The 55,609-nt window shown below is 32.1% G+C and overlaps 4 protein-coding genes and 1 pseudogene across 12 annotated transcripts; 2 read left to right on the plus strand and 3 right to left on the minus strand.

The window, feature by feature from the left end:
* Positions 1-529: 529 nt before the first annotated feature.
* On the minus strand, positions 530-3,217 carry LOC114178719 (galactan beta-1,4-galactosyltransferase GALS2-like). Its single transcript, XM_028064776.2, has 2 exons — positions 1,799-3,217; positions 530-1,189 (listed from the first exon to the last, which is right to left on the minus strand). Exons 1-2 carry the CDS (start codon positions 2,950-2,952, stop codon positions 841-843), a joined length of 1,503 nt encoding a protein of 500 aa, XP_027920577.1. The 5' UTR covers positions 2,953-3,217; the 3' UTR covers positions 530-840.
* Positions 3,218-5,479: 2,262 nt separating this feature from the next.
* RRC1 (RNA recognition motif (RRM)-containing protein) lies at positions 5,480-24,654 on the minus strand. Of its 8 annotated transcripts, none has more exons than XM_028061554.2 (19): positions 24,503-24,654; positions 24,214-24,319; positions 23,673-23,759; positions 23,446-23,581; positions 23,217-23,262; positions 13,226-13,286; positions 12,983-13,135; positions 12,781-12,900; positions 12,527-12,692; positions 12,296-12,408; positions 11,345-11,416; positions 10,280-10,501; positions 10,039-10,097; positions 9,787-9,871; positions 9,550-9,687; positions 8,413-8,637; positions 7,524-8,326; positions 7,107-7,267; positions 5,480-6,174 (listed from the first exon to the last, which is right to left on the minus strand). In XM_028061554.2, exons 3-19 carry the CDS (start codon positions 23,745-23,747, stop codon positions 5,894-5,896), a joined length of 2,916 nt encoding a protein of 971 aa, XP_027917355.2. In that variant the 5' UTR covers positions 23,748-23,759; positions 24,214-24,319; positions 24,503-24,654; the 3' UTR covers positions 5,480-5,893. The 8 variants fall into 8 exon arrangements, with proteins under 8 accessions (XP_027917355.2, XP_027917351.2, XP_027917349.2 ...); XM_028061550.2 differs by having other exon boundaries at positions 7,101-7,267; positions 24,257-24,319; positions 24,503-24,653; XM_028061548.2 differs by having other exon boundaries at positions 7,101-7,267; positions 24,503-24,653.
* A 4,210-nt stretch (positions 24,655-28,864) lies between these two features.
* LOC146887900 (uncharacterized) lies at positions 28,865-29,960 on the plus strand (annotated as a pseudogene).
* Positions 29,961-37,203: 7,243 nt separating this feature from the next.
* LOC114179570 (Calcium-binding EF-hand family protein) lies at positions 37,204-40,539 on the minus strand. 2 transcript variants are annotated; one of them, XM_028065959.2, is made up of 5 exons: positions 40,238-40,539; positions 39,274-39,507; positions 38,657-38,859; positions 38,088-38,262; positions 37,204-37,527 (listed from the first exon to the last, which is right to left on the minus strand). In XM_028065959.2, exons 2-5 carry the CDS (start codon positions 39,470-39,472, stop codon positions 37,424-37,426), a joined length of 681 nt encoding a protein of 226 aa, XP_027921760.1. In that variant the 5' UTR covers positions 39,473-39,507; positions 40,238-40,539; the 3' UTR covers positions 37,204-37,423. The 2 variants fall into 2 exon arrangements, with proteins under 2 accessions (XP_027921760.1, XP_027921761.1); XM_028065960.2 differs by having other exon boundaries at positions 40,214-40,483.
* A 5,756-nt stretch (positions 40,540-46,295) lies between these two features.
* On the plus strand, positions 46,296-53,238 carry LOC114174932 (actin-related protein 8-like). Its single transcript, XM_028059665.2, has 12 exons — positions 46,296-46,743; positions 46,833-46,921; positions 47,029-47,099; positions 47,205-47,272; positions 47,741-47,802; positions 48,518-48,615; positions 50,034-50,115; positions 50,341-50,483; positions 51,482-51,627; positions 52,281-52,414; positions 52,536-52,654; positions 52,867-53,238. The coding sequence occupies exons 1-12, from the start codon at positions 46,430-46,432 to the stop codon at positions 52,942-52,944; spliced, it is 1,404 nt and encodes a 467-aa protein (XP_027915466.1). The 5' UTR covers positions 46,296-46,429; the 3' UTR covers positions 52,945-53,238.
* The last annotated feature ends 2,371 nt before the right edge of the window (positions 53,239-55,609 follow it).

The raw sequence follows: 55,609 nt of genomic DNA on the forward strand, positions 1-55,609 counted from the left end.
CATATGAGTTGTTTACATTGGTTGATACATTTTCGTTTCAAGGTTAGTTGATAAATATGTTTGAAACGTCAAATAAACTTAACCAAATTTAATTAAAAATATTATATCCACACATATCTAAATATAAAAGACTAAATTGGTACACTATTTTGAAAAGAGACTGATTCCAATTGTTAACGAAAGAGACTAATTCTAATTGTTAATAAAAGTTAAAAGACAAAAAATATAATTAATTCTATAAAAAATTACACTATTTTTAATTTAAAATTTTAGAATGAGATTAAACGGTGTTTAACTTTTTCACATTTCCCATTAAGATACTTGAACTAAAACCTATATTCCCAACTATACATCTTCAAAAGAAGATCATAAAATTTCCCATTTTCCCAGAAATAAAAGGAATTGTTTGAACGAAATTTACTGAGAGGAATAAGGATTGAAGAAGAAGCAAAGTCGAAAATAATGATGAAGAATAAAAGGGAAAGATGCAGTATGAGAAAGCAACACAACACATTGGTCACACTTCATATGATGGCGCCTAAGTTGGGGGATGCTCTGGTCCCCTCACCGACACCATTATTAAATCATTCATCTTTTTTATTCATTATTTTTTACAAAATACAGCATATAACAAAAACTCAAATGACCAAACCAAGGACCCAATAATTTTAATATGCAACAAGATCGTATACCCGTGTACCAAATAATTAAAAAAATTATATTTATAATACAGATATTAGAAAAAGAAATGGGTGAATCTTCTATCCTGCCACAAGTTAAATCACATATTTCTTTATGAAAGCCCCACGAAGAGAAAAGAAAAAAAAGATTTGAAGTGTGTCATTGCGTTGTCTTGTTCTGCAACCTTGATCCAATCATCTTGAGCTCAAATTTCTTGATTACCCCAGCAATGTCCCTCAATGTGGTGTCCAACACATAAGGGATTTTTTCGTTGGTGACTTGTGTCGTGTTTACCAGTATTTTACATGATTCTCTTCTTTCTGATATGGTTCCATGATAGTGGAAGTACATGATTTTACCTTCAGTTTTGTGAGTGGTTTTTCCTGATAGATCCTGTGACATGTGCACCCCTGTTGCATACAAGCTCCGTGGTTGCACTGCATATTTTCGATCTCTACGAATGCCTGTGATTGAATCTCTATACACAAGCTTCTCAAAACCCCATTTCCTGTTAAGTTCAATAATCAATGATTGTTCATTATCTTCTTGAAGCAGTATCAGGAATAAGTCTTTTGTGTAGTTGGTTATTTATTTCTAAACATGGTTGTGTTGTGTGAGTAAATTAGAATGAAATCATACTCTAGAACAAGGTTCCTACAAGCCCCACTAATTCCACCTGTCCTGTTACACTAGAACAACAGAATCAATGCTAAAGGGATGGGCAAATGTTTCCAAACGCATCTACGCCACAATAATGCAAATCCTATCTTCCCTCCACATAAGAAATTAACACTATCCAACCACTCAATATCCTCTATCATTTCGAGAATCAAAACAAAAGAAGAAAGGACAATGACATCAAATCGATGCCTCAGGTGAACAGCAAAAGTCAAATTCATACTTAGCAAAACCTGTTAATCCACCCAATTGTTCGACCCATATCAGTAAAGGAACCAGCTACTTTAGATGAAAAATACGCAAAGATTCACTAAATGATTGAACTTTTATAAAAGTTAAGTTGATTTTGACTTACTGGAGACAAAGTTGAGCAGAAGTTTATGAAGCAAAAGTGAAGTGTTCAAGTTAACTGAAGCAAAAGGAAGAAAGAAAAGTGTACCTGTGAGTTTTGCCATAATCCTGAGAGAGGCAAATCTTGCTGCTCATGGGCATCTGTTCAATGGTGAATTGGTCGTATTCTGAGAGCGAGTTGAGGACTGTCTTGATAGTACTCTTAGGAGGAACATAAATGTACTCATCCACATCGAAAAAGAACATCCATTTGGCCATGAATTTGTACCTATGCAAGCAATCATTCACCACCATGAACTGGTTATGATAGTACCCATCAAACCTCTCTTGGTCCCTAATATCCTGCACCGTCACATACCCCAGTTCCATCCATGGCTTCAGCACCTCCAGCACATCCTCGTGCACCCCACCAGCATCATGAATAACAAAATGCGACCTTGGCCCAAAAAACTTCACGTGGTAAGCAATCCACTCCCTCACCCTCTGAGGGTTCAGGTTCCCGTAGAGAGAAGAGCCACAGTAGAAGTAGTCATACTTAGGCTTCGACAAAAAGAGTGAGGCATTAAAACTCCCTGCTGCTTCTTCCAGAACCTCTATTCTGTCAGTGACGTTGAAGTTGGTGTCTCCGGCTCCCGAGGTGGAAGCATGGAGCACCAACCTGCCACCGGTGTTGGCGGCATTGATGGTGGTGCCGTTGAAGGTGCAGTTGACAACCACAACGGTGTAGACATGGCCGTAGCCCCAGTCGGGGAGGTACTTTAAGCCCTTTGTGGTGATGGGTTTTGGAGAAGAGGTGGTGTTTTGTAGAGGGATCCACTGGCACTCGTAGGTGGGTTTTCCGTAAACATGAAGTGGCTTGGAAGAGAGGCCAACGATGGCAAAGGTGTTGAGTCCTCCTCGGTATCCTCCCATGGTGATGAAGTTGTAGGCTGCGGAGCCGTAAGTGTTGAAGACACGCTTAATGGTGGCGTTGGGAAGGAGAGCGGCGGAAGAGGGTGGTGGAGGGGGTGTGGCTAGTGGTGGTGGTGTAGAGAGTGGTGGAGATTGTAGGGAGACCCTTGAGATGCAGAGGCGGAGATCGGAGGAAGAGATGGTGAAACGTGAAGGGAGGAACTGAAGGAGAGTGGCGACGCCGCAAAGGAGAAGGACGGTTGTGAGAAGAAGCTTCAGTTCTGCAGCGTAGTTCACCAGTGACCCAACAAAGAAGAGTTTTTTCTCTCTCTCTTTGCTTGCCATTGCCATTGCTGTGTTATGTTATGCACGTGCTCTCTCTCTCTCTCTCTCTCTCTCTCTCTCTCTCTTGAATCTTGAACAAGAAGAGAGAGAAGAGAAGATGGGAAGAAAGTTTTGTGTTGGATGCAGAGGAGAGCGTGTGTTGTCTTATACAATGAGAGTATTGTTTGGTTGCAAGATTTAGGTGCAGAGAGTTGGGAAGTTAGAATTGAAGTTGAATCTGATTTGTTTTAGAAAATAAAATGATGTGATTGGTGATGATTGAAGGTTGTATGGGAACTGAAACTACGCCCTTCATCTAACTTGATTTATGCTCAAGAACAGAAAGATGGGGTGGAGATTTCCTTAACTAGGAATGAATTTGACGTTATAAAATGCAGAGGAAAAGGAAATTAAGCTTTAATAATATCATCATAATAAAACTAGAGTTATAAAAATGGGATAAAATTCACGAGCTAACTTGTCCCCACACAAATAATTTATATTTTTGTGATTTTGCTTTATTTTTGGATGGTATTAAATTTTATTTAGATTTTAATTAAAATTATAATTTAGTTTTAACTGAAAAAAAAAATAAAAAAATTGTATCTTTTTTAATTGAGTCCGTGAACTAATCCGTTTAATTCATCAACCTGTGGTAGGTCGGGTCGAATTCGAATTTTTTTAGATCGTTAATAAGTGAACTGGGTTAGATTAGTTTACTAAATGATCTATCCATAATGAATTAAATCGGACCGGACCGGTTTATCCATTTTGACAATTCTAGATAAAACTTAGTTTAGAAATTACACAAATTTTAACTTTTAACTTTTTTTTTACAAAATAATCTTTTTACAACTGATCTCTTTCAAAGAATTGTATTCATTGGTTGTTGGTTGATCATACTATACAATCATTATTGCACTAGGACAGAATGAAACAAGTTAAGAAAAATAACACTAACAAAAAAAATATATTAAGTTGTGAGTAACCTGGTTACATCAAACCTCACGCATGTTACATTAGTAGGCGTTCAACCTATTTTACCCTAAAAACGGTACTTTTGTAGTAATACAAGGTGAGGAAGAAAAAAACAATTCATTTATTGAAACAGGGTCAAACTTATTCATGAAGTTATAAAATGGGTTTAAATATAATATTTGAAAGGGTCTACGGTGAAGAACAAAATTCTGATATAATTTCAAGTTTCAAAAAGAATATAATATATTGTATATGATTTTGGCTTGATATTACGTCAACAAACTTGAAATTAAAATATTAATGATTGATCAATGTTATTTCATTGGATTTGAAATGAGGACATTAATATTCTTTGTGGAGATGAAAATGAGATTTCTAAGAAAAACCCACCTTCTACAAAGAAAATGTTTGTGGCAATAAGAATAATTCCAATTAAATGTTATTGCCAATATCATATGATTAGAAGTTTTTTTTTTATGCTCATCGTATCCCAATAAAAAAGTATCAAACTAATACAAGCATTAATCATAGGAAAAAAACAATATAATTGAGCAAATTATAAATTCAAAATTATGTACATGAATTTGAATTTAATTACATCAAATTATAACAAAAACGAAAATCAAATACCAGTGTTCTCACTAGAGAATAATTTCTTATAATTGAAAGTTTATTTGTGATAAATGCTTAAAAAGATGTTTTACACTTTCAACAATTACTACATTTATTAAGATAAAAAAAAAAGTAAACAATAGAAGTAAAAAAAGCTTAGTACATACGTTCAATAATCATTTTCACAAATATGATTATCATGCTGTGGTTCTCCCAAGCTATATATATCAAGTAAGTTTGAGAAGAACTAACAACAAAACCAATCTTTAAACAAACTTAAAAAACAAAAATTCATGCTCTTTCTAGTATTCAAATATCTATACTGGAGAATATTTAATGTTTGTTTGTTCACAAGTGTGAAGATAGTCTAGGGATAATATTTATAAAAGAATATTTAAACTATAACTTCAAGATTCCATTGTAAGAATACAAATAGGTTGAACCAATGGTAGCCCTTAAAACATAGTTGTCTTCAAGTAAATTAGTTAAAGTTAGTTCTTTGTTAAAAATTGCTCGCGAGTTTATATTCTTTTTTTCAGTTTTATATTTCTATTCTATTCAAGTAATTAATTTTAATAGATTAAGAAAATTGATATAGTTTAAAATATAAAAAAAAATGTATAAATAAATATTCTGAGAGCTCAACAAAATAACAGTACCAAAAGAAAGAATCCAAATTTACACAAATCTACATAAAACTTTTCTATCTCACATTTTACTATTTCGTTTTAAAAGTGTTTTTCCAGTACAATATTCTCCTACATGATATTTGTCAAAAGTTTTAAAAGCACAGTCCCACTCCCTTTTTATAGGTTTTTACACTAAGAAAAAGTAGCTGAATAAAAGCTACAAACTTGGGTACCTGGACGAAAACAAAAATAAATTAGCAATAGAAAAGTTATACAATCGTCAAAAACATTCATTGTGTAAACTAAATTATTGATTTTATCAAATAACAAGTGTGGGAATTCAAATTTCGTCCACGTTACTAACATGTGGCATTACGCAATAATGTTTAAAACTACAACTTACCCAACACGCAGTACAAACACATAACCAGCCGAATCTCCCAGTTAACTCTCAATTAGACAGAACCCTCTTGATCTAATTCATGGGCAAAATTAAAGATTTGAAATCTTAAATTACATGTTAAAAATATGGGGGTATCAAGAGCCAGTTACCATTTGGCACTTCAAAAGATTGTCTACAGTAACAATTTCCTGGCAGACGTTTCATCCCTATCTTCTTGCAGGTACTAATCACATTGCCAGTATATCCCCCTAACATCACAAAAAGCCAACTGTCCTCCAGACTTTTACAAAACAATATGCAAATCAGTAAGGTAACAGATATTTGTGTTGAAACACCTGAAATGTTCTTATTTGGTCCGTCTTCTTCTGTCTCTGTCCCTATCCCTGCTTCTATCCTTATCATGATCATCCCTCTCTCTGCTTCCACTCTTTTCCCGGTGTCGGTCTTTTCCTCTTTCAATATCAAAATCATAACTTTTGTCCCTTTGTCTGTCTCGATCCCTTTCTAAATCATGTTCTCTGTCCTTGTCTTTTCCAGATAATTTTGGTTGTGGACTATCACTTGGACTTCGGCTTCGGTGCCGTTTCCTTGAGACGTCATGCCTATCCCTCCTCTCTGTAGTTCTTCCTGCGATTTAAATTTTTACATCATTTGAAAGCTTGATGCAGAATAACAAGGAGAATAACACAAAGATATGGTTTTACCATTTTAATGACATTTTTTTTAAAGAAATTAGTAGAATGCATGGAAAAGGTGAAAGGGTTAGAGGAAGGAATTAAAAAAAGAAGCGAATGAAAGCATGCATATGACAACGGTTATGACTAGATACATTATGCACTTCACTCCAAGCATCTGATTCCTTCATTTTTTTTTTTATACAACAAAAAATTCTAGATATCTGCTTAACAATTTTGTTTTCTCTTTCTTTCATAGAGTGGAGATCAGGAATAGGGAGCTGAGCCTATGATGCCAGGTAGCACCGAAGACATTAAATGTAATAAAAACAGATCAGGTTGATCGTCCTCATTCAAAATGCAAATAAACTTCATTGTATAATTTACTATCCTGCTTTCTTATTAATTAACACCTTCTGGAAACGTAACATGGAAATTTTATTCAATGGCCCAGAAAAAAATGAATATGATGGACACCATAAATTGAATAATTGTTATCACATCATACTCTAAGTACAAATCCCTCATAAAGCCACTCAAAAAGTACCATCTCAAATAGGCAATAGGATCACATCACATGCAACTACAGTTAAGTTAACATCACTGAGGTTCAGTAGGCAATAAATAAAAATCCAAACTTAAAATGATCACGTTTCTTCAGTCTTTAGCGTGATTGCAGAATGTGATTCATACTTGAGCATATGAATGTCAAATTATTGAATTTTCTAGACAATTGTTGAATAATTACAATGCAATAACACATCTAAACCAATGTGCAAGTCATTCAAATTTTCATAATGTCATTAGAATGTCAGTAAATGAAAAATCAATTCCTTCTGTACAACTTTCAAAAGAAAAAGACAAATAGAAAGAACTTACTATTACTTTTACCATCTTCACCAGAATCTGATAATCCATATTCTGCTTGCAGCCGTTTTCGATGTGACTCCACTTTCTTGTCAATTTCCTCCAAATTTTTAATTCCCCTTTCTTCAAGAGATTCACGGTATTCAATTAAAGCAACCTCCAAGCGTCTAAGCTTTTGCCTGTCCATAGTAAGCCCCATAAGAAGACATATAATATAAACCTTTTACTGGTTGTACCATCCCCATCCCCAAAAACGATAATGATTTTGAATAGTTTTTGGGGATAGAAAATTATAACCACGATTAAATATAAAAGAAAACACAGATAGAACAGTCAAATGTCAGTAAATGCAAGCTGAACAAGAAAGGCTTCAGTTCCATAGGCAATCTAACTGAAAGAATGAAAGTGAGAAATTAAGGCAAAATATATTACAACCTCTGCTCTTCATTCATTCCACTGTCAGTGTGAGCTGGAAAACTTGTACCAGCTGCAGACTCTGATTCATCAGCTTTAATAAGACCATCATCCACATTATCACTACCAGAAGATGAGTAACTTAAGCCGAGATTTTTTCCACCTCTCCTTTGTTCATCGTCACTTTCATCATCCTCCCGAGCCCATTTAGAGGCTGGCAGAACTGGATCGCTCTTTTCCTTTTTTGTGAAGGCCTTAAGTTCAGGCTGTGGAATAGGAAGTGTAGAGGCTATAGATACGGAACTTCTGCTCTGTGACGGCAAATCTTCATCCCCATAGTGGTTCCATGCAGAAAGTCCTACTGGTTCAGGCTCTGCACTTGTTTCTTGCCGATTACCTGAATACTTGCCAGAACTCACTTGGTTGTGGGCATATTTCAGTTCATCATCTAGTTCATAACCTCTCTGCTTTTCTGCCTCTTCAAGACTTAACAACCGTGCAACCATCATTTCTCTACCACCAACAAGTGACAATCCATTGTGTCGGCATCGTCTTTCCAGCTCAGCAATAGGAAGACTCATTAGCTCCTTCATTGCAGCCCCTCGACCCATTGCCAATGCAGCATCTTGGTTGGTCTTGCCACCAACAACTATATCTTCAGAAGTGGTCTTCTGTTCAATCTCAGGTGCATCCCCGCATATAGAATGGAATGGACTTACACCAGAGTTCCCAGGTCGAAGAAAAGTAGCTCTTAAGCCATTCACATAAGAATCTGAAAATAGAAACCAGTCCGCCCAAACTTGCAAAACTTTCAGCACACGTTCCTGGAACATTTCAGACAGAGATCACCTACCAGAATAAGAAAGAAAACTAATATTATATCGTGGCTATCTACTATTGTTCAGTCTACCTTTAGGGCTTCAGCAGTAATACGCCCCATTATGCTACGGTACAAGTCGTTAAAACTCTCCATTATGTCCGGTAATGTTGCTTCAAACTTGGTGCGATATGCTGACGCATTTCTTACAGGAGCGCTACTATTATGAAGAATATCAGAGACAAGCATAAGCCTTGCAATTTTAGTAGGAATGGGGGTTTCTTTAAGTGTCAAGGATTCAGTCAAGACTTCAACTATCTGCAGTTAAGATTTAAAAATCATCAAGGAAGCATTATCCAAATTATATAAAATGAAGGATAATTGAATAGTAAGTGATAGTAAGAGAGTGATTACAAAAGACAATTCTGCATCTTTTTTCTGTCTATGAAATCGGATAATTTGTTTTACTCATCAGATTAACTTAATTTTTATGGTAGACAGTACATACATTATATGTTTTACTAACTGAAAGGGCCACGTGTGTTTATTGTAGCATAGGCTGAGCACATTTTAGCAAAATACTGTATTCGTATAGCTTTTCAGGAATTCTAGGGCCAGACCCATGTCAACTATGGGTGTTTAGCTTAGCCTGAGCTCAAATCGTATACAGGAGAAAAACTAGAAGGATAAGGGGGGGCTAACACATGCTAGCATCATACTTTTGAATTTGAACTAATGGTCAACCTCAACTTGCAAAGTTGCAGTATTTTCCAATTCATTCGTGGCAAGTCATCAGTAATTTTCTGTTTGAAACTTTGGGTCTTTCTGTTTTAGAACAGCTTAGTAATAAGATTATACTAGTGGGTTTTTATTTTGGTAACAGTGCTTGATTACTTACTAACGAATACTTTCCTGATAAAAAATGAGCAGAGATCAATACAAGATAAATTAGTATCTTTTGTTATGGTACAAAGTTGTGTGAATGGATTGATTATTTAAGGATGAGATAGCCCAGGTCAAAGACCCCTCTCCATCAGGTTGTCTAAGCCCAGTGCTAAGATTTGAGCAAGAGTTAAATTTACTAAAATGGAATAATAAATGCCATAACTGGATTGAGTAAGCAAGTGGGCTAAAATGGATTATCTGAAGATAATTTTACTGACTTTAAACCAGCAATTTCAATTATACTGAAGGTATTTCAATAGCCAATGAGCAGAAAAACAGTTCTACCTCCCCAGCTGCATCAGCATTATCTAAAGAAAACCCCATAGCCTCTTTTATCTGGCTCCTCTCTAGAGTTAAAGCACGAAGCATATCCTCAAATTCATCCCTCTGTGCATCAGTCAGTGTTCTTTCTGGCTCAACACGCTACAAAATTCAATCAAAACACAGAATGTTACATAATCAGAAGAGAGTGTTGTTGAGAAATTACATTCAACCTAATATAAAATACAAAAATGAAAGTACCCTGCTTCTTCCTCCAGCATGTGTGGAACCAGATTCCTTTTCATGTTCTGGACTTTTTGATGTTGGTAATGAGGGAGGAATCCATCTGAAAAAATAAAATTATCTTTGTCGAGGTTACACTTTATTACTAATGACCCATGCAATCCATTCACAACATCGGCAAACAAAACAACCACCAGTATTCTTCTTTCTTTTCTAATTTTTAACAATAATCAAAAACATAACACAAGGGAAAAATAATAATTAGAGTACCTTCCACTACCCGTTATCATGATAAAAGGTTCAGTCCTCCATCTTTGAAGGGTATCACCCTGCATTACACGCAAAGAACACATGTCACCCTCCAAAACCTCTTATATAACTATTATGTCAAAGAAACTTTTTTGCCTTTATGGATTCTTCAATGCTAATATACCGATAGTACTTAAGCATTTTGTTTAGTCAAAACATTCTCAAAAATAAAATTGCATCCTCAGAAAGGAAATTGTTGTACCTGGGCAAATGAGTAGAGTCTCCAAACGTAGTAGGTATGTTCCTTTGAGCCAAGGACAAACAAGAAGTTGAAAAGAGGATTGCCACGACCCCTCTCCATGATAGCTTGTTCGAAAGCACATCCTCCATCCAGGACATACAAAGCCATTGTATCAATTACATGCCTTAAATGTTCATCCTCAGGAGGTGTAACCATTATATCAGGAACATTAGGAGTCAGAACCTACAATAAATTATAGCAGGAATATTAGGATCAAGAACCATTACATCAAAAACATTAGGAATGTGAACCAATAAGTAACTCTACACCTAGTGTGTTTGTATCTCTTTTATATATATTACTACCATCTGTCTTTAGAGACAAGAAATAGGATTATTTCAAAAGATGCAAAAGTTGAGGAAAAAAAAATACTAGCGGAGAAAAACACAATAAAGAAAAAAAGGATAAAAGACAGCAAAATAAAGATCAAAAACCATGCAACACAGTAAGTCAGTCACATTAAAGATGTAACAAAAAACGCTCCCATAAATTGGTCAGGACACTATAAAAAAAACTAAAAGGACTAAAATGCTACTCTATCCCAAATGAACTCAAAGACTACCGGTCAGAGAAATTTTTAGTATTTCTATCCAACCATATAAACTAAAGTACCCAAGACTGAGCAACATCAAAGCTTTTTGGTGGTCCAGGTCTTGGAAACTTGGTTCCTGCTACATGGTACTAAGAATATTTATCCATAGAGACACACAAAAAACAAATGATACTTTATATGATAAATAGAAAGATATACATCCATGTTTCTGTTAAGTTTGTAGACAGAACTAAAGAAAATGAACTTTATTGTAAGTGATCAATTGAATAACAGCAAATAAGTGTTTCACCCGGTAGTCAGAGAACTGCTATCTTACAATACTCAGTTTCCAAAAACGTAGATGCATTGGAGATGCATCAAATTAGTGTTTCACATTCAATTACAATTTCGATAATATTTCTCCTTGTATCAATGACAGTACAATATGTGACAAATATAAAAGAATTTAAGACAATCTAAAACTGAGAACCTACCAGCTCAGAATTCTGATTAGGCACGGATGTTAACGGTGGACCAGAAGGACCAGACAAAATCACAGTACTACCCTGCAAACAAAAACAAGTAAAACATGTTGTATATCTATGAGAAGGGCGGCCTGGACAGCAATAGACAACTTGATTTCACAAGATAATCTTCACATTTTAATAAATTATAAGTCGAAATAAATCATCAAGATATTTATCTTTCATCATCTCACATAGGGGCTAGAAAACACAGCAAATAGCATGGCAAGTTCCTTTGGCTTGAGATTTTTAATTTTATTTGAGTGAGAAGGACACGACACACAGGTGAAGGGGGAATGATCTAGATTAGGAATTATTTGACAATTGGAGTGGTAATGATGACAAAAAAAAAATAAAAACTTGGAAGTGGTTACTTATTTTAAATTAAATAATATTGAATGTACAGAGAAGAGATAGACACAAGAAGAGGAACCTATATTATTGCATTACTAAGTATTGAAGATTAGAATGATGCTAAGCTTTCATTGTTCAAGAAGTATAAATAAACATCCTCATAGAATGATACCATGAGGTGACAGCCGTGTCAATTTATAACAGCCTAACAGACAGCTATCAAAACAGAAAAAACTAATGAAGTTGACATTTGTTTATATTCTCGTTACAAATAACCACTTGAAAATCGTAATTGTTCTAAGAAATTCTTTATAGTAGGGTTTTTGTGGAGTCTTTAGTTTTTAAAAACTGCACTATAAAATAATTTTCATAAACTACTTCATATGAAGGAGTAGGGGGAGATGTCACAACGCTGAGAAGATAGCAAATAATAGAAAATAGAAAACTTCCAAAACTGTTTCAGAAACTATTCTCATAAAACTATTTTTTATTAGATTTTGAAAACAGTTTTCAAATATAGAAAACAGACCCTAACTCTTTTGTTTTTCAACAAGTTAACAGTAATACCTCCTTACTCCTAATGGCCATATGCCCTGGTGGAGGTGCAGGTAGTGCTTGCGATGGTAGGGCAACAGACCTTCCCCATCCAATTTTCAATTCATATTCATAAACCACAACTCCTGCACAAACATTCATACTACGTCATTGCATTAACATATTTTCTGAAGCATAAACTCAATAAAAATACACGCTATGCTACAAGAGTTTGAGTTCTGATTTCCGACAAATGAACCAGACCTTGCATTTCATCTTTTGCTGCCTGTCCATCAGCTCTGTTCATGAAAGCTACAAAGCCACAGTTTCTTTGCCTCCTTCGCTCCTCCTCTGTCCTTGGCCACATAATCTTCACACTAGCAATAGGTCCAAATCTTCCAAAAGTACGGAGAAGAAAATTTTCATCGACCTACAATCATTAAACTGCCAATATAAGACTAACAGGTACTTAATTCTCGAAGAAAAACAAAGGCCAGTTATTGAGGGGACCCTCAAACCTTGGGTGAGAGATTTCCAACATAAAGATTTGTAGTCTGAGGATCACCATCATCAAATGATCCCGGAAGTTTACCACTAGGGTCAAAGTCATCAGGCAGCTCATCAAAGCGGCTGGACTGCTTTAAGGGGAAAAACTATAAGTACAACGGCTAAAAATTTGTCAGAAAACTATGAGTACAACGGCTTAACAGCATCACTTACAGCAGAATGTTCTGCATGACGACCGTCACGCCAATGCTCACGTTCTTGATTCCGCCTCTCCCTCATCTCTTGCTCATGCTTTAGCTCCTCCATAAAATGATCAATATTTCTTGACTTCCCTTTCTCTTTCTCCTTTGGCTTTTCTTCCTCTTTCTACAAAAATCAGCAAACAAGCATTATATCTGGATACATCAGAACTGGAAAGCAAAAGGATGAGATCAAAGCTTCAATTGAGATACAGACTTTCCTTTCAGATTCTTTCCCCTTGGTTGCAATTGGAGGTGGAATAAAAGATGGTACATACCTGCAAATAAAAATAAATGATAAACTTCCATCTTAATTGACTAAGCACACATTTGAACTAAATAAAATATTTAGAATTATCTGATTCATCATTTTCAAAACAGTCAATAGGGGTAATATCACCTAATCAAACTTCAGGGATAACCACTGGATAATCCAGCAAAAATCTTTCATAACACTCTAAGTGTCAACAAAATCTAAACTGTAAACTTGAATTACTGACATTGAATAAACATTTAAATCGCAACAAAAAAACTTTTGGGGAAGTATAACACCGTACACAGAACCTACAAGAAAGGAACCATGGGAAATGCCCTTAAATCCACAAAGGATAAATTTCCCTCAACACCCATCAAACAACTAGGGGAAATGATTGCCAATTATGAGGTAGCAAGGCAAGAAATTCCAAGTTTTTCTTAACTAACTGATTGCTTTCACGAAACCTGATATCACTAAAATTACAATGGAATACATATTTTCTAATGTCTTTAGGTTTAATAAATTGAGTTCTCAGAACAACTCTTTAGTTATTCTGGAATGGAGTGTGTTGAAAAGGTTAGTAGCAAAACAAGTCATGTAAGTTGGTACCGCTTAGATACCATGTTGATAAAAGAGAAACCTAGAAGGAATAAAATGAATTTCGTGTGTCATATACGCGCATGAGTATTCTTATTTATAATGAAGAAATACAAAAACTATCAAAATCAATATTTAATTATGGGAAATATTTAGCAAGATATTTCCCTATCATACTAATATTCCCCTCAAGTTAGAGCAAATGTATCATATGAGACAAGCTTTTTACAAGTCATCAAATCAAGACCCCTTGAGAGACTTGGTAACCATGTCAATCAGTTGGCTGTTAAAGCTAACAAAGTAAATAATGATAAAACTAGTAGACATTTCCTGGACATGACATTCTCTTTCTCAAAGTGACAACCATTGAAAAGAGTAAAGACGAAATAAGTCTCGGAGGATGGCATTGCTCTAGTACCTTATTGAAGCAATATAATGAATTTTGTGTTGGGTGCACATGAGTTCTTATTTATAATGAAGACATACAATAATAACGAACAAAATCAGTATCTAATAACAGAAAATATCAAATATTTCCCTATGAAAAAATATTATATCTATCTATTTAATTTAATCAAATCATATCTCTAACATAATCAACTCATACCTCTAATACTCCTCCTCAAACTGAAGCATATGTATCATACGAGACCAGCTTGATACATATGACCTCAACTCAAGACCTCTTGAGAGACTTAGTAAACATGCCAACCAATTGGTTGTCGAAGCTGACAAAGTAAATAATGACAAAGCTAGCGGATCTTTTCCAAACATGACTTTCTCTCTATCAAAGTGACAATCAATCTTAATTATGTTTAGTCCTTCAAATCATATCTTCAACACTCCCCCTAAGGTTGGAACACATGAATCACATATAGTCAAGCTTGTTGAAAAAGGTCAAAAGATAATGACAATTGCCAAAGAGTTTAAGAATCCAGGTGAATCTCAACCTCACATTAAGTATAAATAAGAAAGTTGAACAACATATAAGGATTTTGGATTGGAGGTAGTGTCAGTTTGGCTCAAGTCTCATCATTATTGATTCTTCCTTGCGAATCCCCCCTCAAAAGACCTAACACATTTGGAAAGCAAAAAACGTTGAAAGGACACAGCAGCTGCGAAAGAGCAATAAGTGCTTAGAGAGAATCATCGTTGTAGGGAAGCATAAGTGCTTAAAGGGCACAACGGCTGTTGGAGAACACACATAATTATCCCACAACAAGGTGCAAATGATGGTTTTTGGCCAGAAAAATCTCTTTGAAAGAAAATAAAATAAAATCACCCAAAAACATCAGCAATGAAAAATCTCAGCTGAAAAAGGCTCGACAAAAAAAAAAGAAATCCATAAGAAAAACATTGGTGGAAAACTATATCCGTAGGAAAACATCAATCATAAGGAGTACTTGTTGAAAAAACGCTGGCAATAAACAGTAACATTCTGGAAAAGGCTCGTCAAAAAGTCACCACAAGGTGAACAAAGACATGAGGTGAATCGTGACTACAAACAGAAAAAATAAAAATCAGAAAAATATTTACTTCTGTGAGCAGTGGGCCCACATGGAAAACACAAATTTAAGTTCCATTCTCATTAGGCTCTAATACCATGTTACAAGGATTAGAGACAAAATAGGTCGAGGTTGGTATCAATCTGGTTCCATGCTTAGAAGAGAGAAACCGAGATTGAAAATAATGAATTTCATGTGTTGAGTACACAAATGAGTATTCTTATTTATAAACAAAAAGAGATAAAATAATAGAGAAGAAAATCAATATCTAATAATGGGAAATAGATATTTCACTAATATCATAGCATATCTCCTTATATGATGTAATCAAATCATATCTCTAACATAATCAACTCATATCTCTAACAATAGTCGATCTTCAATATGCTACGGCCTTTCAACTCATATCTTTAACAAGCACGATAAGGTGGATAATATGTATCACGTGAGACAAGCTCGTTAAAAAAGTTGCAGGACACAAAAATGTCAGTGGTAAACAGCATTCGCATGAAAAACATGGACAGTAAATAGTACTCAGCCGAAAAAATGTCAGTGGTAAACTGTACTTGCCAGTAAAATGTTCGTAGACAGTATTTACCAGATAAACATTGGCAGTAAACCGTACACACTGGGAAAATGTTGGTCGTAAGTAGTACTTCCCGAAGAATAATTGGAGGTAAATAGTATGTACCAAAAATATATTCACAGAAAAGAGTATTCTCCAAAGAAAGCCAGCGGTAAAAAGGACTTGCCAGAAAATTTCAGTGATGGTGCACAGTGATGCAGGTGATAAACTATGATAATAACGGTAAACAATGACAGATGCGATAAACTATGACAGCAACAGGGAACAGTGTATTGGCATGCACATGACATCAGGGGAAAAGGTTGAAATTGGAAAAGCATACATGATGTCCAAAAAATTTACTCTATTGAGTAGTGGGCACAATAGGAAAGCATGAATTTGACCTCCCTTCTCATTAGGGTTTTGACACCATGTTGAAAGGATAAATGACAAAAAGGGTCATGGAGGATGATACCACGTTGAGAAGAGAGAATTAAAAAAGGATTATAATGAATTTTGTATGTAGTGTACAAACGAGTACTCCTATTTATAATCAAGAAGAAGTATATTAAAAAATAACAAATTCAATATCTGATAATGGGAAAAATTGTTAAGATATTTCCCTATCAAATCATATCATATTCCTAAATGTAATGAAATCAGATCTCTAACATAATCAAATTCTATCTCTAACAGTGTGTACTGAGTTGCCACTTAAACACCCCACCACTCAAATACTAATTATAAAAGTCTCATCAAGCATCGTATACATCTAAAAGGGTTTTCAACTAAAACAAAAATTCTTGATACAAATGTACTTGTATTCAGTTTTTGGTAAAAGAATAAACCCATTAAGACGAAGAGGAAATGGACATAGGAATCATGAGGAAGAGAATTCTCATTAACATAACTGAAGAAACAAAACAACAAAGATAAACAGAAAAATAAATGGAGCAAAACTGCCGAAATGGTATGTCAGGAACCATAAAAAAGCAGTAGCTTGTACTGAAACAAAGAAAAGTGCATAATCCTATCCCAAATAAAATGTGTCGTGTAGATCTAACACATGAAAAATCTGCACTTCATCCAATCACGGTAGTCAAAATCAATAATATTACTCATAAAATCATAGAATTTTACAATTTCTGCCACCATCACGAACAATATTGATCTTGATGTGTATCTCATTTTAGTGGAATCACAAGATCACAGGGTCTGACCTGTAGGATTGGCTGGATTTACCAATCACCTCGTGCACTAATAACCCACTTTAAAAAGTATTGAAGAGAAACAACAACTATTTTCTGCAGATCCATTCCACATCAACAATAGAGCCCCACTTATTCATGTTCACTTGTGCCCTGTTTCTTTCCCTGCTCTTGTAATCTGTGTCTTCTGCATTCAAGTTTCCTAGTTCAAATTATTTGCTTATTTTAGAGTTCAAAATGGTTTATTTTCTTCTCATTTGGCGGTGTGCTTGTTCAAGTGCTACTGCCATGCTGTGTTTCTCCACTTCTCACTCTTTTATTATTTTGGTATGTGATGCTCTCACCGTTCTGGATTTCTCCAACATATTTGGTTCTATATGTTGTTAAATAGTGTGTGTCTTCTAATTTGGAATTGTTAACTTGTTACTTTATCTTTGTGATTGTGTTAATAGTTACTTTAAGGTAATTTGCAAGATTAATGTTATTTTCTATGCATAGGCATATATTTAAATACAATTTTGTAGTTTAGGTAGGGTCTCAATTGCATTTTATGATTATTCAATTCATACGTTCCCTAACCTTCACACTCAATTTTAACTAGCTTGGCTCCAACTAAAGGCATCAACAACTAGCATTAGTTGCACATCACCACACAAAAAAAATTGTATCGTGACTTCTACCAAAGACATCATTCGCTTGTGATCAAAAAGTGGTAGGAAGTACATTTATAAAAAAGGACAAATAAGGAACTCCATAGATAAAGCATGCAGCAAAAAATATTGAACTTCTTAGACACCATAGGTATCCTAATAACCTGCAAAATATTTCATTGGTAATGATTATATAAAGCCACAGTCCAAATAAATGATGTGAGGTAGGGAGCTTCAGACTCCATAAGGGATTTATCATTAAATAAGCCTTATTCAAGGAATGAGTAAGAATGGGAAAAAATAATTTGCATGAAAATATCCCAGAAGGGTAACGGACTAGGAGAACGAGGTTCCAAAAGAAAATGTCATACCCATTTACCCACCAGAGCATTGATCTTATACACCAAATTACAAAAGACACACCCTACGTTCTTGCAACAACCATATAACTCCCAACTCACCCTTAGAGCTTGTCTTACATCTGAAATATGAGCCAATATGGAATAGAGATTATCCCTTAAATCCTTTGTTCTCTCTTTTTCAGAAGCATCCGTCAGAAACACTTTTGGATATTGATTACAAGGCTGCAAGCCTTCCCTACACCACGAAATGAGTATTGGAAACATGGTTTTCTACTACAAGGGATGACACTAAAATAATCTTTATATTTACATGTTATATCAAATTCACTGTTATATTAAACACGCTGGTGGGAAGTCATGTTATTCCAAAGATACAGAACTAACTGCACCTTGAAATTAGCACTTACTTTTTATCATGCGCAACACTGGTCGTGGAGCTTCTCTTTGTTTAGATTATGTACCTACTAGATAAGTGAAGCAGGACAAAAAAAGCTGAAAATGTGTACTCTTTCAGTAGTTTGTGCAAAAATGTTGGAGGAAGCAATGATATCAAGGTTCTTAGTCTGACTAATTTAGTAAGGGGCTCCATAGAAATGACACCAGGATGAGAATATCCAGAGCATATTTGCTCTGGAAATGACAATGTTAGAGGTGGATTGAGCAATATCAATGCCTAAAACATATCTGAGTGTATCCAAATCTTTCATCTGAAACTGAATGTGAACGTAAGCATTGAGTCGTCTGTCAAGTTCATCACAGTAATGACAACGTCATCACTATGCACCACCAAATAAATACACAAGCCAAACTGAGAGTAAGGGAAAAAAACAAAGTGATCATCCTCGAATGACTCATACCAAACTAGAGTAAGGTAGAGCTAAAGCACCAAACTAAGGGCAGGGAGATTGCTTCAAGCAACAGAAAGAGAATGAAAGTCAAAATACAAGGTGACAGCCATCAGAAATGATACAATCAAGAAGATGCTCCATATAAACCTCTTCATGCAAGAAGGCATCTTATATCCAATTGGTGAAGTAGCCAATGGCAATTCCAACAACAGCAAGACATAGATGTACAAAAGTAATCTTAGACACACGGAAAAAGGTGTACCCATAGTCAAGGTCAAAAGGATATCCTGAGCAACCCAAGTGATTTGAATCAATCAATATTTCCATCTAATACACCCTTCATTGTGTAAACCCAACAACAGTCGACAGTAGTCTTTGCAAGAGGGGACAAGACGAGCTACAAAGTGCCACTAACTTGTAAAGCAGCCATTTTCTCCGATGTCGCCTACTATCAGCAAGGATCAAACATGGCTTCACTTGTAGACCTAGAATAGGCATGGAATCCAAAAAGGAGATGAAGGATAATAACGAACAGTATAGATAATGGGTTAGGACTGTAAGGGAACCAAATATTTTTGTTTAGGGCAAAGGAGAGCTCATGTGTAGAAGATGTCATTGAAGAGGCATCTTGAGCTCAACAAGTGGAACCATCCAGGGAAGCGACAATCATCATTTATAGGAAATTAGTGATAGAAAGCAACAATAACACAACCAAAGTAGGAATCAACATGGGAAACATCCAAATGGACATCAAAACCCATTGTTATACAATTTAGATGGGTTTGAATTATTATAATTACATAAGCACATACAAAATAGTGCCATTTTATAATATGAGAAACAAATTATTATTAAAAAAATCAAATAATTATGTTATCATAATATATCACAAAAATATTAAAATAATAATTACCAATCACCATTCATATATTTTTAATTCATAAAAAATAAAAAATTAAGAATTATACATGCATGCATACATGTGTGTGTGTGTACTATCACTCCTTGTCTACTATGTATAGCAACTTGTATTACATGCTAAAGAGTAGAGATGTTGCCTTTCGACAAAAATTGGATTACAAACTATAGAGCACAAGGAACTGAGAAAGATAAAAATATCAAATTAAAGGCAGTAACCAAAATAAATAAATACTTTAAGCGTAGTATTTTGTAACACAGGAATCAAACTTGGGTTAATAAAAGGCTCAATATAATTAATCAAATCAATAAAAATATATCATTGTATATCATAATATTAAACTAATAATTACTAATCACCCTTAATATACTTTTAATTCATAAAAAATAAGAATAACAATCATATATTATCACTCCTTGTTTGCGATACATAGCTACATGCTAAGATATGGTCACTTTTGAAGACAGGTGGATTACAAACTATAGAGCACAAGGAACAGAAAAAGATAAAACAAAATCAATATGAAGACCATAACCAAAATAAATAAACATGTTAAGTTTAGTGTTGTGAAATACAGAAATCATAGTTGGGTTATGTAAAAAGTACCAGTGCAAGTTATTGTAGATAAGCTATTGCATACAACTTTTTGAAATAAGCTCAAAACATCTTATAGATATTCAAAAGATAATATTCCAAGTTTTGCCCAACATTCTTACTTATAATAGAAAATATCTCTAGATAATTTGTTTATAAACTCTTCAACTCAGGGTCAGTAGTGAAAGCCATCATATTGTTATAATCAACAATCAAATGATTGAGCTAACTACTGTGTATCCATATTCTCAAGCTTTCTAGATAGATTAGAAGTCACAATGCTACAAACAAGGGAAATCATTGGAGTAGACTTTTTGGGCTTTTCCCCAAACCTATAACAGTCAGAGAGGTTGAAGGTTAGGAGCAAGAGATAACCTATGAATGTTGCACAAAGAGGCAACATCATTGTACCAGCTAGCTCGATCCTTGAAAAGAAGATTCATAGCCTAAGTGATCGACTCAGCCTTGACCTTGGAACTATAGTTGGACAATGATTGTACAGTATTGTAATTGGTAGATCTAATATAATTGAATTTTCTCATGGGATTAGAGAGATGTTTGTCAATGTCATAGTTGAAGCAAACTCCAAAGGGGTTCTGGATGAGGCCATGAGAAAACAAGGGCTTGGCGGGTTCGCTAGAGACAAACAAGGATCACAGAAGGGTGTCAACAAGTGTCATCAAAAAAGCTTCTCACATTGAAAAAGAGTGTGTGTGAACTCAATGTACTAGAAAAGGGTCGCCACATAAGGGTGATGATGATAGTGACACATGCAACAATGTTTGGCAACACACTTGACAATGTGGAGATTACTAGAGAAACACATGGTGATAGAGTATTGCTCACACTATTCATCGCAAATCCTAAACCCTTAAAGTTCTATAGCATTTTGATAAGAATTCAAGCACTCGGTAACCTTCTCTTATAAGCTATCCATGAAGGGGGAGAACCAAGCTCTTAAATACACTCTGTAAGACACAATACATGTGGAGAAAATAGAAGAATATTTCGTTCTCTAAGATGGTGTAGAAAATATAATTTCTACCACTCTAGCTCAAAGACATGTCCCTGACTCTTAGAAAGTAAACTTTAAACCTAACTCAACCCTACAAAATTTGCTTGTAAGGTGAGATTTGCACCCACTTCTCTACTATAATTTAGCTTTATCTATAGTCAATGTGGAATCTCCAACATACAAACATTGCCTCACGTTGAAGACTAGACATCTCAAGTATAGGATACATATTTGTGGGTGGTCTAATAGCGGCTAAATAGTAGGTGGCCCAAATAGACCAACAAATCTCACTAGGATAGGCTTCTATACCATCTTAGAAGGTGAACTTTAACCCTAACTCAATACTACAAAATCAACATGTAAGGTGAGTTTTGTCTCACTTATATACTATAATTTGACCTTATCTCTAGTCAATGTAGAATCTTCAACACTAATAACACAATCACCACAATCAATTGGAGGTCCACTTAGTCATGTAAGCAAAAAATATTCCTGGTTGACTATATTCTTAAAAAGTTTCATGATGTGTATACACAACCACACACTTATCTCTCTGATTTTCCCACATTATGACCAGCCAGGAAAGACCAATATATTTTCAGCATAATGTTAATAATTAAACTCTAATACAAATAGATATTGCAGAAAAAAAAAATCTCATAATGTTATTTTGCTCCATTAATCGCCAATAGCAACTAGGTTTTGAAGTGTCCTCAATTTTATCAATAAGGAGCTAAAGGCACACCCCACCAAAACCAGAAAGGTGCATCCAAGGCACCAAAGGAATAAACCAAACTAAAGGGCAGTGTCAACCAGTAACATACGGAGTACCCTTCAAGTATCTCACCCCAACAACTTTACACATTAATGTACAAATACAAAATCATAAGTAGCATATGTTTTAGCTATTAAAAAAGACTACAAAACAACTCATAATTGCAAGGAAAATGAAACAAAACTGCAAATAAGATCAACCATTTAACTATGTGACTAAGTATTCATAACTCAAAAGTTCCTTAAATTACAAGAAAGTTACTTGTATAGTTTTCATGGATAATGATCTATATACTACAATATTATTTCCAAGTTTCATCAGATGTCCATGAAGGATGCAATGCAAGAATACTGATTTATTATAACTGGACAGGTTTCTTAGGCAGGTTTGCCTTAAACAATTAAAAATACATTCACCAAAATTACCCAGAATTTAATTGGGTAATTAAAGATGTCTCTATAAGCACACAATAGCTATATCATATACTTCTCAGTTTGTACAGACAACTTCTAATTTTTATATTATCAGATTGAGAATTAACTTTTTGTTTTAGATTTATAAAACAAGATGACATTCAAAGCATAAGAATCAAGGATCTTGAGTTATGTATCCAAACAAGTGCTTCTGCTATGCAAACAGAACAAGCCAAAATTAGGTGAGTTGGAAATACTATAGGTCATCCTGAAATACCAGAATTATTCAAACAAACCCCTCCCCCCAAATGTTAATCATGTGATCAAATCATTAAATGTCACAAAAAACATGCAGCATAAAAACTAAATTACAATATTCAATTCGTTATGGCTATAAGTACAACCTACATAAAGCTATACCTTAATAACATGTATTTTCCCTACTTTTTGATGCCTAATTAAAGAGCACAGAAACTTGGTCAATCAAAAGCATTTATTTACCTACTTCCCTTCTTTGGAACAGATACCCCATCTTTGGACTTTTCACCTGTCATCCGCGAAGGAATAAAAAAGGTCCATACTTTTATTAACATTATTATACAAAATAATAGCAAAAACTGTGTATATCCATAACATAAAAAGCATACAGGAACATGACTTCTAAGAGCTGAGGCAAAAGGAATATAAACAAAGAGGGGCAAGAAATACAGAATTCATGAGTCATACTAACCCTCAGAATCATCTTTAAATCTATCATTGGGATTAATTGTTCCTCCTCGAACAAAAGTTTTTGACCCCGGAGTAGTGTCTCCTTGAAATGACTCTACAAACTCAGCGTACAATCGAGCAGTCTCATCCTCCGCTCTCTGCATGAAACAAATCCCAACATGATAATAAATAGGAATGGCTTTGCCCAATTCAAACAAGAACTAACTAACTTGGACATATCAACCCTACCTTCTTCTTTGCCTCCTCTTCTTCTCTATGCTTCTGGAATGGTGTCTTTTTCCTTGTGATGGAGAATGAACTCATGCTTGCATCAGACTGCAATAAAACAATAAAAATACTTCATATCCTCAAGTCAGGCATTCACCCAGAAATTACACATCTTGAAACGATCCTAAATTCTTTACTCCACCATTTATCATTCTCAAAACCAATCTCAAGTTGTTTCAATTACAACTTCACATCCAGTCCGCCAACAAAAGTCACAGAACGCGCAGAAAACATATCAAATACAAATCCCCGTCAAACTGTACTCTAACCTATCCAATTCACTCAATCCTCAAAACCCAAGAAACTTCATAGTCACAAATGGAAAATAATTGGAAAATGCAGAGCCCAACTTCTCAACTCAACCACCAAAATTGACAGTAATAACCCAATAGACTCTCAGTCTAATCTAACATAACCTAACAACAACATTACCATACTAAACTCTGGCACACAAATTTTGAAATAACACGAAACATCAAAGTGTAGAGGAAATCGAAGCTACCTCCCCAAAAAGAGAGTGAGGAGAGCTGAAAGAGGAAATTCACCGTCAGATAATGCGAGTCCCTCTCCCCAATCCCAATTGAGTAGAATCAGAAACGGTGACTTCACTGAAGGGCAAATACATCACCTCATAGTATCAAATAATTATGATTATGAACACGGAAAAAGAAGAATAAAAAACAAACAAGGTAATCCAATTGGAAACCCGCTTTTGGGGCTTGATTACGAGAGAAGCATAAAATAGAGAAATAGTGAGGGGAGAAAAAAAGCGGAACCTGAACTCAACTTACCTGGCTTTGGTGTTCACTCTTTCCTCGGAGTCTCGCTAGTAGAAACGAAACGAGGCGCAGTAACAGTGATACAAGGGCACGCGACAGGGAAGGGTATTGGTGTATTGTTTTCTTTTCCGATTAACTCACCCAAATAACAAAACTAAGGGATTGCATTATTGTATTTTTACAATTATTCTGTGTTTTTTAATTTAAATGAAAGTCACTATCTTTTATCAAAATAAATTCAATATATTTGTAGATTAGAGTAACCATACTCTAGGTGGGTTTAGTCTAGGGTATGTTAAAAACAATATTTTGAAGATTTTAAATTGCCTATTTTTTATAATTTTTTTAATTTTTTTATATAGAGACTATTTGACACATCTCACAATTAGTGTCTAATTTTCTTAATTAATTGAAAATTTATTGAGTTCTTATTAATAATATTTGGTACAATTAATTATTTACCATTTATATGTTAATATTTTATATTTCTTACCATTATCATGGTATTTCTCATTTATATGATAATATACATGATAAATTAAGACCTTGAAACATTAGAAATTATCATAAGTTAAAAATTACAGAAATTAATCAGAAAGAATAGAGTTGTAAGCGATATAATATAGAAAGTATTAAGGTAAAATAAGCAATATATTAATGAATGTTTCAACAAAACACTAGTGATCTCTAAATGACATGATTCATTGCACATAATCTTTATAAAACATAAAACACGTTTTATAAATAAATGAAGAGCCAAATTAATTGTTATTTATTTTATTTGAACTTATAAGGAGAAATTTATAATTAATTTAATTTATATTGATTAGTTTTCTTTCTCTTACTCTATGTTTCAACTTTTAAAACCATTATGAAAAAAAAAACAAAATATGATATTTGGAAGAAAAAGATAAAATATTTGAAGTTCTTTATAATTTTACCGTCATTTCTTCTCTTCTCCTACCATAAAATAGTTGATTCAATTATTGTTAGAACATTATTGGTTCGATATAAATTTTTTGATTATATTAACTTTTTTTAGTTATCTTCTATTCTCTCCCTCAATCTTCTTTTATTTTAAATATAAAAATATATAATACCTTCATTTAATGCTTTATGTGATACTAGATAAAAAGGAGTGCACAAACTATTTAAGTTATATGTCACATTTTTATTTTGTTGAATAATGGACCCGGTAAATATAAATGTGACATTGTAATGGGATTTTATAATTAGGCTACATATTATTTTGTGTGAATACAGAAGATTCTAAAGAATGAAAATGAGAATGTTATGTATTATGCATGGCTTTTTACCTCTTACCCTGATTGAGAAAATAAGAAACATATACAAAAGATGGAAAATAAAAGGAAAGGTGAGGGATGCAAATTACAACTAATTTCAAATGTTCATTCATATTCTTCTTATGTTGAGCTACGCACAAATAATTAGTTGACAAACTAGACAAATGTTTTTGAGATATCTAGTCCTTTAAAGTTTAACAAATGAAAACATAGCCTAATTAGTTATTTGTAATTTAAAGTGTGAAAGTCTATTTAACATTTTAATTATAATATAAATTTTTAATTAAAATATTTATTTATTATAAATTTTAATTTATAAAAATAAACATTTATATTTAATGTATGTTTAATGGGATTTTTCTTGGCAATTTACTTTTATAAAGTATATTTTATAATACTTAGAGTAATCACCTGGTGTAATGTGTAACACTCAATATTTGAAATTAATATTAAGACTAAATATTTTTTTTTTCTTTTATAAAATTATAATTAGTTTTTATAAAAAAAAATTGAATCAATTTAGTTCATATATCTTAGAAATGCGTGAAAATGTATTAAACCGTGTAAATAACTCAAATGTTATCATGAAATGTGTTTGAAACATTAAATAAACTTGATAAAATTTGGTAAAAAATATTAAATTCACACATTTATAAAGTCAGGGGATTAAATTTAAAGTTTTAAAGAGATAATTTCAAATTTCACTCAGAATGAAAGTTAAGAAACCAAAATCATATTTAACCCTTTAATTAATTAAATTATTTAGGATTTTGTCTTAATTTTAAAATATGGGATTTTGTTATTATTTAAAATTTGGGATTATATTTCATAATAGTTTGCAATATATTATTACTAAAAATATTCAAAATATTAGCCACACATGCATTATTTTTAGGGTTAATTATGTTTTTAGTCTCTAAACTTTGACAAAAAATTAAAGTTTGTCCCTATCCGAAATTTTGACACAGGTCCCAAAACTTTCAGAATGAATTAATATAGTTCTTCTAACCCAATTACGTAAACTTTTTTTTCAGGTGTCGAATGCATTTTTCAACAAATATTGAACAAACAAATGTGTCAAATAGTGTAAACAACTCTAATACTAACATGAAATATGTTCAACACGTCAAAAGAAAAAAAATTAACATAATTGGATTAAAATGACTATATTCATTCATTTTTCAAGTTTATAAACAAAAATTTATCAAAGTTTCGGATAGGGATAAATTTTAATTTTGAGTCAAATTTCAAAGACTAAAAACATACTTAACCATTATTTTTATCTTATTCTTTAAATATTATTTGTATTATTTATCCATACTTCTATACTATTGTATAAAAAGATTTTATCTTTTAGCGTACATATCTTATTTTCAATTTTAGCCTTTGAGTATTGTTTTTTTTTAAATTAAAAAATTTATTTTACCCCTTTAAGTATTTTTTTAATTTAACCATTCTTTATTTGACCGTTTTTATTTAAAAACTTATGTATTATTTTAAACTTAAATAACTATTTATAATAAAAAAATTATCTAAACAAAATAAAACTTATTTACAATAAAATCATAAACATTATTTAAATTTACATTTATAATTATAATAATTTTATTATTTTTGTTATCATAAAGAAAGTAATATACATATACGTATAATACATGTGTTTTTACTAGTAATAATAAGGCTTAATTAGTTATTTAGTCCTCTAATCGATTAGTTTGGTTATTTTTGTTTCTTTATTGTTTTTTAGGTTCAATTTAGTCTTTCAATTTTTAAAAAGGTTTAATTTAGTCACTCAATTATTTAAAAAGGTTTAATTTTTCTAATAATTAAAATTTAGCCCCTTTATATAAAATTTTGATTCAATTTAGTCCATCTATTTTTTTAAATGATTGAATTTTGTCATCTTTAATTTGAGATCAAATTAATAGTTAAGTTTAATTATAACTCATATATACATGTTAATATTTTTTTTAGAATCTATACATCAAACCACTTCAACTAAATGTAAACGTGAATATTTAGGTAGAATGTAAAAAATAGAATAAGCTGAGTATTTAAGTGGAGTGGTTTGTTGTATAAATTATAAAAATTTATTTTAATATGTATATATAACTTATAATTAAACTTAATTAATAATTTGATCTCAAACTGAAGATGACAAATTTGAATCATTTTAAAAATTAAGAAAACTAAATTGAATTAAAATTTTAAATAAAGGGATTAAAGAGATTTTTTTTTAAATTGAATATTTTTAAACAATTAAAGGACTAAATTGAATAATTTTAAAAAAAATTAAAAAACTAAATTGAAAAAAAAATAACAAGAAAAGAAAAATAAACTAAAAATTAACAAATTAAAAGACTAAATTACTAATTAAGTCTAATAATAATAAAGACTATTGACTTTTGAAAGGGAATCCAATTAAAATGATGACAAACGATCTGCTCTCCGTTTCGGCAAAATTATGAAATATTTATGAATATCATAATACTTTTTTTAGACATTATCCTTCTGTAGGTTAGGAGGGTATCATTCTCATATCTACTACCTATAATTAAGGAAAGACATGTTATTTATAAATAGTTATCTAAATCTTTTGAGAAATATTAATTATGATTTGTGGTTGATAATTTTTCATATAATTCACATTTCAGTAAATAATTAATAAATATGTAGAATTGCATGTTTAGAGACAACATAATTCGACTCACTTGTTAAATATTATATTCACACAATTTGATCATTATATTTTGTTCCTTTTATTGTTATTAGTGATAAAATGCATAGTTCGAGCATTATGCTCATTTCTATTTTCCTATATATATATTTGTACCCTTTCTTTCTTTATACACACAATTGTAATACTTTTCGTATGCAAGCTTTCTCTTTCTGCATTTATTGCAAAGTGTTATTCTCTCTCCTCATTAACTCTTTCTGTTTCAACGTAAGCATCATCTCTCTCTCAGTTCACTCCCTCTTACCATGCACATGCATATCACATAACATGGTATCAAAGCTCTTCATATTCGTATGAAGAGCTCTACTACACACTCACTTTTTCTTTTGCAGCATGTCTGAGCAAAACTTTGTCATCCAAAATCAACCCCAAACCATGCAAGAACAGTCCATGCACAACTTTCTTTACCTTCATCTGAACAAAAATCCAGCAATGGCCTTAGTCTCTCATGTTCTTGATCCTACAAATTATCACTCATGGAGTAGATCCATGATCACAGCCTTAAGCGCGAAAAATAAAGTTGAGATCATCTATGGAAGTGTTCCTCAACCTGCTAAAATTGATACCTCTTACTCCTCTTGGAAAAGATGCAATAACATGGTAGTGTCTTGGATTATTCATTCTGTTTTTGTGCCCATTTGCCAAAGCATCATTTGGATGGACGTTGCTGCAGACATTTGGAAAGATTTAAAAACAAGATTTGGCCAAGGTGATCTTTTGCGCATATCAGATTTGCAACTTGAAGCCTATTCTCTTTGCCAAGGTGAATTAACAGTGACCGAATATTTTATGAAACTTCGATTTTATGGGATGAGTTAGATAATTTTAGGCCAGACCCCATTTGTTCTTGCCCAACTAGGTATTCTTGCAAGGTTTCTTCTATCATCATTCAGCGAAAGCAAGAAGACCAAGCTATGCAGTTTCTTCGTGGTTTGAACACCCAATATGCCAATGTCAAATCTCATGTGCTTCTCATGGAACCTTTACCTTCCATCACGAAATTTTTTTCTTTCATTGCTCAACAAGAGCGTCAGTTAAGTAATAGCAATTTTGTTGCTAGTATAAAAAGCACCAACGTCAATCATGGAAAAGAAGGTACATCTTCTATCACTTGTAGTTTTTGTAGTCACCCGGACATAGTGAAAATACGTGTTATCGCAAGAATGGTTTTCCCACCAACCAAGAAAACAAAAACTATAGGTTCACCAAGAAAACTTGTGCCCATTATGCCAAGATTGGTCATACCATTGATGTTTGTTATCAGAAGCATGGGTATCCTCCCAGTCACAAGCTTTATAACTCCAAGAATGCCAATAGTATCACTATGCAAGGAGATAGTGCTGATAGAACAAAAAAACTCAGAACATGCAAACATTCGTTTAACTTCTCAGCAATATCATACTTTGCTCAATCTTTTACAACAACATGATTCGAGTCAAAACTCCAATGCTCCTGCCATTCAACTTAACCAAGTAGGTTCTCTTACTGTCACCACTCCAAATCTTTCATCATCAAGTAAACTCGATACAAAATTCCTTTGGATTTTCGATTCTAATGCAACGGATCACGTGTGTGTATCTTTAAATGATTTCTCCTCATATCAAACCATTAAACCTATTTCAGTAGAATTGCCAAATGGGGAATGTGTTTTTGCTACTCACAAGGGCATTGTACCTTTTACAGAAAAGTTTATTTTAAAAGACGTTTTACACATTCCTGATTTTCATTTTAATCTTATATTTATTTCTAAGTTAACTTCTGATCTTCAATATAAACTGATATTTTCTTCCCAAAACTGCATTATACAGGATCTTCAAACCAGCGAGAAGATTGGTATAGTTAGCATGCTCAATGGTTTCTACGTGCTTGATAAGAGAATCATTTCTTCATTCATTAACGATGTCTCTATTGATGTAAAACAAAAAACCATGATACTTGGCACTTTCAAATGGGCCACCCCTCTATTAAGCGTTTGTATACATTGCAAAAGATGTATCCATATATCAAGTTTGACAAAACTTTCATCTGTAATACATGTCATGAGTCTAAACAAAAGAAACCTTTTTTTCCTATTAGTAAATCACGTGCAAATCAACCATTTGAACTTTTGCATATCGACATTTGGGGGCCCTGCTCACTGTTTCTTTGCATGGTCATAAGTTTTTTGTTACCATAGTAGGTGATTATACTCGGTTTTGTTGGAATTTTTCTACGGGTTCTAAAGTTGAAACTCGTGACATCATAAAAAACTTAATTTCCTATATTGAACGTTAGTTTAATCATACTTTAAAAATAATCCGGATTGATAATGGTGCTGAGTTTAATATGGAGACTTAATTTTTATCCAAAGGCATTGCCCATCAAAAGACTTGTGTTGAAACACCGGAACAAAATGGGATCGTAGAACGTAAGCATCAACACCTTCTTAACGTTACTCGAGCCTTATTGTTTCACTCTGATTTACCTTTAAGCTTTTGGAATTATGCTCTCTTGCATGTAGTTTACTTGATTAATTGTACCCCAACACCTTTACTTGATAATTGTTCACCTTATGAAAAGTTACATGGAAAATTTTGTGATATATCTATGCTTCGCATATTTGGATGTCTTTGCTATGCCACTACTCTTAGTTCCCACCGCAAAAAACTTGACAGTTGTGCTACTCCTGGAGTCTTCATTTGCTTTCAACCAAACACGAAAGGTTACATGTATCCTAACCTTAAAACCCATAAGATTGAAGTGTCTTATCATGTTAATTTTCATGAAAATTGCTCCCCTTTTTCGAAAAAATTAGGTACCGTTACATATGACATTTGCATGCCTTTTCCTGATATCTATGAATCTAATGATACTGCCTACTTTGATACCCGTCTTGTTCATAATAATAACATCCATGATGATCAAACTTTTGATGTCACCAATAATGTCGAAAATAATTTCGACAATGAAAATACAAATATAGACGTTCGTAAATCCACTCGTGTTCAAAAAATGCCTTCTTATCTTCAAGATTATAACATTTCTAATTCTTCCATCTTCTCTAACAATATGATTACCAAATATTCAATAGAAAAGTTTGTTTCTTATGCTTCTTTATCTAGTGATTTCAAGAAAGTTATTTGATCTATATTTTCTCATCATGAACCACGTTCTTACGAAGAAGCTTTTAAGCATTCATGTTGGAATAAAGCCATGCAAGAAGAGATTGCAGCTCTTGAAACCAACAATACATGGGTTCTAACTGACCTTCCTTCCAATGCCAAAGTTATCGGATGCAGGTGGATATATAAGATCAAACATAAGGCTGACGACACCATTAATCGATATAAAGCTAGATTGGTCGCCAAGGGCTACTCGCAACGTGAAGACATTGACTTTGTTGACACTTTTTCTCCTATGGCCAAATTAACTACTTTACGTATTCTTCTTGCAATGGCAGCATGCAAAATTGGGAGTTACGACAAATAGACGTAAACAACGCTTTTTTACATGGCGATTTGCACGAGGATATCTATATGCAATTGCCTCCTGGCTTCAAACAAGTTCATCCTCAACAAGTTTGTAAGTTGCAACGTTCTTTATATGGGCTTCGCCAAGCAAGTAGACAATGGTACTTCAAGCTCTCTCAATTTCTTATCAGTCATGGCTATCATTACTCTCAGTCTGATCACTCTTTGTTTATTAAATCTTCTGGAGACCGTATTACTGTCTTACTAATTTATGTTGACGATGTTGTTCTTGCTGGAGATAATGTCCAAGAAATTTTAAACATTATTGACCAACTACACAAGCATTTTCGCATCAAAATCCTCGAAAATCTTACATACTTTCTTGGGCTTGAGGTTGCCCGTAGCCAACATGGAATTCACCTTTCTCAACGCAAATATGTCTTAAATATTTTCCAAGAAGCAGATATGTTAAACTGTGCTCCTGTTCCTACCCCTTATGACACACTCATCTCGCGAAAATGCATATTCTACTTCCTTACTAGGTGATAGCGAAGCTTCATCCTTCAGACGTCTCATTGGTCGTCTTCTCTATCTCACAAACACTCGCCCAAATATTGTGTTTGTCGTTCATCATCTCAGCCAATTTGTTTCCTTCCCCACTAATGACCATCGACGTGTTGCTCTCAAAATCCTTTTCTACCTGAAAAACAATCCTGGACGTGGCATTTTCATCAGCAACAAAGGTCATTGTCAGATACGCGCCTATAGTGATGCGAATTGGGCTGCCTGCCCTAAAACAAGAAAATCTATAATTGATCTTTTGGTTTACATTGGAGATTCTATTGTTTCATGGAAAACAAAAAATCAAATCACCATCTCTTGTAGTTCTTGTGAAGCAGAATACAGGGCATTGGCTGCCACTGTCTGTGAGGTGCAATGGATTTCTTACGTTCTAAATGACCTTCGTTTTTCTCATACCAAACTTGTGCCTATTTTTTGTGACAACCAATCAGCCATCTACATTGCTAATAATCAAGTTTATAACGAAAGAACAAAACATATTGAGATAGACTGTCATCTCACTCGTGAGAAAATTCAATCAGGTTTCATCAAACTTCTACTTGTGTCTTCGTCTCTTCAACTTGTCGACATCCTTACCAAACCGCTGCAACCTAATATTTTTTCCTCTTTATGCTCCAAGCTGGGTGTCCTCGACATTTATAATCCCAACTTGAAGGGGGCATGATAAAATGCATAGTTCGAGCATTCAACTCGTTTCTGTTTTCCTATACCCTTTCCTTCTTTATACACACAATTGTAATACTTTTCGTATGCAAGCTTTCTCTTTCCTCATTTATTGCAAAGTGCTCTTCTCTCTCCTCATTAACTCTCTGTCTCAACGTAAGCATCATCTCTCTCAATTCACTTTCCCTTACCATGCACATGTATAACACATAACAATTAGAGAGAACAATCATATCATAAAGAACAATTATATTATGACTCTAAGTTTTTGACTCTCGTCCTTTACTACCTGACGTGACTTATTGTGAATAATTGATTAATGTACCATTATCTTTTTCTTTGAAAGAATCGATCAATAATTCACATTATGCCACGTTAAGGAATAAAGGATGAAATTCAAAAAATGAGAGTAAAAGTATAATTTTCCTATAATAAGTATCAAAAATTCATATAACTTTAAAATGTAAGGTTCAAGAAAAGTATGAAAATTTCATCTAATACCCTCACCTAGCATAATTAGTTTTGCTATGCTTGAGTTATGAAATCATATATATATATATATATATATATATATATATATATATATATATATATATATATATATATATATATATATATATATATATTATAATTACCAAATCACAACATCAAGAACAAGGTTATCCTTGAAGATCGGATAATGAGAGGAAGTAATGTTACTAACTCAAGACTTCACTAATCTCATAGAACATTACCATTTATTCTGTGAAAAATATATTTTTGAAAGTCCATTTTAGACTGAACAAGAAGTGATCCAATATATTAATGGAGGACATTTGCTTGCTATAGTTTTTTTATGTCTCCACCTATTTTTCGAACAATACAATCTAAAACATATTAAAAGGAAGTTGAAATCAACATTTTAAAATTATTCAGAAAAGATATATTTGAAAATGTAAATTATGAAATAGTTTAAACATGTATATTATAATTAATTTTAGTTATTTTAAATTATTCATGTGTTATAATTTTAATTATTCCAAAAAGTATAAAAAATCTCATTGTCTAATTCGGTCCTTTTAAATAGTTTATAGAGCAACCCATTTTATATACCTTCAAAGTGGGTGAGGAGGTTTATAAGTCTTGTAGGTTGGTTTCTAAGAAAAAAAAAATGTCATTTAAAGCAAGATTATTAGCAAAATGTGTTTGCCTAAGTTACTGGTATTTTCTTCGTTTGAGTATTTTTAGCTTTAACATTTATCAATAAATTAGTTAGTTGTTTTTTTAATAGTTATGATGAGTAAATGTGTGTACATTAAATATAAAAAGGTGGGTGTCTTATTATATGCTTATATGTAGGGGTGGCAAAACGGGCTGGGCCCAACGGGCCAGTCCGTCAGCCCGTGCTAAAAGGAACGGGCTGGGTTAAAGATTTCAATCCGTCAGCCCGTTCTGGCCCGTCCCGTCCAGCCCGTCAACTTGACGGACCAAAGTACGGGCTGGCCCGTCCTGGCCCGTTGGCCCGTTTTAAAAAAATAAAATAAAATAAAAATAATTAAAAAGATTAACTTTTTAGATTATATATTTTAAATGTAGAAATATATAATAGTATTGTAATTTAAATCATCAACACCTACAAATTAAGTTTGAATTATTAGTTATAATTGAATAATTTAATATGTAAATTTAATAATTATTTTTTATCTAATTAAAAACATTAACTAATCAATTAAAATTTAAAATAATATTTTATTTGATTAAATATGACTTTAATAATAATTTATATGTATATATAAACAAATTTAAAAAATAAAACAAATTAAAAAATTTGAAAACTAATTTAAAAAATTAAAAAAATCTAAAAAAAAAACTAGACGGGCCAGCCCGACCCGGCCCGTTAGCCCGTCCTATACAGGACAGGTTGTGATTATTGGCCCGTTTCTATTTGACGGGCTGACCCGTCCCGGCCCGTTTTTTGACGGGCCACATACGGGCCGGGCCAAAACGGGCCGGGCTGGCCCGTTTGCCACCCCTACTTATATGTTGGGAATTCACTAAACATCTCCTTATAATCCTAACTCTAAATTAAAACGAAGAAGAAAAAAGGAAAATCAGCTTCTCAATCTTAGTATGTCTAAATTATTGAAATTTTATTGCGAACTTATTTAAAGCAAACATCGTTATATGCAGGAGGAAAATTGCTTATGATTAGAAAGTTATTCACCACTACACACTTCTCTCTCTATCCGATTAAAGCTTTTGTTTTAATTATTTTTTTACATCTAACACATGTAGTAAATAACCAACAAATCACGAATAAAAAAAATACTTCCTAAGGCGTGTAAAATTACTGTCCTTCAAGACTTATCCGTAGTGTGTTGTGCAAGTTCTTCAAAATACAACAGAAACTTTTCGAATCTTTCAAGGATCTCAGACTCTTATTTGTTGTATTTGTGCATCAAAGATAATAGGTAAACTAATTAGGTGCTTTCAACGTTTCGATCAAGATCATTTGAAGACTTGTTAGACTCATGAATGTGGGTTGTATTATAGATAAATTTGATTTCTCAATGTAGTACAAAGGTACAATGATGTTAATTTGAGCACTGATTTATATGAGAAAAAATTAAAAAAATAGTTGTACTTAGGGGTGGTACACTTACATTGATGTTAGTCAATCAAACAATTCTTCAAGATCAAATATGACATTAAATCAATTGCTCTTGACATGATTGAAAGCGAAGGTCCAAAAACTTTTTGACAAACATTCCATTGAGAATTAAACTAACCATATAATGTTATTGCATTATGACGAAAAGAAAAAATAAAAAAAACCATACAATTGACATATAGTTTCATAAAGCAATTACTAAAGAGTAGAATATTTTTCATTGATTATGTTAAATTAGAACAAAATTTCAAAATTTAACATATCCTTTACAAAATTCCTAAACATAATTTTGGAAACATCAAAGGAAACAAGAGTCAAATCAATTGAAAACAAACAAGTGATAAAAATCCAACTTTAGGATTAGATATCCAATAAATAAAGTTCATAAATATAAAAATAAATCACTTATCCATTTTTCAAGTACTAAAATTGATTTAAATCAATTATATCTCATCACATGGTGCGTCAAAAAATGTTACATGTTTTATCACTAAAAAGATAAACTTTGTAATTGAATTTCATGTGATACGAAAAATTTTAACTTCTAACAAAGTTTTATTGATGTTCATGCATATATTTATAAATCATATGTGATTTGCAATATAGACTTGATGAAATTATCTACATATTTGTGTCAAGCGAGACTTCTTGTATAAGATATTGACAAGATGTCTGTCTAGAGTAAGTGTGAATATTGAGTAAGCACATAACCTACTGATAATAACACAATAATAACAAAAGAATTATGAAAATTTATTGTGATTGATTAACCCCTAATATCTTGTCCTTAGCATTTTTTCATTCATTATAATATTGAATTTTCCATTATAGAATAAACTTTCTAAAACAATTTAGTACATATTTTGGAATGTTATTTCAAGAACTTTTAAAATTAAGACTTTGGGTTAATATCCTGTTACTAGGAAAAGATTGGTCACTGTCACTATTGCAAATCCTGTGTCTGCTTGTGCTTTTTCCCGTCTCAATGGGTTGTCCTTCTATAGGGACCAACCATGGTTGAGTCACAAACTAGATAAACCAAACATCGCCATGTGGTAACACGTAATCTTACACTATCAATCAATTAATTAACTAGAAACTGAAAAGGCGACAGAGAGAATATCTATTTACCTGGTAGTGGAGTACGAGGAATTGAATAACTAACTACAAGTAGATGCGTCAATCTTTGATTTTCATCTTTTCAATATGTTAAAATATTGTTAAATAATTCACTTTATCTTTTACTGTTTCAATTTTACTACTACCAAAGGATGCTCACAGTAGAATACTAAGCCCAAATGAGGAATGCGCGAGAAAGAGAAAGCAGCAGCAACAAATACAATCACTATGGTAACATTTAACATGTAAATTTGAATATTCTTCAATACTCACCTAGTTCTACACTTACTATTTACATAGTGAAGGTTCACGAATGGAAGTTTCAACAAAATTCAACATGTAGCAACTAGGCCTTTATTGCAAGGGAAAACTGGAAAAGCCCTTTTGCTTGTTTGGGCTGAGAGGCAGTAGATATTTAGATGACATGATTTAGGCCTCTTCATTTTCCTCGTCCTCAATTCCAACCCAACTTGTAAAAGCAAAAAGAAACTCCTTGAAGTTTACCATTCCATTTTTATCCCAATCCATTTCTTCTGCACATTTTGCAGAGAAAACAAAAATACTTATTAGTAGATAAAATACTACTTTAGGAAGAAACAAAACAGACAACATTGCTTTTGGGTTGTTACTATATAGATTGTCTTCAGAGCAATGATAGGTTTTTCATTTTTCAGCATGTAAAGTAAAAACTGAGATACCAAGACATTCATACTGACATTTTGAAATATAGTTCTATATTTCATGCAATACTAACGATTAGAAACAGAATGATGTAACAGATAAATAGACAAACTCTCTGCAACAGAAACAATTCATGGTACCTATCATGACCTGTGAGTTCCTTAAATGTTTCCATCTGCTAATGTTTTAAGTGTGTTATGATCTAGCTTGAAAACTAAATGCAATGGTGTTCTTCCGTTTGTGATCATTGAAGAGGCATTGACTTTTAAGAATGTTACATTATATTTCAAAATAAAAATACATCATGCGCCCTGATAGTATGAGTATGTCTGTGTTTAAGCATGCTTGAATACCCTTTTTGAGTTTGTATGCACGTTATTTACACACAAAGGCAGAGGGAGAGACAACTGACCAAATCTTTTCATGGCTATTCTTCCGGAAGAACGTTCCCCTGTTGTAGTTTCATTTATAGCTTGGACCATCTCATTTTTGCTGACATAGCCATCCTTATTCTTGTCTAAGAATACAAATGTATCAACCAAAGTCTCGAATGTTGCCTCCAGATTTGGAATCCCAATTTGTGATTTCTAGGGAAGTCATGGTAAACAATTTAAAGAGGCAGCAAAACATGGAACTTCAAGGCTTAATGTTATCAAACCAACCATGAAGACCGGCATGAAGAAATGCATGAAAGAGAAAAGCAAGACCATAACATAAAAAATGATTAAACATACAGAACCGGATTGTTCATTGAGTGTAAAACATCAGGGGCACAAGCTGCAAAAGACAAAAATCCAGATTCAATTCTCAGTAGATAAACATGTAATACCCCAATTAATTCAAATATCAATCAGCATATAAGAGCAGGTTACTAGTTGTTTGTCATTCAAAATTGAATTCTTTAAGAATTTCTAACTACATTAATAAATAGACTCATGCTAATGAAATTAATATAGCACAAGATAATTTGTGTTAGGATACAGCGTGAAGAGCTGCTGGGTCATCCTTGAGAAGGTATACAAGGCAAAGAAGTACAATAAACTCATTGAACTTCATTCCCATATCCTCGTTAATATCACATGCTTCAAAAAGATCATTTATCTCCTCCTCAGTAAAAGAAATTTCCAGCTTACTGAAACTCTTTTTCAACTCCTCTTGATCTATTGTCCCATTAGAATCCTCATCTACAAGAAAAGGTATAAACACACAGCTGTTAAGAGTTATAACAGATATAAATGCCAATAATTCAATTTGAGTGGCCATTAGTGCTGACAAAAACAATGTGTTAGAAAATTTTGCTCCACAGCTAAAGCCTATGAATGTGCTCAATAGATAACAGGTCAGACCACAAAAATAAGCAAACTTTTTCAGTTTTAGTGCATACAATCTAATTGAATTCTAATCACTATTGAACTGTTTAAACATAGGATTAGATGAAGTTTATCATGACAGAGGCACAATAAAAATGATTCCAAGACATTTACCGCTTACTCTTGCTCTGAAGTGAAATTTATGGTACCTGCTTTCAAGCCAAATATATTATTGTTGAATAAAAACACAATTTCAAAAACTGTAAATTGGAAGTGGAGAAAGCCTACCAAACTGCTCAAATATGGCTTTGCATTTTCTAAGACTCTCGTCAATCTTTGGGAATTTCAAAATTATAGTGTTGAATGATTTCACAGAACATCCATGAGACTCCCTCCGCTGCATTGCTTCGACCATTTTAGCTTCTAGCTTGGTTTCTGGCATCCAACCCTTTTTTGGCGAGTCACTCTTTCCCAGTGTAGCTCCCATTGACAATCAATAAACCAGAAATGCGCCTCTGGTAACTGACATGTAAGAAGGAAAAATTTAGAACAAAAGTAAAAAAAAAAAAATGAGTTCTCTTCTCACTCACGGTCCCTATGCATATGATGTCTTAGAGTGATCATGAATCACACATAAGTTATTTCACAAATCAGAATCAAGGTTAGACCTTTTTCTCGATCCTTTGACCCAAAAAGAAAACTTTTCTTGAAATCAACACTTCTCTTGAAGTACATCACCTTTAGTATCTTTCTTCACAGCCAATTTTAAAGCGTCCCAAATTGTAATGAAACGAGTTTTTAGCCCTCCCCACACCTTTTTATTGAGCAAGTTTCGAAGCCTCTCATACCCTAATATTAACTATCTTTGATCAGCATGCAAGATACTACTATTCTAACAAATGAAATAAAATAAATCTTTTTTCTTTTAACAAGAGAGATAGAATCAGTTTTGGACATGTTATCAGATTCGATTCTTTCAAGCACAAATACTATAGTATACTGAAAACCCTGACAAATTAATAGATTTTTAACCTATCAACACCAGACTTACACGCCAATAAAGAATTGAAGACATAATCTCGTAATACAGTAAAATATTTCAAGGCCCTAAATATTGGGATGCTTGACACAAAGGAATATTCGATGTTGCGACACCACAAATTCTAAAAGGAACAACAATAACTATGAACGAAATAAGCACATAGATAAATAAAGAAGGAATAATTACTTGAAATGGAAGCAGAAAGTGTACCCTAAGACGCGGGAGAAGAAGGAGCAGGAATTCTCGAGCTCCAGGGATTGAAAGTGAAGACGATGAGGAGAAGCAAGGGAGATCCAATAACTGAAACTGAAAAAATCAGAAGATGAAAAAATGAAAGAGCTTTGTGTGTGTTGCAGAAAAGTGAAATGCACGAAGACAGAGACACAAAGACAGAAAGAGAGAAAGAAAAAAAGGAAAAGAGACAAGACAAGAAAATTTAACATAGAATTGTGGGTCTTCATGTGTCTTAGCCTAGGTTTGTGCTTCTCCCACCACGTATTCTCCTCCCTCTTACTCTTCGCGCACCATTTTCTACATTTCACTGCATTATACTCATTTTTTTATCCAATTCAAATTTTGGTTTCTTCTCCATTTTTTTCTTATTTTTCTTTACAAAATTAAAAATCAGAATATTATTTTTACATATATGGTATTGGTCAACTAGTCGTCTATCTATTATCATATTTTATTATTTATTATCATGATTATGATTATGATGATGATTATTATTATTATTGTTATATTACTGAAAAACGACGTGCTGACACTTATACTTTGAACACGACATGTTTTTCTCTTTTTCAAAGGTCGTGTCTCGCATAATAATTATTATATTTCACTAGCTTTAATTTTTTATTACACTATTTTATTTTAATGAGTTGCTGTTCAATATTTACGTTTGCATCTATTTATCGATAAAAAGATGGGTTTGTTGAAAGTAATTTTGAAGAGGGAATATATGTTTGAATATATTATAAAAGAAAATTGTTAAAATTTAATTGTTAACAAAATATTTTTTTTAATTTCAATTACAATATTGAGTATAATAAGAAATAAAATAATTTATTATAATTTTAAAATTAATTGAAATTTGATTTAGTTTTACTTGGTTATAGTTAAATCTAAAAATACACGTGGTGGAAAACTGAAAGTTAAATTGCTGGTAACATGTCCCAATCTTCAAAGGAAAAGTCCCTATCTTCAAAGGAAAAGTCACTTACTTTTGTATGAACCAAAGGTTTTATTAAGATATTATTAATTATGAGTGGCAAATAACAACTTTCTTTGTGTTTGAAAGTAATAATTGAAAATGATGTAGAAAGAATATGCCGAACGATAAATTTCATAAATTATATCACAATAAAAAATCCTTATTGGAAACCTATTTCAAATCATTAATTTCACTCTTTATGACAGTTGAATTGTGGAAGCAACTAGTCAACCACCACTATCGATTAGAATATTCTTTTTTATGCCATACGATACTTATCGCAATGAATTTCAGTTTTTCCATTTTCAGTAGTTTGATCTATTTATTTTATTTATTTTTAACTTACCATTCTAATTATTATTTAATTATTTATTTTTAATTTTTTTTAATAGTGTGATGTGATGATTTAAAAGCAATTATAATAGTGAGTAAAAAAAAGTCAAAATATTTTTTTTTAAGAACATGAAAATGGAGTACAAGTTTATTTTTGGAAAAATAAGTAAAATACGTAGGTCATGTTTGGTTTTAAGGAGAGAAATAGATACAAATTAAGTTAGAAAAATTAAAGCAGATGAAAAATAAAATAAAATGTTTGTTTTGTAATACAAAATAAACGACAAATATTTTTTTTAAAATGTTTGTAATTTGGTTGATGTAAATGAATGAAAATAAATGAGAAATATAACTATATGTCTAGTTTTTTTTTTTAATCTCCTTTCAATATTAATTCTCTCTTTCTTTATTCTTCTTGATCCACTTTATCAAATATCGCACGTGTATGTATATTTTTTAAATATGCGTGATATTATATTAGTAGGTGATAATATTATAATGTTATTAAATTAATATATATATATATATATTAAAATTATATTTATTAAAAATAAAGTGAAATATATCAGAACAGATAAAAGAATAACCATTGATAAATAAAGAAGAAGAGAATAAGCAAAGACATCTGATTTTATAAAAAAAAAAATTGTAAAAGTAACGGTCAATTTTTAAAAATTTAATAAATTATTATATTTAAAGGGTAAAATCGATGTTTTGAAAAGTGAATCCAAAAAGGGAATTCCCTTTATATATTACAAGCGTAAACACAGCACTGTTGCGTCTGTGTGTATGCATTTTTTGAATTATATTAATAATTAATGATATTGTAATGTTATTAAGTTAATGAACAAAATAAAAGTATATTTATAAAAATTAAAGTGAAATGTATGGAAAAAATATGAGAAAAATAATTGTTGATGAATAGTAGGAGAAAAAAGAATAAGGAGATAAGTAAATAGTTTTATAAAAACTTGTAAAAGTAACCGTTAATTTTTAAAAATTTAATAAATAATTAAATTATAAAGGGTAAAGTTAGAATTATGAAATGTGGACAAAAGAGGAAATCCCTTTATGTATAGTTATAGATTATAGATTATAAATGTTATAGATAATGGATAGGAGGAGTAATATTTAGTTATTATTAACCGTCAAAGATTCATAACTTAAATTTATGCAATGATTCTGAGGAAATTTGTAAAGGAACTTCTTCCTTTGAGATTATAGTATAAAAATAAGAAGAAAAAGTAAAGTTAACTTCCTCCGAAGTTAACAATAGTTTATATTTGAGTTAATTTGAAGACGGTTTTTTAATTTTGAACTTAATAACATAAAAGTTAATTTTAATTTACAGAAAAACTTATTTAATTTTTTTATTTCTCTCTCCTAGAAGTGTTTATAAAAAAAACTCGCACAAATAAAATTTAATAACAAAAAACTATATTTGTTAACTATACGTTTCTTTTAATAGTAAGTTCTGTTTTTTTTTTTTTTTAAAAAAAGCAGGCAATAGGATATCTTTTCAATTTAGGGAAAATACTTTTCATATACTTATGGAAATAATACACATTAATTAAATTATGTTAATGTTTTTTAAACATACCAAACCTTGATAATATATTTTTTCTAACTAGAGTCGTTATTATAAAAGTGATCTAATTCATGTTATAGATATCAAATATATTTTCAAAAATATAATAGATGTATTTGAGTTATAATTGGAAATACAGTTTGATGGTAGCCAAAGTATTAGATACTATAATTAGACTTATGTTGTAATCAAAGACTCTAGTTAGCCTTTATTTCTTCGGTGAATTTAAACCTTATGAATGTAAAATGTGCTTTCTTAAATGGTTGTGTAGAAAAAGGCCTAAACAATGATATAAAATATTTAATATCTTTTTACTTTATAAGAATTCCGAGAGAAAACATTTTTAAAAGATTAAATTTATAGAAAGTTTTTACCCAAACTTATTCTAATTCAAGTATACCATTGAGGATATAATTTTTGAGACAATTAATAACTCTATAAGAACAACTATTAAACCTATGTTGAGAGAGTTTGAAATATGTATATTAGGTCTGTAAATAAAATAACTTAAGGATTAAGGATGACGTACTTATGAACTAATGAAACTATCATCATGGAATGTTAAAGAAGTTTGACGTTAAAAATGTAAAAAAATAAAATAAAATTAGTCACTTCAATATATATATATATATATATATAATAAGAATTAAATTGAGAAAAAATAAATAAAAGATCACATTAAATAAATTTTTCAAAATTTGAGAAAATAACCTATTAAATATATATATATATATATATATATATATAAAGAAGATTATTTTTTTTAATCCATATTTTGTAATTCCTTTATTTCATTTTGTTTTGTGATGGATCTTCAATCAAAATTTTGCTTGAATTATTTTTTTATCCATTTTTTGTATAAAAATGTGAAGTTACTTATCTAGTTTTTTTTAAGTCTCAATTTGGTCCAAATTTTTTAAAAATTAATGTATTTTGATCCTTTTTGTTAAATTTTTTGAAGTGGAAGAAAGATTTTTTATAAAAATTGACACTAGGATTATGTCAATTACACCAACAAATTAAATCATCATTCTTATTCACAATTTCAATCTTGATGAAAAATTCGATTCAAGAAATTTAACGAAAATGACAAAATTGCATTATTTTTTAAAAAAATTGAAACTAAATTGAGAAAAAAAATAAAAATAGAAGATCAACTTGATATTTTTGAACAAAAATAAGAACCAAAAGAGTAATCTCAAAATTTTTACATAAACTACTAAAAATATTGTATTTATTTTTTTCATGATAATAAAAAGTAATAAAGTTATAATAATAATTTTTATAATTATACTATAATTAATTTTCATTTATAATACTTAAGTTTTAAAAAATAATCAAATAAAATAATAGTTAAATTATACAAATAATCATTTAAAAGATAATATTAATAAAATAATTAGTTTTATTTAAAAAAATTTAAAATATAGAATTGAAAAATAAATGTGGACAATCCGATTTTTTTCCTTATATATAAATATATATGTATACCAATTTATTAGAATATCAGATATATCAATATATTACAAATATTAATTTTTTGAGAAGTATATTAAAATTACATATTAACATATATAAATATTAAAAAAAAATTGGGGGGCATGGTTTTCCTTAGTCATTGTGAAGGTCCGTCACTGATTTTGTTTAAGTTAGTTGTCATAAATTTTTTTGTTAAATTAATCAATAATAGAAACGGTGATAAAAAATATTCATGTTTTACCAAAAAATAAAAAAAAAAATCATATTGCATAGATTCTTATGTATACAAATGAGTTATCTAATATTCAATCTTCCTTTTTTTTCTTAAAAAATATATTTAACATGATTCTTTTTACTATATTGATGATAACACTGTGGCTAAGATGATTACTTTTCATTACTCGATTTTTTTTTTCTTTTTTTCCTTATTCTTAAGCTTCCACTGTCGGTATTTTTCTATTTTCCACGGCAACAATCTCTTTAGCACCCTCTTTTGTTATGAAAAATGTCTTGATACCTTTTATTATAATTATTCTCGTATAAATAATGTTAAAAATATTTATAATAATTATTATTTATAATTATAAAATATCTTATAATTTAAAATTAGGAAGAAAAAATTAATTTATGATTGTCTAACTTATTCTTAAGAAATCATATTAAAATATTAAGAGATATAAATTCTTAATTGATATCTCTGCCTCTCTGATGAATGGGAGAAAGAAAGGGAAAACAAATAGTGAAAAGTGGATGATGGAGAAGAGAAGAAGAAATGATAAAATGGTGGTAGAAGATGAAGAAAAAAACTAAAGGGAAGCACAAACAAACTAAGTTGGTAACATGTGGTAACCTTCTAAACCAACAAAACACGTTGAATTATTCTAAAGAAAATAGGAATTGGAATGAAGATAAAAAAAATAAAAATTGAAAGGATCATATTTTGATAAATTTCACACAACTATTGTAACTTAAAGAAACAACTCATATTATATAATCTATACTTATATCATATTGTTAATACCAATGTCGTAATCTTCTAGTTTAAGATAAAAGTACATACTATATTTATCATTTAAAAGTTCAAGTATCATGTTACCAACAATTTGGTAAATGCCTCATTCGTATAGTTAGATAAAGTGAGTTTCAAGAAATTACTCAATCTCTAAATAGTGCAAAAATTTATTGAATTGAATAATGAGATACATTGTGACCCTTTGAAAGTCTTTCATACCAACCTATGATAAACTAATACTTTATTATATGTGATAAAATGACCCACTCCCTAATATTTTCCTCTATTCTCTTCATACCTAAGAGAACATAAGTTTATAATCAATTTAGTTATTTAAAGATTAAGAAAATGTTATAGTTTAATTTATTTTCATCCAAACTATCTGAAAGAGAACTATTAGAAATTCATAAAACTATTTCAAGTCTTATAAATTCATTTAAAATGCAGTGAATTCTTATGATTAAAATTTCAAACCTCAAAAATCTTGATGGAAAAATGAATTTTTAACTTTTTTTTTTTACAATTCATTATCTTATTATAAAATCTTTTAATTTTTTTTAAGTTTTTTAAATATCAAAACAAATTTTAAAATTCGAATATAATAAGAATGATTTTAGTCTACGATAAGAAAGAACCCAACAATACCATGGAGCAGTGTAAGTAAAGCAGAAGAAGCGCTCCCATAAAAAAAAAAAAATCAATAGAGAAGACCCGACAAATTACGGTTTTCAGTTTTCTACCCGCAACTACGAACGAGATCCGTGGCGCGTTATCGTCGTCATGGCTACACTGCTGAGAAAACTGTGCGAATCCGCGTCGCTGAAGCGACCGGGTTCCAATCCGAACCCGAATCCGAACCCATCATCGGAACGCGTGCCATCTCCTCTGGGCGCCTTCGACACTCTCCCCGCCGACATACTCATGCAAATCGTGCGACTCTTGGGCCCCAAACACGCCGCCAGACTCAGCCTCCTCAGCAAGTCGTGGCGATCCATTGTCTCCGACAACGACCTCTGGGTGCACTTCCTCCACACACACCACCCTCACTCGGCGCTCTTCGCCGAAACCGCTCTCAGCTCCGGCTACCCTCTTCCGTAAGTTACTTAACTAACCACTCTTTTCCAACTTTCCACCATTCCACCACCACTTGCTTCTTCGATTCTGCCCTAATTCAAAATTGCAGGACCTTATCTGCTCCGAGCTCGCCACGTGGCTCGCTCCAGCATGTTTACGCCCTCCGTGAACGCCTCCCTCCGTCCGTTGTCATCGACGGTTCGTTTTTTCGAGTTTATTTTTTTTTTTTTTGTTTATTCGTCGTTATCTCTGGAGACTCTTTTTTCTGTTTTTGTGTTTAGTCCTTTTTTTGTCTTCGTCTTCAGGGGGTTCTGGCTATTGCAAATTCGGTTGGAGTAAAGGCTCTTCTCCTTCTGGGCGATTCGCGACCTTTCTGGTGACGTGCTTCGTGTCTTGATTTTCTTTTTGGGGCCAAAGTTTGGAATTGAACTGTTTCGTGTGTTGATTGAGGGCTTTTTTTTTGTTTTTTTTTTTTGTGCAGGAATTTGGCAACGTTGAAACGCCCATGTACACTAGACTTCGACATTTTTTCGGGACTATCTATAACAGGTGTGTGTTGTTGTGCGTTTTGCTTCTTGATGGTGGAAGAGTTCACTACCTCTGATATGTCCTTTATGCTCTGTTTGTTGGAGAAGAGAGAATCGGTTCAATGGAAATGAGTTGTGGAATGAAAATAAATAAGAAATAAAGTGGAACTTGAAGGGGGTTTGTTGAAGATAAATAGAGGAGAGACTAGGAGAGAGATAGAGATAAGAGGAGAAAAAGGTGACAAAAAGTACAAAGAGTCCTATTAATTTTAACTTCTCCTCTTTTCTCCCACGCCAAACTACTTATATTAATTCCATCTTCACCCATCCCCTCAATTCCTACTCCAATTACAATGGCTTACGCCAAGTGTGTGCAGATAGATGTTTCGTCATGAAACATGAGCAATCTAGTTGTGGAAGATGCAGTAGTATTTATTGATTGTTTGCTTAGTTCCGTTGGTGATAATATGTTGGGTTACTTGCTCTGTAGGATGCAGGTGAAACCAAGTTCTCAACCAGCTGTTGTTTCTATACCAATTTGTCACTATGATGGTCAGTTAAGTTAAATTTTATGATTTTACTGCTGTTGTTAAAATGTGGATCAATATTGAGTAAAGCCTTAAATTGGTCTTGTGAAGATTAGTGCCACAATGCTTTAGCCATTTGAATATTTGTCACCAAATTAGTCTTTCAAAGATACAAACTAGCTATTAAGTTTGTACTTTTGTGTGAACAACCTCAGTCTTCCACAAGGACAAATGTGGTGATAAAGTTTTTTATGCACTCTTGGTTAAATTAAAAAAAAAATGTTGCTTTGATCCCTATAGAAGAATACTTACATACAGGTCCATGTTGTTTGCTGGAGTAATAATGGTATTAGATTTTGCTGAGTTAGCTAATGTTTTGTTGTGGTAAAATCTAACAGCATCGTAACTAAAGCAAATAGTACAGACTGAGCTGAAATACTTTTTCAAATGGGGGCCAAAATGTAGAGTTTTTGGTCGGGACCAAAATGCGAAAATTTTCAAATAGAAGGGTCAAGTTGTTAATTAGATCTACACACATAGGATGTGTCTACTATTTGGTGAGAGGCAAGTAAATTTTGACTATAACCATGCATGGATGATCAAAATTGTTTTGCTTGAATTTGATCTTTCTTAACCATCTATTTTAGTTATGTGGTGAAGATTATAGTCACTTATTCTCTTACCTGATACATATATGATATTCTAGCTGTATAATGTTCTGTGTCATTTCATACTTGCAGATACTGAATCAGCCAAGGCATCAAGACAGCAGCTTAAAGAAGCAATCTATGCTGCCCTGTTTGACATGAATGTTCCTGCTGTTTGTGCTCTCAATCAGGTAACTTTTTCATTAGAAAGGGGATTTTAAGTTTGACTTTATCTCTAATCAATGTGAGATTTTCAAAACACTCCCTTACATTGAGGATCGAATAAGTGTGGGACGAAATATTTGTGAGTGGTTCGAAACAGGCCGATAGCAGATAATATGATAAATCCAACAAATCATGCTAGGATAAACTTCAATATTATTTTAGATAGTGAACTTTAAGCTTAACCCAACCTTTCAAATTCAACTTGTAAGGTAAAATTTACACCCACTTATTTTCTATAATTTGGCTTGTTTTCTAATTGATATGAGATCTTCAACTATTTTAACAAGAATGAAGAACAATCCGTTCCAATTTCTATTTTTCCTATTCTAAATAAGTGTATTCTAGTTATCACTTCAATTTGTTTTAATCTCTCTCTCTCTCTCTCTCTTCCTTTAAATAAAGACAACAAGTGCCCTTGCACTTCATCTCTTTTAGAAAATAATAGACAGCTTACCCGTGTTTGTCACGTCAGTTGAACTTATAATGATGAATCAGGTTCATGAAGGTAATATTTGGCATTTAGAATGTAAAAATAAATAGATCATTGAACTCTAGTTCCCTGCTTTATATCTTTTTAACAGGAATCAAAATATACCGGCATTCCTCATGTCTCTTGTGTTCTGCTCTGTTTGTAAGATGCTCACAAATCATTTAACATGTTTTATTCCGATGTAACACATCTGCCAAATGGCACTCTAAATTCTAGATGTTTGTCCTTCTCATAATGTTGATGGTATCATCATAATAATGTGGTTTGTATTATCCTTTTCTAATTCCAACTTGGTGTGGTGCATAGTTGGTATACTGGGTAGCAGCTTACAGTGGCTGACCTGAAAAATGCTTTAGCTGGGCATAGTGCATATTAAATGGTAACAAAGGATGTCATGTTCTTAAGCCACTAAAAGTTTATGGGTCTTTGCTTTGATCTAACATACAAGAAAATTGTATTATGCTATGTTCTAAATTGAGTTCCTATCTTTTATGAATTCTATTATATGAAATTTTAGCTTACTCTCAATTTAATTTTAGATTTACATTGATGTCCATATATTTGACTTTTAGAAATTCATATCCATATCTGGTACTGGGTAAGCAGTATACTTCCCATGTCTTGCTAGGTCAGATGTGAAAATTCCGGAAAACTGAGGGATTAAGTGGAATATAGTTGTAGTTCTATTTTACCTTAAGAGCCTTGGTGCAAAGGAACTGGTTTTCAATTAACCTAACAGTGTAAAATGAACTGCAATTAGTCAAGGGTAGATTTTTATGTTTTCCCATGTAACTGTCTACCCGTTTTGTTCAGTCATGTCTGGGTGTTTATTTCAAATGCATTATTTTATCTGCACCATTATTATTTATTTCTTTTTCTACTTTATAAATCCAGGGGACTTTAGCTCTGTATGCTGCAAAACAAACTTCTGGGATTGCTGTTAATATAGGCTTTCAAGTGACATCCATTGTTCCAAGTATGCTCTACAGTTTATTTCTCTGATGTTTCTTAATTTACACAACGATAAATTCCTGGAAATGCCTTAGTCTGCTTTCTTTGTTGGGTTCAGAGGTAGTTATGACTTAACGTTACCTTTTCTGTTTTAATTCATTCGTCGTTCTTTGTCTAAAGAAACTGAGTTCATGGACAGTATCTTTTTTCTCCTTCCCATTATGAGTGCATGTGCACTATTGTTTTGCAGTTTTAAATGGTAAAGTGATGCGAAAAGTGGGTGTGGAAGTTGTGGGGCTGGGAGCACTAAAGCTTACTGGATTTCTTAGAAAACAAATGCAAGAGAACAACATAAGTTTTGAATCTTTATACACTGTCCGCACTCTGAAAGAGGTATTATTGTTGTCTTTGCTGCTTGAAATAGTTATTTTAATTTGAGATTTTTACTTAAATTTGATGTTTCACCGCAGTTGAGAAGATAAAAGTGGATCCCCAATAGTGATTATTAACTTTATAATACATGATTTTTAATCTAGTCAGAATACTTTTTCTTCTAAGTTCTCATTAAGTTTAATTTGATTTTAAATTTTCACTTCACACCTTTTTAATCCTAATTCACCCGAAGGAACAGATGAATTTCAAATTCTCTTTCCTCTCCTCTCAATGCAAGAAAATATGTTCTTCAGGGAAAACATATCCTATGCAGCAGTAAGAATGGACCCAAAAGTCCAGGTATCACACCTTAATAGTGTGTAATTATTACTAAAGAAATCCCATTTAGCTGACCATGCAGTTTCAAATTCAAACGGTTGAAACAGGCTCAATACTTTTAGAAAGAGATAAATGAAGTTACAATTGTTTGTGTCAAATGAGAGAATACGGAGTGATAATTACGCTGAAACATGCGTGTAAATGATATTCAGTTTGATCGAATCCTTCTAGAGTTTATGCACGTTGAAGGAGAGAATACAGATAGATATTCAGTTTCCTCTAAATCATATATGAAATCATTAGTTATATACAGTGATGCAAATGACTTTTTTCGTGACAAGGATTCAACAAAGGGAGCTCCAAGAGATATATTCCATGAACTTTTCAGAATTTGATGATGAGATTTGATCAAACCTTTGTGTTCTCTTTATATATATATATATATATATATATATGTATATGTATATATGTATGTATGTATGTATGTGAATATGTATGTATGTATGTGAATATGTATGTATGTGAATATGTATGTATGTATATATTGTTTGTCTCCTTTCCTTTTTCTGGTTCTCCATTTAAGTTTGGTGAGAGTGATTGGGACCATACTTACATGTTTCTTTTTGTTCAAAGTCATCTGAATTAAGTTGTCTGATATTTCATTAGTTGCATGGCAACAGAAGCTATGTTATGTTGCTGCTGACTATGAAGCTGAGCTATTGAAAGATACAAAAGCATCTTTTGAAGCTGTAGAAGGGTTGTTTACACTCTCAAAAGAGCGGTTTCAAACAGGGGAGATCTTATTCCAACCACGACTTGCTGGGGTGTAAGTTTTTGTACTTTTTTGCAGTATGGTTAGATTCAGTATACCACTATATCTATTGGTTCAGAGGTTTTGCTCATATCTACAGTGACTGGGTGCGATCCAATAAATTAGCATCTTATTATCACCGTAGTTGAATGACAGATTAAAATAAGTGCTTACCAATTGCAATTTTCTCTTGATCTTTTGTTCTAATAAACTTGATTTGGTATTTCAGCTTGCTATCAGAAAAGAGTGATGACATTTTGTTGGATAGACTGACAATTTAGCTTGATAATTGACTAGACATTTTTCATTTTAGTTTTGTTTTTCCCAACTTTTAAATTTTTTCAATGATTTAAGGTGTGTTACTCTTTTTTAGATTTAGATGGAGGCTTGATGAATTATTATTGTATTGGGAGATTTATGTCTTATCCTAATTCTACTTTTCTTTTTCAATCTGGTAATAAAAAGAACTAGTGTATTTTACAAATGGAAAAATGAACGAGCCCACTCCAACTACAAATTGTAGGTAACTTGAGATTAAAAAAGAGTGGGAGGTATACACAACACGTGTTAGGAGTTTGTGAACGTGTAACATGAGCCCTAACACTGGGCTTTAGTTGCTTATATTTTTCAGAATTGAATCTTGATGTATTTTTTATTTCTTGGTCTAGGCGAGCAATGGGTTTGCATCAGGCCATCGCACTTTGTATGGATCACTGCTATTCTGCAGAATTAGCAGTTAACAACGATTGGTACAAGACTGTTGTCTTATCAGGGGGAACTGCCTGTTTACCTGGTTTAGCAGGTCTCTCTCTCTTTATATATATATATATATATGGGCCATTTACATCTTTGCAACAAAGCAGAATGATGAAATGGAACAACTTAAGATTTTTAATTAAACTTTTGGGATTGTTCCGTTTCAGAAAGGTTAGAAAAGGAGCTTCATTCGGCACTTCCTCCTTATATATCCAATGGAATTAAAGTCATACCTCCTCCCTTCGGCGTGGATACTGCATGGTTTGGTGGAACGATTATTGGCAGTGTGAGTTATCCACTTAGTCTGATTAATGTTCAATTTTTGTCTGCTGCAGAGGATGCCAACTTTATGTCAATTACTAAGTATTGAAACCATCTATAAAACTGCATTGACTTTCGGATAAATTGATTTTTTTTCTTAATAATCTTGTGCCAACTTGATTGTCGGTTACACACGAGTACGTTTCTCTGAGGGTAATTGTTTTCTCTGATGTACAGTTGAGCAGCTTTCCTGGTCCATGGTGTACCACAAAAAAGCAATTCCGTCAGAAGTCTAAACTTAACCGCATTTGGTGATTACTTGAATCTAGATTTTCTTTTCTAAATGGTGTAAATTGTATAACATGCTGTTTCCTTATTTTACAACACGGGGCAGCAACACGAAAGAATTGAATTTACTGTTAAATTAACTTGTATTTTAGTGACAATACTTGTATACATATGTTTGGCGATAGAAAACCCTTATAGCAGAAAGTTTGGAAAAAAAAGCTTCCCAGCTTTCGGTATGTGTTGTATTGTACCACCGTGTGAAGAAATTGTTAATGTAGTTTAAATTTCAATGCACATGCTGGGGGGTTTTATTTATCAAAATAGTTCTGAATTTATAATGCATTCTGAGGTTTATTTTTCTTAATACTTGGTCATTGTTCATATTAGATTTGAACTTAGTTTCATGAAACTTGGAGGAAAGCTCTCAAAGTCTTCTATACTTGCATCATATATTTTAGTCGATTTAAGATGTCGTAACTTGAGAGTTGACGTCCTTGTGACTACATTCTACAAAATTTCAGTCAATCTTGTGATTACCCTTTCAACCAGTAGCTTCTTTTGGGACATTGACTATCAATTCTAGAAGGTTGAAATTTATTGAGGTAGAAAGCATGTAATTGGGGCAGCTTGCAAATGCAGCTCATCGTGGGCAATAGGCTTTTTTGGTTGGATGGTACATTGTTGGCTATAGGGATTTGGGAATATTGATTTGGTTGTTGACCCACTTGGTTATTTATGTGCTGGTTTCTATACTGCATTTGAACGCTATTATTTGCTAATATTTATTTTTATTTGAATAATTGACATTGAATTTGAGAAACGTTGGCAGAGAAAATGGTCTTTGTAATGAAACAATGTTACAAGTCAATAATTTGGGCAAGAAGAATGTTACGTGTCCCGTTACCATTGTAAGTAAAAATATTGGTGACATTATGTATTTGGAAAATATATTTGTTTCTTTTTTACTGTTTTTCAAGTTTCAAATGGATTTATATTTTGTAATGACAACAAATAAGAGTTGAGTTCAATCACTTTGTAAAAATAACTTTATCTCAAGTGTCCAGTGACACATGGTCACATGATTATTTTTAGAGTAAAATAAAAAGAAGACAATTTATATATATATATATATATATATATATATATATATATATTTTTTTTTTTTTGTTTAGGTATCAACCTATGTCATTTTGTTATTTCCAAGTCTTTGATCAAAGTACATATTTCAAATTGTTTTAATTGGTTCTATCTGATATAATGGAACCAATTCATACTTTACGAAGATTATAAATTGTAAATTTTTAAAAGCTTCAACCTGCTTCATTAGTTTTGTTGCTGAGGAGAACAATACTGAAAGGTTCACTTATACGACTAGAATAGGAGTTTGTGGAATGAGAGTGTAGATTTGGGTGCGGGTGACTGGTTGGAGGGAGGATTATATTTTTTTTACGTTACTTAAGGATCAAGGTTACGAAAAATCATATTTTTTCTAATTTTTTTTAAAATGTGAGTACAAAAACAAACGTTTTTCATATCACATCCTTAATAATACTTTGATGATATTCTTTTGTTCCATTTACTTTCTCTTCTTATAAAGGGGATAGAGTCTCTATGCAAATATTTGAAGATGTTTATCTTGGTTTAATGGAACGCAAAGATTATTTGTGCGGATATATTTTGTTAACAAAAAGGATAAATTGCTTATATATTTACACTTTTTGTAAAGAAAATTGATGTGACTTCGAAAATTAATGTGACTTCGAAACATTTGGATCGATGGAAATTCCACTTAATAAAATAAAGTTTCATGAATTTGCTTTTTCTGGAAGACATGTGAAGGGTTTTGGTCGTTGAAATTTGCATTGTGAATGAATATTCTTTTGTTAAGGATGTAGATGATGACGTCCTAGTGGAATTTGATTTCTTGATTGATATGCCTTTCATGGAGGATGTTACTCTAATTGTTAATAGTTTGTAGGATTTACGATAATTAAATTAAACTCCTTCAGAGGAGGTAGGGATGGCAACAGGACGGGGACGAATTTTGCTATCCCATACCCATCCCCATAGAAAAAATTCATTCCCATATCCAAACTCAACGGATATCAAACTTTTGTCCCATCCCCATCTCCACCGGGTAACGGGTATAATCTTGTACCCGTACCCGTTTTCATACTACTTCAATATTAATTTTAATTAATTTTTATAAAATAATAAAAAATTACAGGTAAGGAAACATAATATTATCAAATATTCAATATTAGGAGGATGATTGTTTCTTCGATATCAAATACTTTGAAATAAATTATAATTGTTTAAATTTTAGATTAGAATACCAAATAAAATTTTATGAGAATCAAAACATTTATTAAATTTGCAAATATTAACGAAACTTAGTTGATAAATTTTAAAAATATTAACAAAAATATAAAAGGAAAACAAATATTCAAATTAAAATATATTTTAAATGTTTGTTTATTTCAATTTTTTAAATTCTAATGAATATCTTTTTTATACACTAACAAAAGTTATAATACATCATTTGATCAAAATGACGCAAAGAATAAATAATAAACATAATAATAAAATTTTGACATAGATCTTGTATCTTTTGAACTCCAATATATGTTGGATGGTAATAAAAAAATATTCATGGCAATTACATTAAAATTTTATATTGTAGTAAATAAAA

This window comes from Vigna unguiculata, chromosome 3 (genome assembly GCF_037176805.1).
Source record: "Vigna unguiculata cultivar grain cowpea cultivar isolate G323 ecotype 2 chromosome 3, ASM3717680v1, whole genome shotgun sequence".
NCBI lineage: Eukaryota > Viridiplantae > Streptophyta > Magnoliopsida > Fabales > Fabaceae > Vigna > Vigna unguiculata.

Bases quoted from the DNA above. Each gene is read 5' to 3' on its own strand.
- LOC114174932 (XM_028059665.2), top strand. From the start codon at position 46,430: ATGGCTACACTGCTGAGAAAACTGTGCGAATCCGCGTCGCTGAAGCGA. The intron at 48,616-50,033 runs GTAACTTTTTCA...TTATAAATCCAG, and splicing joins CTGTTTGTGCTCTCAATCAG to GGGACTTTAGCTCTGTATGC. The intron at 52,655-52,866 runs GTGAGTTATCCA...TCTGATGTACAG, and splicing joins GTGGAACGATTATTGGCAGT to TTGAGCAGCTTTCCTGGTCC.
- RRC1 (XM_028061550.2), bottom strand. From the start codon at position 23,747: ATGAGTTCATTCTCCATCACAAGGAAAAAGACACCATTCCAGAAGCAT. The intron at 23,582-23,672 runs GTAGGGTTGATA...TGTTTCATGCAG, and splicing joins AAGAGGAGGCAAAGAAGAAG to AGAGCGGAGGATGAGACTGC. The intron at 7,268-7,523 runs GTTGTAATATAT...TACTATGGACAG, and splicing joins GGAATGAATGAAGAGCAGAG to GCAAAAGCTTAGACGCTTGG.
- LOC114178719 (XM_028064776.2), bottom strand. From the start codon at position 2,952: ATGGCAATGGCAAGCAAAGAGAGAGAGAAAAAACTCTTCTTTGTTGGG. The intron at 1,190-1,798 runs GTACACTTTTCT...TGAACTTAACAG, and splicing joins GATTATGGCAAAACTCACAG to GAAATGGGGTTTTGAGAAGC.
- LOC114179570 (XM_028065959.2), bottom strand. From the start codon at position 39,472: ATGGGAGCTACACTGGGAAAGAGTGACTCGCCAAAAAAGGGTTGGATG. The intron at 38,263-38,656 runs GTATCCTAACAC...TGACTTCCCTAG, and splicing joins ACCCAGCAGCTCTTCACGCT to AAATCACAAATTGGGATTCC. The intron at 37,528-38,087 runs GTCAGTTGTCTC...CAAAATGTGCAG, and splicing joins AATAGCCATGAAAAGATTTG to AAGAAATGGATTGGGATAAA.